Source organism: Rosa chinensis, chromosome 6, assembly GCF_002994745.2.
Source record: "Rosa chinensis cultivar Old Blush chromosome 6, RchiOBHm-V2, whole genome shotgun sequence".
In the NCBI taxonomy this organism is placed as follows: Eukaryota; Viridiplantae; Streptophyta; class Magnoliopsida; order Rosales; family Rosaceae; genus Rosa; species Rosa chinensis.
In genome coordinates, this window is record NC_037093.1 from 15350005 (window position 1) to 15421497 (window position 71493).

General features: G+C 37.5%; 3 protein-coding genes, 3 long non-coding RNA genes, 1 other non-coding gene and 4 pseudogenes across 14 annotated transcripts; 5 read left to right on the top strand and 6 right to left on the bottom strand.

Annotated features, from left to right (window-relative positions):
- The first annotated feature begins 395 nt into the window (after positions 1-395).
- Positions 396-6927, top strand: LOC112169290 (disease resistance protein RPV1). The gene is made up of 4 exons (XM_040508362.1): positions 396-1228; positions 1495-2623; positions 2772-3053; positions 3142-6927. The coding sequence occupies exons 1-4, from the start codon at positions 486-488 to the stop codon at positions 4411-4413; spliced, it is 3426 nt and encodes a 1141-aa protein (XP_040364296.1). The 5' UTR covers positions 396-485; the 3' UTR covers positions 4414-6927.
- Positions 6928-13006: 6079 nt separating this feature from the next.
- LOC112169307 lies at positions 13007-14399 on the bottom strand. Its single transcript, XM_040508363.1, has 6 exons — positions 14246-14399; positions 14075-14125; positions 13649-13799; positions 13514-13570; positions 13151-13217; positions 13007-13051 (listed from the first exon to the last, which is right to left on the bottom strand). Exons 2-6 carry the CDS (start codon positions 14116-14118, stop codon positions 13044-13046), a joined length of 327 nt encoding a protein of 108 aa, XP_040364297.1. The 5' UTR covers positions 14119-14125; positions 14246-14399; the 3' UTR covers positions 13007-13043.
- A 3562-nt stretch (positions 14400-17961) lies between these two features.
- LOC112170895 lies at positions 17962-19854 on the bottom strand (annotated as a pseudogene).
- Positions 19855-20499: 645 nt separating this feature from the next.
- Positions 20500-24481, top strand: LOC112170896 (annotated as a pseudogene).
- Positions 24482-24485: 4 nt separating this feature from the next.
- Positions 24486-25125, top strand: LOC121049916. The gene is made up of 3 exons (XR_005801639.1): positions 24486-24561; positions 24676-24748; positions 24893-25125. It is a non-coding gene; the product is annotated as an uncharacterized LOC121049916 (long non-coding RNA).
- A 682-nt stretch (positions 25126-25807) lies between these two features.
- LOC112169302 lies at positions 25808-27057 on the top strand. Of its 2 annotated transcripts, none has more exons than XR_005801637.1 (4): positions 25808-26251; positions 26339-26513; positions 26655-26713; positions 26796-27057. It is a non-coding gene; the product is annotated as an uncharacterized LOC112169302 (long non-coding RNA). The 2 variants fall into 2 exon arrangements; XR_005801638.1 differs by having other exon boundaries at positions 26359-26513.
- Positions 27058-27540: 483 nt separating this feature from the next.
- On the bottom strand, positions 27541-31785 carry LOC112169295 (annotated as a pseudogene).
- Positions 31786-32481: 696 nt separating this feature from the next.
- LOC112169294 lies at positions 32482-35754 on the bottom strand (annotated as a pseudogene).
- A 19021-nt stretch (positions 35755-54775) lies between these two features.
- Positions 54776-54849, bottom strand: TRNAW-CCA. The gene has a single exon. It is a non-coding gene; the product is annotated as a tRNA-Trp (tRNA).
- A 4469-nt stretch (positions 54850-59318) lies between these two features.
- Positions 59319-61133, top strand: LOC112169308. 2 transcript variants are annotated; one of them, XR_002924617.2, is made up of 5 exons: positions 59319-59656; positions 59729-59784; positions 60063-60147; positions 60231-60355; positions 60796-61133. It is a non-coding gene; the product is annotated as an uncharacterized LOC112169308 (long non-coding RNA). The 2 variants fall into 2 exon arrangements; XR_005802269.1 differs by having other exon boundaries at positions 60231-61133.
- Positions 61134-65005: 3872 nt separating this feature from the next.
- On the bottom strand, positions 65006-70794 carry LOC112169297. 6 transcript variants are annotated; one of them, XM_024306318.2, is made up of 8 exons: positions 70348-70794; positions 70180-70274; positions 69145-69262; positions 67284-67568; positions 66894-67183; positions 66685-66754; positions 66476-66574; positions 65006-66392 (listed from the first exon to the last, which is right to left on the bottom strand). In XM_024306318.2, the coding sequence occupies exons 4-8, from the start codon at positions 67332-67334 to the stop codon at positions 66351-66353; spliced, it is 552 nt and encodes a 183-aa protein (XP_024162086.1). In that variant the 5' UTR covers positions 67335-67568; positions 69145-69262; positions 70180-70274; positions 70348-70794; the 3' UTR covers positions 65006-66350. The 6 variants fall into 6 exon arrangements, with proteins under 6 accessions (XP_024162086.1, XP_040364598.1, XP_040364596.1 ...); XM_040508664.1 differs by having other exon boundaries at positions 69145-69278; XM_040508662.1 differs by having other exon boundaries at positions 67284-67562; positions 70180-70794.
- Positions 70795-71493: the final 699 nt, after the last annotated feature.

The window sequence follows — 71493 nt, forward strand, 5'->3', positions numbered from 1 at the left end:
GGGACCTAATAGTCCATGAGAAGGGGAAAAAAAGTTTGCAGCCATTATTGACTAACCAATGTGAACGCTCATATGTATTCACACACTCACACTATAGTGTGCCAAACCGACAGGCCTGATATATATATATATATATATATATATATATATATATATATAGTCCTCGACGCTTTCGCTGAAGGTGCCAGGAAACTGCTTTACACATTGCCAAACCGACAGGCCTGATATATATATATATATATATATATATATATATATATATAGTCCTTGACACTTTCGCTGAAGGTGCCAGGAAACTGCTTTGCACATTGCCAAAGCCAAACCGACACCCTAATATATATATATATATATATATATATATATATATATATATATATCCCTTGTTCATTGTTCTTATAAAGGTGCTGACTTCTTTCTTTTCTCTGCTGGGTCTTGCAGCTTTGAGGGTGTATATAAGAGATATAGTCCTTGACAGAACCAATACCATGATTACCATCCACCCATGTGGGTGTGGCCGAATGTTAGCAAGCTCCTCAGTGAGGTTCTGCGTTCGATGCTCCGCATGTGTAAAGAACCCCATGGGGAGAGCTTTAACCTTAACCCCTCCCCGGCTCGGAGAGGTGACACTCCCTGCCACCTTTTTTCTATCCAAAAAAAAGAACCAATACCATCCTAAATTCTTTCAATTCAGCCTCCTCACTCATCCTCAACCAAACACCATGGATCTGAGCAAACCTCAATTCGGAGCCTCTTCCTCTTCCTCTTCTTCTTCCACCCATTCGTTCACACACGATATCTTTCTGAGCTTCAGAGGTCCGGATACGCGCAACAATTTCACAGGCCATTTGCACAGCAATTTGGTTAACAAGGGATTTGAGACCTTCATAGATGATGGGCTTCCGAAAGGAAAAGATATATGGCAAGAGCTTCTCGAAGTAATTGAGAGATCAAAGATTTCCGTAGTTGTATTTTCTGCCAAATATGCATATTCTAAGTGGTGCTTGGATGAACTTGTCAAGATCATTCAATGTAAAGAATCCAAGCAGCAAATTGTTTACCCAATTTTCTACAAGGTAGATCCGGCGGATATACGATACCAGAAGGGCCAGATTGGTAAGGGAATTGCTCACCTTAGCAAACGCAAGAATAACTTAGAGAAGGTGGACAGTTGGAAGGCAGCTCTTACAGAAGCAGCAACTTTGTCTGGGTGGCACATCCCGAATAGAGGGTACGTATGTTCAACCTCAAGCATCTCAACTTTATAATGCGGATTTTAACATTCCACCATTAACAGATGGTTAACTTAGTTAACAGATTACATAATATTTAATCTTACCATGCATCAATACTTCAATAGTTTCACTAACTAATGAGCTAGAATTAGAGTATAATCTTGAATATGATTTAGTCCGTCATTGATTTGTCTCATAAAAAACTAGGCATGTAGGAAAGTTTTAAACTAATTATTTCATATCCATGGTTTTACATTTGTAGGCATGAAGCGAATATCATTGATGACATTGTTGAAAAGATATCAACCGAAATAATGAAATGCACCCCTTTAAATGTGGCAACATATCCTGTTGGAATTAAATCTCGTGTAGAAGACATACTTGAGTACTTAAATATAGGGCAAGACAATCCTCACATGGTAGGGATATGGGGAATTGGCGGAATAGGAAAGTCAACACTTGCAAAAGCTGTTTATAATTCAATTAGCCATGAGTTTGAACACAGCTGTTTCTTGAGTATTGTTAAAGAACCATCATTTTCAGATGGAGGTCTTGTCCAGCCACAAAACGATTTTCTTTCTAAAATAGAGAGGAATCCACTTAAGGTGACCAATGTTGATGAAGGAATCATTGTGCTGAAGCAAAAACTAAGCCAGAAAAGGGTTCTCTTAGTTCTTGATAATGTGAACCACTTGGATCAGTTAAGAGCACTTGCTGGAGGGTGTGATTGGTTTGGTCCAAGTAGTAGAATTATCATAACAACAAGAGATACAAATTTGCTAAATGCTCATGGAGTCGATTTCGATTCAATATATGAGGTCAAGGAATTAAATCATCAAGATGCTTTAAAGCTCTTCAATTTAAATGCCTTCAAAAGTGATATATGTCCGAATGACTTTTTTGCACTTGCAATTGAGGTAATACATTATGCTAAAGGGATTCCATTAGTTTTAGAAGTTTTGGGGTCAAATCTATGTGGTAAAGATAAGGATGAGTGGGAAGCTGCAGTAGCGTATTACAAGAGATATCCTAACCGAGATATTCAAAGAACTCTCCAAAGAAGTTACGATGGATTGGAGGATCGGATAAAAGAAGTTTTTCTTCATATTGCATGTTTCTTTAAAGGTGATGAAGAAAGCTATGTGATTGATGTACTGCAAAGCTGTGACATGAATCCCAAACATGCTCTCGGAGTCCTCGTAGAAAAGGCCTTAATAAAAATTGAGAAAAATAATAGCATTTGGAGGCATAAAGAAAATAGCATTGGGATGCATGACCTTTTAGAAGACATGGGAAAAGAAATTGTTCGACAAGAGTCTCCTAATGAGAAAGGACAACGCAGTAGACTATGGCTATATGATGATGTTCGCTATGTCCTTGAGCAAAATACCGTAAGTGATATTTAAATTATTAATACATAATCCCTTATGAAATCTTTTTTTTTTTTTTTTTTTGAAAATCTCTTATAAAATCTTGAATAATTTATGAAAATATTTATTATGAGAAGAAGTTGCTTAATTTAACACAATTGTTTATTAGGGAACGGAGAAAATCAAAGGCATCATGGTAAGACGTGGCTATTCACACCCGATAACGTTGAACGCCGGAAGCTTCACAAACTTGAAAAATCTTCAAATTTTTAAAGTCGTTGATCTGACATTTCGTGGAGATGGCGTGGATTATCTCCCCGACAAGTTGAGGGTGCTTCACTTGATGACGTGTTCATTACGATCATTGCCAACGAATTTTAATCTGAGGGAACTCAGTATGCCGAGCATGGGTGGGCCCTGCACGACTCCACTAGTGAACGAGGGATTGAAGGTATTTGAAAGAATTCGCTCACTTTTTTAACTTATCGATGATCATTTCAACTTTTTTTTTTTAATTTTATTTTTGGGTTCCCAAACAGAATCTGCGATATTTGAAATCTCTCAAATTGTCGGGCTGTGATGGTCTAACCAGAATTCCCGACTTGTCTGGATTAACAAGCTTACAGTATTTGGAGCTGTCTTGGTGTAGAGATTTAGTTGAAGTTCATCCTTCGGTTGGCCGTCTCGATAAGCTCGTCTATTTGGAACTCACCCATTGTGAAAAGCTCCAGATGTTTCAAGAGAGGATCAACTTGAAATCTTTGGAAACTCTGGTTCTCTCTGATTGCCCTAATCTTAAGTTCTTCCCTGAAATTGCGGGAGACATGAAGTCTTTGAATCGCCTGGATCTAACAGACATTGCCATCAAGGAGTTACCTTGCTCAGTTGGAAATCTCACTGGCCTTAAATCCTTGTCTCTATATATGTGTCCTAATCTTACGGATATACCATCGAGCATTTTCTATGGATTGCAACGTCTGGAGGTTCTTGATCTGTGGTACTGCGATAACCTTGTTACATTTCCAACAAAGTCAGAATCACTTCCTCCTCCACCGGTCTTTTCAACTAACCTCCCGAGATTACAAGTTCATCTGAGCGGTTGCTTCCGGCTTGAAGAAATTTCAGAATTTCCGCGAGAAATAGATTCCTTGATTGTGCGTTGGTGTGGGTCATTGGAAAGAATTTCAAAGTTGTCAAAAATTTTGGAGGGTAAAGATTCAAAAATGTTCGGTCGGTTGGCCTTGACTGACTGCCGGACGCTCTGTGACAATCTGGCTCGCGGAGTGGTGCCAGAGGTTGAAGTTGACAAAGAACTGATAGCAGATGAAGACAAATTGACGGCTCTGTTGACTCTTTTTTTCTCTTGTCCGAAATCTGAAGAATTCCAAGTAGAATTTTCCCCAAGTGCTCTGATTCCGATTCCGATTCCAAACTGGTTCACCTGCGGTCAGGATGTGAGATGGGATGTGAATAGTGAAGTGATAAATGAAGAGCATGAGTTTTGCATTGAAATTCCTCAAAACTCCAATTGGGACAACAAAGGGTTGGCTCTCTATATTCTATCATGTTCTTTTGTGACCGCTCATCATTTTGTTTACATCAATGGAATAAAGTTTGATGAGAAAAGAACGTTTGGGTATGATGAAGTCTGGGTGCATTATATTCCATTCGTTACGGTAATAAGGAGGTTGAGTGAGTGTGGGATGCCGCCACCTGATATGCTTCGAGTTATGTTTCGTCTTAAAGAAAATTATCATAAAAGAGGAGTGCATATGGGGGGAAGCTGGGGAGTCCACCTGATAGAAGGCTGATGATAGTCCAGCTGATTTCCAGTAGGTTCATTATCTTTCTCCTACTATATATCATTCTCAAAATCAAAATCATATTTGAATCAGAAACGCATTCTGTTGTCCAGGTACAAAGCACGCACTTACCTCGGAAGAACTACTCCTTTGAAAAGTGTTAAAACAACTAATGCACATTGGAGTTCTCTAAATCTTTCTCTAACTATCTAGATTAGTCTAGAACTTGTTCAAGTACTGGGTCTAGATTAATCCATAATGATCATGTAATCAAATGTCTAGAGAGTTCTAGTGTTGCTCACTAATGTGTGGTTATTAATTAACCACATGAGGAAAGTCGGTGAACCAAGTCGGTTGACTTGGCCTATATATATGTACTAAGCTTTGTGCAATTAAGAATGAATCATCAATTATCACAACTCCTCTGTTTTACAACCATCTCCTCTGTTTCTAACTTTAGCACCTCCTCTACTTCTAGTCCTAGCTCACCTAGCTCCTAAACATCTTTTCCTAAACACATTGTCCTAGCCCACTACTACTAAAGCTTCCGCACCAAATTCCAACAGTGGTATCAAAACCACAAATTCTAACAGTGGTATCAGAGCTTGCTTCGATCAAATTTGGGGCGTTGATTTGTGTCTTCCACCATGTCTACCTCCACTTCTAACCAAACATCAATCCCTCTTCCCATTTTCAAGGGAGAAAACTATGATTTTTGGAGTATCAAGATGAGAACCTTCTTTATGTCTCAAGATCTATGGGACATAGTAGAGAAAGGATTCTCGACTCCAGAAAATCCAACGGTGGAGCAATTACGGCAAGAAAAGAAAGAAAAATTAAGAGATGCTAGTGCTCTCTTCGCCATTCAACAAGCAGTGGACGATACAAATTTTTCAAGAATCATGGGAGCTACCACATCAAAAGAAGCTTGGGATCTACTAAAGGAGGAGTTTCAAGGGACGGCAAAGGTACGTTCCGTTAAACTACAAACAATGAGGAGAGAGTTAGAAAATTTGAAAATGAAAGATTCTGAGATCGTAAAAGATTACTATTCCCGGTTAAAGGAAATAGTAAATCAATTAAGAGCCTATGGTGAAAATATTAGTGAGACTAGAGTAGTTGAAAAAATACTCATTAGCCTCACTGAAAAATATGACCCAATAGTTACTGCCATCGAAAATTCTAAAGACATGACAACTCTTTCGGTGACAGAACTAATAGGCTCTTTAGAAGCTTATGAGAAAAGATTGAGTAGTCGGAATGAAAGTCTTATAGAAACTGCATTCCGATCTAAACTCAATATTCGATCTCAGAAAAATGAAAAAGAAAAGAAGTTTGAAGAATTTTCTAGAGGAGGAGATAGACCCAAATATTGGGCAAATAAAAAAGATATAAAGGAGAAAAGAAATTATTCTCCATGTGGAATCTGCCACAAAAATAATCATCAAGAAAAAGATTGTTGGTTTCGGGAAAAACCAAAATGTCGAAACTGCAACAAATTTGGTCATATTGAGGAAAATTGTTTCCTCAAGAAAAATCACCGAGCAGATTTTTCAGAAGAAAATGAGCAAGATGAGCAGCTCTTCTATGCATGTCACTCGGCGATTGAAGAGAGAAATAAGAAGTGGTACGTGGATAGCGGCTGCAGCAATCATATGTCTGGAGATAAAACCATTTTCTCCAAACTTGATACTTCACAAAAGTCTCAAGTGAAACTAGGAAATGGAGAAATGGTGAAAACTAAAGGCAAAGGTACGATTTCCATCCCGACTAATTTAGGAACTAAAAAGATTAATGATGTTCTATTAGTTCCTAGCCTGGAGCATAATCTCCTAAGTGTCGGACAAATGCTGGAAAATGGTTATGCTATATTATTTCATGGAGACTTCTGCAAAATATTTGACAAGAAAAGAAGGTTGATATTCAAAATAAGGATGAAAAATAGAAATTTCCCCATCCAATGGCAACAAATGGCCATGAAAGCAGAAGTCAAGAAGAAAAATATTTGCCTAGTGAAAAAGCAGCCGAGGACTCTACCACGTCAAGCAAATAAAGAAAGGAGTTCAAATCCTCCACAACCAAAAAGTTGTGAAGTTGCGATGAAGAAGAAAGCCAGAGAAAGGCTATGGAAGAAGAAAGCTGAAGGAAGGCCATGGAAAAAGAAAACAAGAGTGAGAACACCTTCGCCAAGGCACTTCCAAGATCAAGACTTGAATTACTACGAGATTGCTCGGAATATCATCAATGTGCATTAAGGAGGAGTGTTAAAACAACTAATGCACATTGGAGTTCTCTAAATCTTTCTCTAACTATCTAGATTAGTCTAGAACTTGTTCAAGTACTGGGTCTAGATTAATCCATAATGATCATGTAATCAAATGTCTAGAGAGTTCTAGTGTTGCTCACTAATGTGTGGTTATTAATTAACCACATGAGGAAAGTCGGTGAACCAAGTCGGTTGACTTGGCCTATATATATGTACTAAGCTTTGTGCAATTAAGAATGAATCATCAATTATCACAACTCCTCTGTTTTACAACCATCTCCTCTGTTTCTAACTTTAGCACCTCCTCTACTTCTAGTCCTAGCTCACCTAGCTCCTAAACATCTTTTCCTAAACACATTGTCCTAGCCCACTACTACTAAAGCTTCCGCACCAAATTCCAACAGTGGTATCAAAACCACAAATTCTAACAGTGGTATCAGAGCTTGCTTCGATCAAATTTGGGGCGTTGATTTGTGTCTTCCACCATGTCTACCTCCACTTCTAACCAAACATCAATCCCTCTTCCCATTTTCAAGGGAGAAAACTATGATTTTTGGAGTATCAAGATGAGAACCTTCTTTATGTCTCAAGATCTATGGGACATAGTAGAGAAAGGATTCTCGACTCCAGAAAATCCAACGGTGGAGCAATTACGGCAAGAAAAGAAAGAAAAATTAAGAGATGCTAGTGCTCTCTTCGCCATTCAACAAGCAGTGGACGATACAAATTTTTCAAGAATCATGGGAGCTACCACATCAAAAGAAGCTTGGGATCTACTAAAGGAGGAGTTTCAAGGGACGGCAAAGGTACGTTCCGTTAAACTACAAACAATGAGGAGAGAGTTAGAAAATTTGAAAATGAAAGATTCTGAGATCGTAAAAGATTACTATTCCCGGTTAAAGGAAATAGTAAATCAATTAAGAGCCTATGGTGAAAATATTAGTGAGACTAGAGTAGTTGAAAAAATACTCATTAGCCTCACTGAAAAATATGACCCAATAGTTACTGCCATCGAAAATTCTAAAGACATGACAACTCTTTCGGTGACAGAACTAATAGGCTCTTTAGAAGCTTATGAGAAAAGATTGAGTAGTCGGAATGAAAGTCTTATAGAAACTGCATTCCGATCTAAACTCAATATTCGATCTCAGAAAAATGAAAAAGAAAAGAAGTTTGAAGAATTTTCTAGAGGAGGAGATAGACCCAAATATTGGGCAAATAAAAAAGATATAAAGGAGAAAAGAAATTATTCTCCATGTGGAATCTGCCACAAAAATAATCATCAAGAAAAAGATTGTTGGTTTCGGGAAAAACCAAAATGTCGAAACTGCAACAAATTTGGTCATATTGAGGAAAATTGTTTCCTCAAGAAAAATCACCGAGCAGATTTTTCAGAAGAAAATGAGCAAGATGAGCAGCTCTTCTATGCATGTCACTCGGCGATTGAAGAGAGAAATAAGAAGTGGTACGTGGATAGCGGCTGCAGCAATCATATGTCTGGAGATAAAACCATTTTCTCCAAACTTGATACTTCACAAAAGTCTCAAGGGAAACTAGGAAATGGAGAAATGGTGAAAACTAAAGGCAAAGGTACGATTTCCATCCCGACTAATTTAGGAACTAAAAAGATTAATGATGTTCTATTAGTTCCTAGCCTGGAGCATAATCTCCTAAGTGTCGGACAAATGCTGGAAAATGGTTATGCTATATTATTTCATGGAGACTTCTGCAAAATATTTGACAAGAAAAGAAGGTTGATATTCAAAATAAGGATGAAAAATAGAAATTTCCCCATCCAATGGCAACAAATGGCCATGAAAGCAGAAGTCAAGAAGAAAAATATTTGCCTAGTGAAAAAGCAGCCGAGGACTCTACCACGTCAAGCAAATAAAGAAAGGAGTTCAAATCCTCCACAACCAAAAAGTTGTGAAGTTGCGATGAAGAAGAAAGCCAGAGAAAGGCTATGGAAGAAGAAAGCTGAAGGAAGGCCATGGAAAAAGAAAACAAGAGTGAGAACACCTTCGCCAAGGCACTTCCAAGATCAAGACTTGAATTACTACGAGATTGCTCGGAATATCATCAATGTGCATTAAGGAGGAGTGTTAAAACAACTAATGCACATTGGAGTTCTCTAAATCTTTCTCTAACTATCTAGATTAGTCTAGAACTTGTTCAAGTACTGGGTCTAGATTAATCCATAATGATCATGTAATCAAATGTCTAGAGAGTTCTAGTGTTGCTCACTAATGTGTGGTTATTAATTAACCACATGAGGAAAGTCGGTGAACCAAGTCGGTTGACTTGGCCTATATATATGTACTAAGCTTTGTGCAATTAAGAATGAATCATCAATTATCACAACTCCTCTGTTTTACAACCATCTCCTCTGTTTCTAACTTTAGCACCTCCTCTACTTCTAGTCCTAGCTCACCTAGCTCCTAAACATCTTTTCCTAAACACATTGTCCTAGCCCACTACTACTAAAGCTTCCGCACCAAATTCCAACAGTGGTATCAAAACCACAAATTCTAACAAAAAGATAATGCTCGATCATCATCATACAATGTTAAGGTACTTATTCCTTGTCTCAATGATAATGGCACGTACATATGGTGTATATATATCATATATTGTTTCTAGTTCTGAACATGCCATGTGTAGCAGAACTAGTCTAGGTTGAACACTAAAACTTTTCTGAATTTCCTCGTCTTACTTCGTTCAGGAGTGTTCAATCTGGAGAAAATGATTGAGTGAGTCTTTGGAATCAAACTGCAATGGAGTTGATAAGACCTACACTGAGGGTCTCTATGTCTGAATTCTTTGTCTGTTCCAGAGCAGTAAAGACGCACACATTGATCAATATTTCAGAAATAAAAGGAGAGGTACGCAAAAAGCCTTACACTTGAACTGATCTTTTGGTTGAAATCACGTTTTAGCTTGGCTTAATTTAGATCTGCTAGTAACATCCAATAAGTGGGCTGCTTATAAATTGCTTGAGATTGTATTTGGTAATTGGACCTACTCTGCACTCATGTTTGTAGCCTTTGATTTTTTATTGTTTCTTTTTTTGTAGGTAAAACTCCATATACAATGTCTGTATTAAGTTGAGCTGCGACGGAACTAGATGCTCCAGATATAGCTGACACAATAGGTAATTGCTGTTTTTTCTTGAATTAACTTAGCTAGTTGCTAATAATGGATTTTATTAACAATGAAACTTTATGTGTATCCAGAGCAAGTGGATCATGTACTTCATTAGCAAGGAAGGTTGGACCTACCTTGGATTTCATTCATTTTACCATGGCTAGTCAAACACACCTCAAGAGGGTTTTGGTCTCTTTGCAGCTTTGGTAGCAAGTGAATTCCGGCGGCCCTCTTCACCAGTCAATTGTCACTATCCCATTCGCGAGTGTAAAGGATTCTGTTTCACAAGTTTACCTCCAATGTGAGTGCATAGTTGGTCTTTGTTCTGTTTATCTTTAAAAAGAATACTGGGAAAGAAAAATTTGCCAACTAAAGGCAGCCTTTTTTCAACCAGGTTTTCCAGACCTTCTGGGTTCTGGTGTCTACCTGAAATTAGTTCAGCACACTTTTCGCTTGTTTTCATTTTCTTTTAGTATAGGAAATAATGTTTGTGTGTTAATTAACCTTTGTTACTGTGAAGTTCTTTAAGATGAGAGGAAAACAGCGTTCGGGCCTCCTAAGAAGAAGGCAATACATGCCTGTTGCAAGTTTGAGTCATCCTTGATAAAAAGGTTCAAAGGTGTAGAAGAGTTGACGAAAGCAGCATTTGGGACTCTTAAAAATGTCTGCCCAGATTGAGGAGGATATTGATGCAGAAGAGTTGCAGGCGGGTGGAAGCATTTCACCAAGAGCTTATATTGGAACAACATGGTGATTGATCAACCTATATAAGATGCTGAGGTGAACTATATATTCCCTTTGATTAACAATTGAAGATGGTTTATAAATTGCTATCATCTGAATAATTATGACTAAATTCTTATCTTTATCTAAGCTGGTACAGATTTTTAAGGGGCCTGCAAGTATGGGATGATATGCTCAACGTGAGGAAGGAATTTTTCTGTTCAACTGTGGTACAGATTTCTGCTTCCATTGGAGCTTTTAGTGGAGACAATCTCGTTTGACTACTTTTAAAATTCTTTCTTTGTTTATTTTGTAGAGAAACTGATCTAATCAGTGGGATGCCAAACTGATCGAGATTTAATTAGTTTAGTACTGGGTTCTACTCTACACTCATCTTTGCAACTCTTGATATTTGACAAGGTGAAAATCAGCAATGTTGTCCTCTTAATGCACGCTAAGATTAATCTAGAGATCTAGTCGAGACAATAATGAATCACTGAGTTTAGGTAACTTCTTTTTCTATAAGCGACTATTGCAGACAATCTTTGCAATATGTATTAAAGGTTGGTCTTATGGGATTTGAACTTTTTTAAGGTCTGTCTCCTACTTACATGCACACAATGATCTATGTAGAATGCATTGTAAAGTGCTTTCAAGAAGATTTTGGATTTTTGGTAGCAGCCTTGCATGGTGTATTACATCCCCCGGCTTTTCCGGTCAATTCTCAGCATTACCAGAAGCAGTCTGGAAGTGCCAGCATGGATTCTGCATTGTACATCTGCATACCAATGTGAGTAAACTGTTTTTCTTTGTTCTGTTGCAGTTTGTCATTGCAATTCTTTCTTCCACAATTACTGTAGGTCTTTGATAGTAATATATGTTCAGCAAAGTTGTCCTGTCCTTTTGGCAATCGTTGATTTTAACTTTCTACCTCATTGTGTAGGCAATCAGTTTGATTTTGCACAGCTCGTGTCTTAGAGAGACCAAGATCCTACCTCTGCAGTAGGATTACGAAACCTACACGACTATTTTAAATACTCAATACAGCCAAAACCTCCAACACAAATTGTCCCAACTGGTGCAAGGTTAACAATTGACAGTGTATTGCCTATCTCTGGAAGGATTGGTGCAGGAGAATATTATGATGGAGTTTAGCAACTGGATCAAAGGTTTTTCTATAAGCCTTGCTTTTGGTACAATCATGAATGCTGAAGTCTGGGGTTTATTCAATGGACTTTTACTCCAGCTTAGTCAATCTGCAAAGAGCCTATTCTGTGACACTAGCTGGAACATCTCATGTCTAGCTACAAGGAAGTTAATGAAACAGCAGATAACTTGCCAAGCTCGATCATCCTTAGCCATTTGGAACTTTTAGCTAAAGAAGTCTTATGGATTTGCAAAGAGTGGGGTTGTGCAAAATTGCAAATGCAGTGCTAGTTTCTTTCGCGCTTAGGTGCTAGACTTCAAAAAGAAAGAAAAAAGAGGGAATTGCACCCTATGTTGTTGAATTTCAGATACTTAACGCTTTGTGTGCCCCATGAACCTTTTTTGATATATGGGAAACTGATTTCTTTCTCTTCCTTCAAATTTTTTAGTTGTAGCTATTTTTGTTGTACATTCTTGTTGATCACGGTTGGGAGCTCTCTTTCCTTTATTGCAAGTTTGCGCTCAGTTATTCCATCTTCTTGGGCTTGCTCTTTGTCAAGTCCGGTATCCGGAAGGAAAAAAATAAAAAAATAAAAAAATTAGCACCACCTCACTGAACCTCGGAAGTTGGAACTAAAACAGTCGGCTGAAAGAATTACCCCAAACCGTATCAGATGCATATATTTGTAATACCATTTGCTTCCTGCTGTTTTAGAAGTTTCTTGTGGTTACGGCGAGAGAAAAAAGAATGTTCACTCTCAAAAACTGACCATTGTGGCTCTGCTTTTTTGTATCAAAAGCTCACAAAGATGTACGTATCAAGTATTATACTATTATTATAGTCACACCCTACCGAAGTTCCCATCTTTCAATATATCCCACCTCCAGGACTTCTAAATATCCTACATCGAAAGACAAAAGAATCCCTTCAAATATCCCCGTCTAATTTCAGAAGCACTAGCAAGTCAGCCTGATGCTGCGGGTTTGTTATTTTCCGCAATTTTATACATAATAGAGTAACAATCATAATCCAAGTAGGGTTAAGTGGTTAACTGAAGGGTTTAAAACATCTTCTGGAGCAAAAAATCAACTAATAGCTCAAGCATACATGGCTGAATCTATTTAGGATTGCCAGCCAAGAGGCCAACAAGAAGCAGATTCTGATTTTTACAGTCCAATGTCTCAAAAGGAAACCAAAATCAGCGAACTGGACATATATGCTACTACCAATGCTATTTGACAACGTTCATAACACTACATTTAAACATTACTTGACCATTTATACGCATAATAACATAAATCCACTCCATTCTTCAGCATTTAGTGGTCTTCAGTCCTAGCAACTCTCATAATATGTTACTCAATCTCCTGGATTCAACAAAAGCAAAGCATCAAGGACTGAGGAAATCATGGATTTTATAATTGATTCAACCAAATGGAAGCTATAACGGATGATGGAAAACAAACCTCTTCCTCTTCCTCTTCTTCTAACTTCTCTCTCCATCTTCTTTAGAAACATGTCAGGCTTCAAAATCTGAAAGAACACAGCTTTAAAAGGTATCAGCCAATCATGCAGCTAGTAGTAATTATTTGATGTACTGGGGCAATTATCATACGTTCATGAAGTTTAATAGATGTCCCTTTTAAGATAGTTCAGAAATCATAAGATTAATTATTCAGTTTGATAGCCACATTCTTTCTAGTCTACAAACATCAAAACATAAGCATAAGAGTAAAAAGCCACATTTTTTCTGGTAAGATTCAGCCCCGATTATTCAGTTTCAGTTATTCAATAAAATATGAAAGAAAGAAATACACTATTATTATTACCTCCATTGCAATAATCCATTGGGAGCAATTTGATCCATATATACCACAACGATCTCCCTGCAAGCATTGAAACATATAAAAATCCAATATTTTTCCCTTTGTTTACAAATGTGAGTAACTGGGGACTTGACTTACAGGACACAGAGCACATATATGTTCTTCTGAGGTTTGAGGATCAACTGGTTCATACATAGGCAACACGGCTATGTGGGTCTTTCCACAACCAGTTTCCAGATACACAATTATGTTCTCCTCCAAAGCTTTCTTACACAGTTCCAATTGATACCTTCAAAACCAACACATAAAAATCAATAAACAAAACAAAATGACTCCACCTTTACTTCCATTTTCAGCAATCAAATTCCAAATGAACCCAACCCAATATCCAATTAATTGAGCCACACTTTCAATATCTAGTACCAGCTGTCCAGTGTGTGAATATAAAGTTCCAAATGATACCAAATCCTATCAGCATGCAATGTATATTCATTCTCTTTGAACCATTTTGGCCCTTGAAATCAGGCACGACCGGGTTTTGCAACTAAAAGCAACTAAAATTACCTCCTCCTCATTGCCATAGAGTGGAGCCCAATCAATATGCCCATATCCTGCCTGCAATTAGAAGAATCACAAAAAGACTGAAATTTGATCTCAATTGGGTACAAAATTCAACAATCCTTAGGTTATTTTCTTCAATCTTTGAGAAGATTGAGTAAAAGGGGAAAGGAAAACCTTGATGGCGGCAGCGGCAGCGGCAGCGTCACTGACCAAGCCAGGGCTGGACTGCGAGGTTCCTAAGCCCAAAGAAGGCATCTTAGCTCCGCTTTTCAGAGCAAGAGAGAATTATGTAACTCTGGTAGAGCTGAGGGGAGGAGAGCGAAAGGGAAGAAAAAAATGGGTCGCAGACTGAGGATCGCCTCTAATACCTAGGGGAATGGCATGGGGACTCTACTACAGGCCTTTCAACTGCATTGGACAATCATTCCAATCTGAAGCCAGTGGTGCACTCTTGTCAACTGAATGCTGAGGAGCTGCAGATAATGCAGGTTGTCCTTTAGCAACGCATAACTTTGAAAAAGAATCAAACAGGAAAATTGGGTCAAATTGAGAGACATAATGTTGGGGAACAGGTTCAGTACATACTATAGAAGCATAGGTCTGCTTCTGGGGCTCTTAAATATGTTCCTCAACAGATGAAGGCATGTGATCTTGTACAACATTCATTGCACTTTCAAATGAACCAGTTCTGCATAAGGATCCTCCATGATATACTTAGATTCGACAACCTATGGCAATCTTTGCTCTGCATAGCTATAGTTGTCAACTGGACCATATCCATTAGCATCAGGCAATCCTCCATGATATACTTAGATTCGACAACCTATGGCAATCTTTGCTCTGCATAGCTATAGTTGTCAACTGGACCATATCCATTAGCATCAGGCACCACAGTCTCTAGTATGAGTTTCTCTACTCATCGTAGAATTAGCCACTGCAAAAGCATGAGCATCATAAAATGATCAGTAAATGGAAAACACTAAATTTTATGTTGTTGAAATGAAAGCTCGTCTACTCATCACAAATCAAGTTGCTAAGAACTTGGGAGAAAAAAAAAAAATCCCATTTTAACCAAAAATAGCTCAAAAGAGACCAAAAGAAAAAGGCATTGAGGGCTTTTTCTTATGAGACCATAAGCAAGTATGAACATAACAAAACCATAACAGTAAGTACTGAAGCAACTGAATGTTGTGCATTATGAACCCAACCACTAGCAGTAACATCGAGGACTAAAGCAACTGAATGTTGTGCATTATGATCCCCACCAACAGTAACATCAAAACCCTCTATATCCCTTCGTATAAAAAAATATATAAATAAATAAAAAACCTTTATTTTCCAATCTATCTAGAGAACAATATCAGAGTTCACCGAAACAATATCAGAGTTCACCGAAACAAATACATATAACAAATTCCAAGTATCAACAGCCATTTACAGAACTCACATCTTGAGACATTTGAGTAACACTATCTGCCAAGTTTGAAGCCAGCTCATGTCGGAGAACTCCACTTAATCGAAAGAGGCTCTACACTTCGGAAGCGGCAATTCTCCACGAACCTAAAGCAACCAGACGCACAATTCAAATATTCAACCCAAAAACTCCTCCATACATGTAAACACAATCACAATCATATTGATAAAGAAAAAACCAAAGGCTTTGTGAGCTTCTCTGCAACCACATTATACAACAAACACAGTAAATTATGAGCAAATTGAACAAAACACATCAAAACTATCAAGCCTAATCATGCTTCAAAGTTGTTAACATCTATATAATTGTTTTCAATCATAGACCCATATCAATTTTCATACTAAATTAAAAGTCGGAAGTTAATTGATACCATAGAAAAAATCAAAATTTCTTACCCAAGGTGGTGTTCTTTGTCAAGCCTCCAATGAATATATTTCTGCACAAAAAGAATGATGGAGCAAATTGGATCATTCGCAAAGCAAATGGTAAAGCACCAACCTTGCCACAAAGCAAACACTATGAGCTGCAATAACCAATGGTAATGCTCTTCAAGACCAACATGGTCAGTGGAGTGGGAATGGAGAAGGAAAAGCTCTAGGCAGAAAACAGAGGCCATAAGCAATCCAACGACCATATGATTTGAAACAAATTAATAAACTGAGCTGAAAGTGTAAACCCTGCAAATATGGCAAGGTGGAGGAACATGGTTGCATGCTCCAAATTATGGAGCTTGAAGGAGAAGTTAAGAAACGGGAAGTCTAGAACTTGCATAATAATTGCAAATAAAGAGAAAGATAAGATGAAAATGAGTTCCAGTGTTTAATTTTGGAAAAAGGGCAGTTCAATGGGTACCAAAACCTTACTCCAAAGTTACTAGGGCCTTTGAGAAAATAAGATCCGATAGTGTTGACAGTGTGCCATAAACCAAGAAGGGTGAGGGCAAAGCCAGGTACTATGTGCCCAATGAACGTGCCCATTGCAAGCTTTTCTCCACAGGTCAGGGTTACTGGTACATGATCTGTAGATGCTTAATTCACAATCTCCGAATAAAGCTTAAATACATGAAGCCATTGCAGTGGCACTGAATACTAAAAGCAGAAAACGTACATTCTTGTAATTTTTCAAAGCATTCGGTGCCTGATGCATGTATTTACACACATAATTGCACAAGATGACACTCAGCTATGACTCCAAGCAATGGATATCCTAAATGGAAGTGTCCCCTGATGAAGAAGATTAATGGTGTTACTGTTACTTTCTACAGTCAAGGCCATTGAATGGAGTTGTTTGGATTCCAGGCTGATCAATTTAATTTGTTTCTTATTATAACTTGGTTTTCTTTTGAAGCATGTAGACTATCCTTGGTATTTAGGAATTAAAGGTCCTGAATCTTTAACAGTGTAAGGACTATAGAAGTGCAAGTAGTGGAGAGTGAAGTGGTTTCAATATATGAGTGTGGCAAGTAAGATGTTCCCACTTGTTCAAGATATTTCAATATCTCGTGGACTTATTCAACAAAACAATAGTATAATGATAGTAAAAGTTGTAAGATTCCTGGTATATTACCTTGCCACAAAATGAGTGTACCAAAGATGATTGATTTCTGAGTCCAAATAACACAGTTAAAGCTAAACTTCTTAGCACCTGAAAAAAAAAAAAAAAAAGTTTAAAGCTTGGGAGCATTATTGATGAAAAAGTCGGGACAATTAAGAAAGCTGAACTAAAATCATATTATTGAGCTCATTTTTATTATGTTAATGCTTGCATACACCCTCTATCCTAGTTCCTTTTTGTTGGAAATGTTAGGAACTCTTAGGATTCCCCTGTTTTTACCAGGTAACCATCTGGAGGCAATTAGAAATCATGATTATCATTGAAATAGGTTAATTTGTTTCGAGTTTAAACTTGATTAAGTCACATGCTTATCGCAAATATCCAGTTTATATTCTTTTTGAAGTAGTTATGTGTTATTAGAGTTAGAACTGAAAGGAAACAAGTGACTGGATATGCCTCCTCTAAAGCATGTATCATGATTTATAGAAGTTATCAAGCTACAATTAAAAGCAAAAGCACATTTAGTGCACAAAATGGCAGATTCTCCAGCAGCAATTAACTTGGCAATATTACTGCCTTTATGAAGATTGCATTATTTTCATCAATTCCAGACATATTAAAACTCAAGTATACTGTGTGTACATGGTGTAGCTCAGTCCTGATAAAGAGATAAAGAACTAAACAGAAGAGGTTACATAATATTACAGGAAGATGTTCTTCATAAACCCAATCAGTTCATTCTGAATAAAGTTCAACAATACTATTGAATGCGATAGGTACCTGAGCTGAGCTTGTCAGGTCATCTTCAAAGAAGTAACCAAAAAGAATCTTCCAGAACCATAATTTGGGCTCAAGAACACCACTATAATTGGAAGTACAATACACAGCGAGAGAGACTTAATGAATCGCCCTTTCTGAGAAATTCCTCAACATTCTCAATTCCCTCAATCAGAGAGTAATATGTGCTGTCATCGGGAGTAATCCCTCTGCTCACCATGTCTTTAAGGAGCCCTTGAGCAAGATCACCTTCTTGGTTTTTGCATAGACCCTTTATAAGAGCATTGTATGTCAGAAGTGTAGGATTGAAACCTATACTCAACATTTCGCCTCGAACTTTGAAGGCATCATTCATATCACCTCGTTTACTATGTCCACTAATGAGGGCGTTGTAACTAATGTAATCAGGCTTAATTCCCCTTCTCTTCATCTCATCCAGGAGTTTTCGAGCTTCCTCAACTTTCCTTGCCCTGCAGCGCCCTTGCATTAGGGTATTGTAAGTCACTTCATCTGGATGAACGTTCATTTTATCCATCTCCCTCAAAAGCGAAAATGCACGCTCCATACTCCCATTAGCACAATGACCATCAATCAAGGCATTGAACATCACAAGATCCGGCAGAACACCCTGACGCAGAATCTTCTCAAACAAGTCATCTGCCTCTTTCATTCTCTTCCTTTTACTCAAAACATAAATAAGCGATGTATAAGTTTCCTTAGTGGGTTCTATCCCTTTACTCAACATTTCATCGCGAAGGATAGACGCTTTCTTTGCATTCCCAGACCTGCAATAGCCATTAATTAGGATATTATACGTAATGGCATCAGGAACCATTCCCTTCTCTTCCATTTCTTGAACCATACAATCAGCTTCGCTCACCCTACCTTCCATAAACAATTCATGAATCAACAAATTGTAAGTTGACACCGTCGGCATTATACCCTTCTTCACCATCTCATCTCTATAACCGAAAGCCCTGTTTAGATCACCGTTATTGCAATAATGGTCAATCAATGTGTTATAAGTAACAGCACTCGGAAGTAGCCAAATTTCCAGCATTTTATCAAAAAGACCAGACGCTTCATCAAGTCTTCTCTCCTTACACATCCCATTAATAAGCAATCCATACGTGTAAGAATCCGGCTGAACTCCTCTCCCTTTCATAGCACTAAAGATCATCTGAGCCCCTCCAACTCTACCTCTCAAACAAAACCCATGAATGATAGTATTGTAAGTAACAACAGTAGGCTTAATCCCCAAAATCTCCATAAACCCAAGAAACTCATTTGCCTTGTTTGCACAACACATTAATCATGATGTAAAAAAAGTACAAACACTGGACTTGATCTTCAACCTAAACATCTCAGCATACAAAACCCAAGTTCGATTCAATTTCGAAAACAAACTCAACAATTCATTACAAGTCTTAGTCCTAGGCATAACGACACCGCTTTGGGCAGTCAAGCGCACTCGGGCACGAGCCAGCGCGTCGAAAATGTCCCAAACCGGAGCAATGCCGCTGCCGAGGAGTTGCTTCAAGAGCTCCAGGGAGGGTTTTGGGGAAGGGAGGGCGGCGAGGCATTGGGTTTCGATTTCGAGGCGGGGAAAGTTGATGAGGGATACGAATTGATGGACAAGGTGAGGGCTTTGGTGGAGATGGAAGAGGGTTTGGGAGAATAGAGAAGAGGGGAGGTTGGGCGGAAGGTGTTGGATGAAATGCCACTGACAAGTTTGGATGGAATTGAGGAGAGAGTGGTGGGTGATGGGTTGGGTGAGGCACAAATGTCTAGCTTTACATTTTTGATGGTATCACAAAAATAATTCAAACCCGACAATAATGATTCAATTTTACATAATTTTACTTTAGCATATTAATAGATGAATTGGAAGTCAGCCACCTACATACAATGTTCAACATTTAGTTTAGCCCTTCTTACACTTTAGGGTCACCACTACTCTTTCCACCAGTGTTCTCATTCAGGATTTCTATTGGGGAGTTGACTGCATATCCAATGGTGAAATGGTGAAAAGGTTCACGAAAGATAACAAGTTCGTTGCAATTATACAACTTCACTTGTCAGAAAACTGAAAACAAAAGTGCTAAGAATCTTAGCCTAAGATAAATCAACACAATCCAGTACTATAAGGAAAGTAAGGTAGAGGTGGCCTCTGGTAGACACTTCTGTTTACGATAGGGACCTAAAAGTCCATGAGAAGGGGAAAAAAGTTTGCAGACATTCTTTTAGCCGTTCTTTACAAAAAGTCGCATTCTTTACAAAAACGTTTGCAGCCATTCCAACACCGAGAGGCATGATACACACACACTCTTCTCTTGTCCACATCTGACCAACTAATGTGAACGCTCATATGTATTCACACTGAAGTTTCCACAGGTGCCAGGAGACCGCTTTGCACATTGCCAAACCGAGAGGCATGATACACACACACTCTTCTCTTGCCACGTGGCAAGTAGTCTCTCGAGCCTTTCTTAAAGAATAAGTACCCGGAGGTTCTGCTATATATATATATATATATATATATATATATATATATATATATAACAAGAGATAAAGTCCACTATTCTTTCAATTCAGCCTTCTCACTCTTTCTCAATCAGACACCATGGATCTGAGCAAACCTCAATTCGGAGCCTCTTCCTCTTCCTATTCTTCTTCCACCCATTCGTTCACACACGATGTCTTTCTGAGCTTCAGAGGTGAGGATACGCGCAACAATTTCACTGGCCATTTGTACAACAATTTGGTTAACAAGGGAATTAAGACCTTCATAGATAATGATCTTGCAAGAGGAGAAGATATAACAAAGGAGCTCCTGGAAGTAATTGAAGGATCAAGGATTTCCATTGTTGTATTTTCTGCCAACTATGCATCTTCAAAGTGGTGCTTGGATGAACTTGTCAAGATCTTTCAATGTAAAGAAACCAAGCAGCATATTATTTACCCAATTTTCTACAAGGTAGCTCCATCGCAGATACGATACCATAAGGGCCAGGTTGGTGATGCAATTGCTCACCTTAGCAAATACTAGGATAACTTAAAGAAGGTGGGGAGTTGGAAGGTAGCTCTTACACAAGCAGCAACTTTGTCTGGGTGGCACATCTCAGATGGAGGGTACGTATGTTCAATCTCAAGCATCTCAACTTTATAATGCAGATTTTAATATTCCACCATTAACAGATAGTTAACTTAGTTAACAGATTACATAATGTTTAATCTTGCCCATGCCTTGAATATGATTTAGTCCATCATTGATCCGTCTCATAAAAAACTAGACATGTAGGAAAGTTTAAACTAAATGTTTCATATGCTTTTACATTTGCAGGCATGAAGCGAATGTCATTGATGAAATTATTAAAGAGATATCAACTAAAATAATGAAATGCACCCCTTTAGATGTGGCAACATATCCTGTTGGAATAGAATCTCGTGTGGAAGACATACTTAGTCTCTTAGATGTTGTGGAAGACGATCCTCACATGATAGGGATATGGGGAATTGGTGGAATGGGAAAGACCACACTTGCAAAAGCTGTTTACAATTCAATTAGCCCCAAGTTTGAACATAGCTGTTTCCTGGCAAATGTTAGAGAAGAATCTTTTTCACATGGAGGTCTTGTCAAGCTACAAAATAATTTTCTTTCTAAGATTATAGAGAGGAATCCACCTAATGTGACCAATGTTGATGAGGGAATCACTATGCTGAAGCAAAAACTAAGCCAGAAAAGTGTTCTATTAGTTCTTGATGATGTGGATAAGTTGGAACAGTTAAGAAAACTTGCTGGAGAGTGTGATTGGTTTGGTCCAAGAAGTAAAATTATCATAACAACAAGAGATGTGAATTGCCTAAGGGCTCATAACGTCAAACTAATATATGGGGCCAAGGAATTAAATGATCAAGAAGCTTTAGAGCTCTTCAATGTCAATGCATTCAAAGGAAATAAACGTATGGATGATTTCTCTGAACTTGCAACTGAGGTAATCCGTTATGCTAAAGGGATTCCGTTAGCTTTGGAAGTTTTGGGATCAGATCTATGTAGTAAAAATAAGGATGAGTGGAAAGATGCATTAGAGTATTACAACAAATATCCTAAACCAAGAGATTCAACAAGCTCTCAAAATAAGTTACGAGGCATTGGAGGATCGGATGAAAGAAGTTTTTCTTCATATTGCATGTTTCTTTAAAGGTTACGAGCAAAGCTATGTGATAAATGTCCTACAAAGCTGTGACCTCAATCCTATGTATGGTCTCAAAGTCCTTGTAGAAAAGGCCTTAATAAAAATTGAAAAAGACAATAAGATTTGGATGCATGACCTCTTAGAAGACATGGGAAAAGAAATTGTTCGGCAAGAGTCCCCTGATGAGGCAGGAAAGCGCAGTAGACTGTGGCTTTATGAGGATATTCGCGAGGTTCTTGAGGAAAACACAGTAAGTGATATTTAAATTATTTAGCTTTATGATATTTAATGTAGCCTTGTTATAAAATCTTGAAGAATTTAATGCAAATCTATACTATTATTAAGAGAAGAGGTTTTGTTAGTTAAAACTGAAATTTTTGACAGATTTAACCCTGAAAGATTAAAAAAATTTGAGAATAAAAAATCACAAAGATAAATATGACAATTTTAAATAGATTTTTATTAAGAAATTATCCCACAATCCCACTATTTTCTTTCTGTAATAACTTTTTTTTTTCTTAAATAAAAAATTATTACACATGAAGAATGCTAATCTATACTAATATTAATAGAACAGGCTTTGTTAGCCAAAACTAAAAAAATGTACTAAAATACCCTTAAAATATTAAAAAACAAAGCACAATTTTCATTCTACAGGACATAATCGTCAAAACACTAAAACAATAAAAATATATATTAACTACCCATTTTTAAACTGATAACCACCCACTTTTCCACACCCAGAGAGTGTGAGCAGTTTCTAGTATTCATAAAAGAGGTTGCATAATTTGACCCAATTATTATTTCATATTAGGAAACGGATAGAATTAAAGGCATCGCGATAAGAGGTAATTCACAAAACATAAGGTTAAATGGCGGAAGCTTCACAAATTTGAAAAATCTTCAAATTTTTAAAGTCAATCCTTTTTTTATGCTTCGTGGAAAGGGCTTGGATTATCTCCCCAACCAATTGAGGGTCCTTGACTGGATGCGTTGTTCATTACAATCGTTGCCAGCGAATTTTAATCCGAGGAAACTTGGTATACTGCACATGCGTGGGCCCTGCACGATTCCACTAGTGAACGAGGGATTGAAGGTATTTGAAAGAATTCGATCACATATTTTAACTTATTGATCATTTCAACCTTTTTTTAATTTGATTTTTGGGTTCTCTTTCTCCCAAACAGAATCTGCGATATTTGAAATCTATCAAATTGTACGAATGTGATGGTCTAACAAGAATTCCCGACTTGTCTGGATTAACAAGCTTAGAGTATTTGGAGCTGTCTTATTGTAATGACCTAGTTGAAGTTCATCCTTCGGTTGGCCGGCTCGTCACTTTGAAAATCAACGGTTGTTCTATGCTGCAGATGTTTCAAGAGAGGATCAACTTGAAATCTTTGGAAACTCTGAATCTCTCTGATTGCCGTCAACTTAAGTTCTTCCCTGAAATGGAGGGAGACATGAAGTCTTTGAATCGCCTGGATCTAAATTTGACTCGCATCAAAGAGTTACCTTGCTCAGTTGGAAATCTCACTGGCCTTAAATCCTTGTCTCTAGGGGGCTGTCATCTTACAAATGTACCATCGAGCATTTTCTATGGATTGCAACGTCTGGAGGTTCTTGATCTACAGTGCTGCTATAAGCTTGTTACATTTCCAACAAAGTCAGAATCACTTCCTCCACCGGTCTTTTCAACTAACCACACTTCCAGATTACAAGTTCGTCTGGGCCATTGCCGGCGGCTTGAACAAATTTCAGAATTTCCACGAGAAATAGATGGCTTAGTTGTGAGGGGTTGTTACTCATTGGAAAGAATTTCAAAGATGTCAAAAATTTTGGAGGGTAAAGATTCAAAAATGTTCGGTGAGTTGGACTTGATTGGCTGCCGGAGACTCTGCGACAATCTGGCTCGCGGAGTAGTATCAGACAAGCGACTATTGCATGTGCCCAAAAAGAGAAAGAAGATGACACCATCACCTGAAGAAGAGGCAGAGAAATTGACAGCTCTGTTGTCTCTTTTTTTCTCTTGTGCGAAATCTGGAGAATTCCAAGTACAATTTCCGGCAAATGCTCCGCTTCCAAACTGGTTCACCTGCCGTCAGGATGTGAATGTGAATAGTGGAGTGATACATAAAGAGCATGAGTTTTGCATTGAAATTCCTCAGAACTCCAATTGGGACAACAAAGGGTTGGCTCTCTGTATTCAATCGTCTTCTATTGACGACGCGCATTTTGTTTACATCAATGGAATAAAGTTTGATGAGAAACGCGTGTTTGATGATGAAGTGTGGGTGCACTATATTCCATTGGTTACAGTAATAAGGAGGTTGAGTGAGTGTGGGATGCCGCCACCTGATATGTTTCGAGTTATGTTCCGTTTTGAAGATGACACAAGTTTTGGCATAATGACTTTTGGGGGAAGCTGGGGAGTCCACCTGATCGAAGATTTGGAAGGAGAAGGCCGATGATAGTCCAGCTCACTTCCAGTAGGTTCATTATCTTTCTCTTTTTGTGTGTTTTGAGGCTTCTTTTATAGCCTTCTATATATCATTCTCAAAATCAAAATCATATTTGAATCAGAAACGCATTCTGTTGTCCAGGTACAAAACACTTACCTCGGAAGAACTACTCCTTGGAAAACATGATGCTCGATCATCATCATACAATGTTGAGGTACTTATTCCCTGTCTCTGAGATAATGGCACGTACATAAGGTGTATATATTCCCTGTCTAGTTCTGAACATGCCATGTGTAGCAGACCAAGTCTAGGTTGAACACTAAAACTTTTCTGAATTTCCTCGGCTTACTTCGTTCAGGAGTGTTCAATCTAGAGGAAATGATTGAGTCTTTGGAATCAAACCTCTAGAGCACGATCAATGGAGTTGATAAGACCTACCCCAAGGGTCTCTATGTCTGAATTCCTTGTCTGTTCCAGTTCCAGAGCAGTAAAGACGCACACATTGATCAATATTTCAGAAATAAAAGGAGAGGTACGCAAAAAGCCTTACACTTGAACTGATCTTTTGGTTGAAATCAGGTTTTAGCTTGGCTTAATTTAGTCAACACAGCTTGGATTTCATTCAGTTTTTCCATGCTTAGTCAGACACAGCTCAAGAGGGTTTGGTCTCTTTGCAACTTTGGTAGCACAGTGAATTCAGGTCCTCTTCTCCGGTCAATTGTCACCATCACATTCACGAGTGTAATGTGAATGTGAGTGCACAGCTGGTCTTTGTTCTGTTTATCTTTAAAAATAATACTGGGAAAGAAAAATTTGCCAACTAAAGGCAGCCTTTTTTCAACCAGGTTTTCCAGACCTTCTGGGTTCTAATGTCTACCTGAAATTAGTTCAGCATGCTTTTCGCTTGTTTTCATTTTCTTTTAGTATAGGAAATAATGTTTGTGAGTTAATTTACCTTTGTTACTGTGAAGTTCTTGATGAATAATCTGATTAAGATGAGAGGAAAACAGCATTTGGGCCTCCTAAGAAGAAGGCAATACATGCCTGTTACAAGTTTGAGTCATCCTTGATAAAGAGGTTCAAAGGGGTAGAAGAGTTGAGGAAAACAGCATTTGGGCCTCTTAAAAAATGTCTGCCAGGAGGACATTGATGCATCCTTGATGGAGGAGGACATTGATGCAAAAGAGATGCAGGCAGGTGGAAGCATTTCAGCAAGAGCTTATATTGGAACAACATGGTGATCGATCAACATATATTAAATGCTGAGGTGAACTATATATTCCCTTTGAATTTACAATTAGAGATGGTTTATGAGTTGCTATCATCTGATTAATTATGACTAAATTCTTATCTTTATCTAAGCTGGTACAGATTTTTAAGGGCCCAGCAAGTGTGGGATGATATGCTCAACTTGAGGAAGGAATTTTTCTGTTCAACTGTGGTACAGATTTCTGCTTCCATTGGAGCTTTTAGTGGAGACAGTCTCGTTTGACTACTTTTAAACTTCTTTCTTTGTTTATTTTGTAGAGAGACTGATCTAATCAGTGGGATGCCAAACTGATCGAGATTTAATTAGTTTAGGACTGGGTTCTACTCTACACTCATCTTTGCAACTCTTGATATTTGACAAGGTGAAAATCAGCAATGTTGTTCTCTGAATGCAAGCTAAGATGAATCTAGAGATCTGGTAGAGACAATAATGAATCACTGAGTTTAGGTAACTTCTTTTTCTATAAGCGACTACTGCAGACAATCTTTGCAATATGTATTTAAGGTTGGTCTTATGGGATTTGAACTTTTGAAGGCGCACAATGATCTATGTAGAATGCATTGTAAAGTGCTTTCAAGAAGATTTTGGATTTTTGGTAGCAGCCTTGCATGGTGTATTACATCCCGACTTTTCCGGTCAATTCTCAGCATTACCAGAAGCAGTCTGGAAGTGCCAACATGGATTCTGCATCGTACATCTGCATACCGAAGTGAGTAAACTGTTTCTCTTTGTTCTGTTGCAGTTTGTCATTGCAATTCTTTCTTCCACAATTACTGTAGGTCTTTGATAGTAATATATGTTCAGCAAAGTTGTCCGGTCGTTGATTTTAGCTGTCTACCTCATTGTGTAGGCAATCAGTTTGATTTTGCACAGCTTGTGTCATAGAGAGGCCATGATCCTACCTCTGCAGTAAGAATACGAAACCTGCACGATTACTTTAAATACTCAATATAGCCAAAACCTCCAACACAAATTGTCCCAACTGGTGCAGGGTTAACAATTCAGTGTTGCAGCTCTATCTCTGGAAGAATTGGTGCAGGAGAATATTATGGAGTTTAGCAACTGGATCAAAGGTTTTTCTATAAGCCTTGCTGAAGTCGGGGGTTATTCAAGGGTCTTCTTATTCAAGCTTAGTTAATCCGCAAAGAGCCTATTCTGTGACACTAGCCGGGACATCTCAATGACTCATGTCTAGCTACAAGGAAGTTAATGAAACAGCAGATAACTTGCCAAGCTCGATCATCCTTAGCCATTGATTTATAACTTCTTCTTTTCTTTTTTTTTGGATATATGGGGGCCAAAAGGCCCAAAGAACAAAGACAAAGAAAACAATTAGGAAGTAACAACTACATTCCTAGTTCTAACAGTTTCACACAAGTCATCAAGAGCAGCATTCACAACTTGTGGAGGAGGTTGCTGAAAGTACTGCACTCCAAACTCAGACCCCAATCTGGACTTGGAGAGAATATCAGCCACCATATTTATAACTTTTGGCTAAAGAAGCCTTATGGATTTGTAAAGACTGGGGTTATGCAATATTGTAAATGCAATGAAAGTTTCTTTCGCGGTAAGGTGCCAGACTTCATGAAAGAAAAGAAAGGGAAATGCACCCTATGTAGTTGAATTTCAGATACTTGCAGCTTTCTGTGCCACATGAACTTTTTTTTTTATATGGGAACTGATACCTTTCCCTTTCTTCCAAATTTTTGTTGTATATCTGGGGAAAATGTTGAGACTTGAGAATTTTAGAGATAGATTAAATAAACAAGGTACAGTCGTATACTCGTATAGATAGTATACTCTTACAGTCCAATGTTTCAAAAGGAAACTAAATCTGTGAACTTGATATATATACTACTACCAGTGCTATTTGACAACGTTCACAACACTACATTTAAACTTTACTTGACCATATATATATGCATGATAACTCCATTCTTCAGCATTTAGTGGTCTTCAGTCCTAGCAACTCTCATAATATGGTACTCAATCTCCTGGATTCAACAAAGCAAAGTGCATTTTATAATTGATTCAACCAAACTGAAGCTATGACAGATGATGAAAAACAAACCTCTTCCACTTCATGTTCTTCTAACCTCTCTCTCCATCTTCTTTAAAAACATGTCTGGCTTCAAAATCTGAAAGAACACAGCTTTAGAAGGTCTCAGCCAATCATGCAGCTAGTAATAACTATTTGATGCACTGGGGCATTTATCATACTTCCATGAAGTTTATTAGAGGTCCCTTTTATGATAGTTCAGAAATCATAAGCATAATTATTCAGTTTGATAGCCATATTCTTTCTAGTACTGCAAACAACAAAACATAAGCATAAAGTAAAAAGCCACATTTTTTCTGGTAAGATTCATCCCCAATTATTCAGTTTCAGTTATTCAATAATATGGTCAAATATGAAAGAAAGAAATATAGTATTATTATTACCTCCATTGCAATAATCCATTGGGAGCAATTTGATCCATATATACCACAACAATCTCCCTGCAAGCGTTGAAACATATAAAAATCCAATATTTTTCCTTTTGTTTACAAATGTAAGTAACTGGGGACTTGCAAACAAAACAAAAGGACTCCCACCTTTACTTCCATTTTCAGTAATCAAATTCCAAATGAACCCAAGCCAATATCCAATTAATTGAGCCAAACTTTTTGTCAATATCGAGTACCGGCTATCCAATGTGTGAATATATAGTTCCAAATGATACCAAATCCTATCAACATGCAATGTATATTCGTTCTGTATGAACCATTTTGGCCCTTGAAATCAGGCATGATCGGGTTTTGCAACTGAAAGCGACTAAAATCACCTCCTTCTCATTGCCATAGAGTGGAGCACAATCAATATGCCGATATCCTGCCTGCAATTAGATTTATCACAAAAAGACTGAAATTTGATGTCAATCTCTGAGAAGAGAGAAGACTGAGTAAAAGAGGAAGAGGAATACCTTGATGGCGGCGGCAGCGGCACCGACCAAGCTAGCCAGGGCTGGACTGCCAGGTCCCTAAGTCCAAAGAAGCATCTTAGCTCTGATTTTCAGAGCAAGACAGAATTATGAAACTCTGGTAGAGCTGAGGGGAGGAGAGCGAAAGGAAGAAAAAAATGGGCGCATACTAAGGATCGCCTCTTATACCTAGGGTATGGCATTGGGTAATTTAAAAAACAAAAAAAAACAAAAAATAGGAGGCAAAATCGCCTAAACAGATGAAGGCAGGTGTTCTTGTAAAACATTCATTGCACTTTCAAATGAACAGGTTCTGCAGAAGGATCCTTCATGATATACTTAGGTTCGATGACCTGCTGCAATCGTTGCTCTGCATAGCTATGGTTATCAACTGGGCCATTTCCATTAGCATCAGGCACCGCAGTCTCTAGTATGAATTACTCTACTCACCATAGAATTAACCACTGCAAAACCATGAGTATCATAAAATGATCAGTAAATGGAAAAATACTAAATTTTACATTGTTAAAAAGAAAGCTCATCTACTCATCACAAATCAAGTTGCTATGAACTTGTGGTATTTTTTTTTGGGGTGGTGGGGGGGCGGGGGGTTGGTTTGGAATGCCATTTTAACCAAAAATAGGTCAAAAGAGGGCTTTTTCTTATGAGACCATAATCAAGTACGAACATAATTTTAAGTCAAAGATGCTAAGTACTCAATTACTAAACACAAAGTAGAAACCAATAAGCAAAACACTTTCCATTACTAAAACACAACATCAGACTCATCAGCCTGCAAAAATATAGCTGTCTATCATCAATCTTGTGCATATCCATATATTTATCCGTATGTAATAGCAACAATCAATTTGATAAAGCAACTGAATGTTATGCATTATGATCCCCACCACTAACAGTAACATCAAAAACCCTTTATGGATTCGTATCAACAAAAAAAAAAAAAAAAAAAAACACTCTATTTCCCAATGTATCTAGAGACAGCAATATCAGAGTTCACTGAAAAATATAGCTGTCTATCATCAATCTTGTGCATTTCCATATATTTCTCCGTATGTAATAGCAACAATCAATTTGACTAGAGCAACTGAATGTTGTGCATTATGATCCCCACCACTAACACTAACATCAAAACCCTTTATATCCCTTCGTATCAAAAAAAAAAAAAAAAAAAAACCTCTATTTCCCAATCTTTCTAGAGACAGCAATATCAGAGTTCACCGAAACAAATGCATATAACAAATTCCAAGCATCAACAGCCATTTACAGAACTCACATCTTGAGACATTTGAGTAACACTATCTGCCAAGCTTGGAGCCAGCTCTTGTTGGAGAACTCCACTGAATCCAAAGAGGCTCTACACTTCTGAAGCAGCTATTCTCCATGGACCTAAAGCAACCAGATGCACAATTCAAATATTCAATAAAAAAACACTCCTCCATACATGTAAACACAATCACAATCTTATTGAAAAAGGAAAAACCAAAGGCTTTCTGAGCTTCTCTGCAACCAGATTATACAACAAAAGCGGTGGACAATTATGAGCAAATTGAAGAAAACCCCTCAAAATTATCAACCGTAATCAAACTTCAAAGCTGTTAACATCTATATAATTGTTTTCAATAATAGACCCATATCAATTTCTGTACTATATTCAAAGTCGGAAGTTGATCGATACCATAGAAAAAATCAACAAATCCTACCCAAGGTGGTGATTCTTTGTCAAGCCTCCGATGAATATCTTTCTGCACAAAAAGAATGATGGAGCAAATTGGATCATTCGCAAAGCAAATGGTGAAGCACCACCCTTGTCGCAAAGCAAACACTATGAGCTGCAATAACCAATGGTAATGCCCTTAGGAACAAACTTAGGAACCCAGAGCATGAATCCCATGTTCATAAAACAGCAACCTTGGAATACAACTGAATTAGACAGAACAAGTGCTGCAGGAAGACTGGTTTGGCAACAAGTTGCCGCTAAAGCTGCCATGACAGAAGCAAACACTATGAGCTGCAATAACCAATGGTAATGCCCTTCAAGACCAACATGGTCAGTGGAGTGGAAATGGAGAAGGAAAAGCTCTTGGCAGAAAACAGAGGCCATAAGCAATCCAACGACCACAGATAGGATTTGAAACGAATTAATAAACTCGGCTGAAAGCGTAAACCCTGCAAATATGGCAAGGTGGAGGAACATGGTTGCATGCTCCAAATTATGGAGCTTGAAGGAGAAGTTAAGAAAAGGAAAGTCTTAATAATTGCAATACAGAGAAAGATAAGATGAAAATGAGTTCCAAGTGTTTAATTTTGGAAAAAGGGCAGTTCAATGGGTACCAAAACCTTGCTCCAAAGTTACTAGGGCCTTTGAGAAAATAAGATCGGATAGTGTTGACAGTGTGCCATAAACCAAGAAGTGTGAGGGCAAAGCCAGGTACTATCTGCCCAATGAACGTGCCCATTGCAAGCTTTTCTCCACAGGTCAGGGTTACTGGTACATGATCTGGAGATGCTTAATTCACAATCTCCAAATAAAGCTTAAATACATGAAGCCATTGCAGTGTCACTGAATACTAAAAGCAGAAAACATACATTCTCGTAATTTTTCAAAGCATTTGGTGCCTGATGCATGTATTTACACACACATAATTGCACAAGACGACACTCAGCTATGACTCCAAGCAATGGATATCCTAAATGGAAGTGTCCCCTGATGAAGAAGATTGATGGTGTTACTGTTACTTTCAACAGTCAAGGCCATTGAATGGAGTTGTTTGGATTCCAGGCTGATTAATTTAATTTGTTTCTTATTATAACTTGGTTTTCTTTTGAAGCATGTAGACTATCCTTGGTATTTAGGAATTAAAGGTCCTGAATCTTCAACAGTGTAAGGACTATAGGAGTGCAAGTAGTGGAGAGTGAAGTGGTTTCAACATATGAGTGTGGCAAACAAGATGTTCCCACTTGTTCAAGATATTTCATTATCTCGTGGACTTATTCAACAAAACAATAGTATAATGATAGTAAAAGTTGTAAGATTCCTGGTATATTACCTTGCCACAAAATAAGTGTACCAAAGATGATTGATTTTTGAGTCCAAATAGCACATAGTAAAAGCTAAACTTCTTAGCACCTGAAAAAAAAAAAAAGTTAGCTTGGGAGCATTATCGATGAAAAAGTAGGGACAATTAAGAAAGCTGAACTAAAATCATATTATTGAGTTCATTTTTATTATGTTAATGCTTGCATACACCCTCTATCCTAGTTCCTTTTTGTTGGAAATGTCAGGAACTCTTAGGATTCCCCTGTTTTTACCAGGTAACCATCTGGAGGCAATTAGAAATCATGATTATCATTGAAATAGTTTAATTTGTTTCGAGTTATAACTTGATTAAGTCATTTTAAACTAGTCTGTCTAGACTGACATATTTATCGCAATTATCCAGTTTATATTCTTTTTGAAGTAGTTATGTGTTATTAGAGTTAGAACTGAAAGGAAACAAGTGACTGGATATGCCTGCTCTAAAGCATGTATCATGATTTATAGAAGTTATCAAGCTACAATTAAAAGCAAAAGCACATTTAGTGCACAAAATGGCAGATTCTCCAACTGTAATTAACTTGGCAACATTACTGCCTTCATTATTTTCATCAATTCCAGTCATATTAAAACTCAGGTATACTGTGTGTACATGGTGTAGCTCAGTCCTGATAAAGAGATAAAGAACTAAACAGAAGAGGTCACATAATCTTACAGGAAGACGTTCTTCATAAACCCAATCAGTTCATTCTGAATAAAGTTCAACAATACTATTGTACCTGAGCTGAGCTTGTCAGATCATCTTCAAAGAAGTAACCAAAAAGAATCTTCCAGAACCATAATTTGGGCTCAAGAACACCACTATCATTAGAAGTAAAATACATGGAGAGAGAGAGAGAGTTGCCCTTTCTGAGAAATTCCTCAACATTCTCAATTCCCTAAATCAGAGAGTAATATGTGCTGTCATCGGTAGTGATCCCTCTGCTCACCATGTATTTAAGGAGCTCTTGAGCAAGATCACCTTCTTGGTTTTTACATAGACCCTTTTTAAGAGCATTGTACATCAGAAGTGTAGGATTGAAACCTATACTCAACATCTCGTCTCAAACTTTGAAGGCATCATTCATATCACCTCGTTTATTATGTCCACTAATGAGGGTGTTGTAACTAATGTAATCTGGCTTAATTCCCCTTCTCTTCATCTCATCCAGGAGTTCTCGAGCTTCCTCAACTTTCCCTGCCCTGCAACGCCCTTGCATTAGGGTATTGTAAGTCACTTCATCTGGATGAACCTTCATTTTATCCATCTCCCTCAAAAGCGAAAATGCACGCTCCATATTCCCATTAGCACAATGACCATCAATCAAGGCATTGAGCATCACAAGATCTGCCAGAACACCCTTACGCAGTATCTTCTCAAGCAAGTCATCTGCCTCGTTCATTCCCTTCCTCTTACTCAAAACATAAATAAGTGATGTATAAGTTTCCTTAGTGGGCTCTATCCCTTTCCTCAGCACTTCATCGCAAAGGATAAAAGCTTTCTTTGCATTCCCAGACCTGCAATAGCCATTAATCAGGATATTATACGTAATGGCATCAGGAACCATTCCCTTCTCTTCCATTTCTCTAACCATACAATCAGCCTCACTCGCCCTAGCTTCCATAAACAATTCATGAATCAACAAATTGTAACTTGACACCGTCGGCATTATACCCTTCTTCACCATCTCATCACTATAACCAAAAGCCCTGTCCAGATCAATCACGGTATTATAAGTAACACCACTCGGAAGCAGCCCAATTTCCAGCATTTTATCAAAAAGACCAGACACATCTCACTAATAAGCAATCCATACGTGTAAGAATCGGGCTGAACTGCTCTACCTTTCATAGCACTAAAGATCATATGTGCCCCTCCAACTCGGCCTCTCAAACAAAACCCATGAATGATTGTACTATAAGTAACAACAGTAGGCTTAATCCCCAAAATCTCCATAAACCCAAGAAACTCCTTCACCTTGTTCAACTTTCATTCTTTGCACAACACATTAATCATTATGTTAAAAGTACAAACACTGGACTTGATCTTCAACCTAAACATGTCAGCATACAAAACCCAAGCCCTCTCGGTTCGATTCAATTTCGAAAACAAACTCAACAATTCATTACAAGTCTTAGTCTTAGGCATAACATTTCCACTCGTCATCAAGTTAAAGCACTCAAAAGCCTCATCGGCACTCTTCAATTCACAGCAAGCACTTACAAGCAAGTCCAAAACGACGCCGCTTTGCGCACTCAAGCACACTCGGGTAGGAGCCAGCGAGTCGAAAACGTGTCGGATCGAAGCAATGCCGCTGCTGAGGATTGGCGACGGTGAGGCATTGGGTTTGGATTTCGAGGCGGGCAAAGTCGATGTGGGATGTGAATTGATGGACAAGGTGAGGGCTTTGGTGGAGATGGAAGAGGGTTTGGGAGATTAGAGAGGAAGGGAGGTTGGACGGAACGTGTTGGAGAAGTTTAATTGGATGGAGTTGAGGAGAGTGGTGGGTGATGGTTGGAGAGTCTGGTTCGGTGAGTGAAGAAATAGATTGGGTTGTGAGGAAAATGGGTCTGAGATTCTGGGGTTTAAGGGTCTGAGGGTTTAGGAGTTTGTAAGGTCTCATTGTTGGCTAAAGAAGGCTAGGTAGTGATTTTGTGAACGGGAGAGTAGAGTAATGAGGTTTTGGGTTTATGGCTCCATAGGGGTGATTTTTTTTATTTTTTTATTTAGAATTACTTCATCGTTTAATTCTAGTTTATTATACGAATACTAACTGTGAAAGCATTGTCTATCAATCTTTCAAACATTTAGAACTAAAATTAAATTTGAGAAAGTTACAAGAGAAAATTGTGATCGCCGATCTTTCATATCATTCGTTGCCAAGTTTTTTTTTTGCATTACATTGGAAGAAACTCCTATTCTAGCTTAGTTCTAAGCTAATGAAGCACAAATATCCCAACCAGTTTCACCACCAACCAAAAATGTGAGTTAAGTTCAGACAATCATGGAACGGGTTAGCTTTACTTTATTGATGACAGTTTCAAGAGATGAATTATTCATATTCAAGAGATATGAATTGAAGTCAAATATCTATACACTGTTCACCCTGTTTGACGCGTAAATCCGGTAGGGGTGCAAATTGTCTCTTTTGAGCGAGTGATTGCGCAGGCGTGCCAACACCGTGGGGTGCAGTCGTCGGGGTAGTCCCTTGACCTGACTTAATCTTCAAGCGCTGTGGACGAGGAGAGCACCAACCTCGCCACAGGGTTCTTCTCTAGCCTTTCGGGAAAGGACTTTTGCCTTACAGATAAGGACTTTGGATGTGATCTCTTCGGTCACCAAATCGATACTCAACATTGTAGGTTGAGCAGAGCAATCACTGGGAAATCTTGAAAAAGCACGGGGTTTGATAAAGCGTATCTTTAGCTTCGCTGGGTTCCGAGGGCGTTACCCTTGCTTCGCTGGTAGTATCTGTGGCAATAGCACTGGCAGTCGGCTCGCGAGGAGACTAGGACTGGAAGCACGGTCGCTGGGTTTCAACGAGGTTGAAGGTTTGCTCCGAGGAGGCTTTGTAATCGCTGGGATTAGTTGATTTGAGAGAGGTCTTTGTTATGTCCTCGAATCCTAGTATTTATACCTAGGTCTTCGACTGTTCCTTGTTGTAGAAGGATTATTGATTGAAGTTCCCTATTTAATCTCTGCTACTTGACTCCAATAAGGTTTCGTTTTCCTTATGGATTACGGAATGGGTGAAGCTGTAACCCAAACCCAAGTAGGCTTATTTTTGGGCCGCAGGTATCGGCCCGCTATGCTAAATCCACTAAAGGATCTTGCCAAAATTACTTTTGGGCTCAAACACACCCATTAGCTTAGCCTTCCTATACTTCAGGGTCATCACTACTCTTTCCACCAGTGTTCTCATCCAGGATTTCTATTGACTGCTAATCCACAATGATGAAAAAGTTCAGCAATTTCATTATACATTGAGATCTAAAAACATTTGCACAAAGTGACTAAAGTGAGACCTTTTTTATATTTGCATCATTACATGTATTCAGTAAAAAATATGTCACACAATAAAGTTAAGCTCAATAATGATTATAAGATTGCCCTCAATGCATCTCAAATCAATTCATTTTCATGTTGAATACAAAATTTCTCACTCCCTACTTGCACGCCTAATTGAAATAAAATCTAACAAAACTTTGGACGAATCCTTCCAACACTTGGCCACCTCCATACAAGGCCATCTGCAATACACAAAAGCATTCACAGAATCAGTAGAGTGCTTGTAGGTATACCCAAATTTGAACTTGCAGGAAATCTAATGAGCAGTGCACCAATGACCTAATTTATAAGTTTCACCCGAGAAATAATGACTTCCAGTTTAGTCCCATTCTACATCAGCTTAAATTTTCCCATCAAACTCAATGCTGCAGCACAACTTAAAAGGGAAAAGAAGAAAGAAATGGCTACTTGCAGTGCTGAAAATGCTCACTCTTGCTTTGGTGCTGAAAATGCTTTAACAAATTATAATAAGGGTTAATTCCTGTTTACCCAAAATTCACAAAGTTCTTGCCCACTTGCACCAACAAGTTTGTATTGTACCCAATTACACAACTCTTTTGGGGAAAAGACCTATAAGGGTAATTTTTTCTAAACTAGTGCCTAATATGTCTTATTCTGACTTTTAGGTCCAACCCTTACCTGTTCTTAGGAAATCTTGTTCAGACTCTTAACAAAAACAAATCTAGCCTTCAACATGCCCAAGTTTTTCACTTAACGGCTCCCTGCCTAGCGGTTACTTTAACAGGAGGAATCACTGCTGCTTGTTTCTATCTTAAGCTGAGGCAATTTTTCTTTGGAAAAAGAAGATTTAGACCTTAAAAATAATATAGGAATCAAGGCAGAGACAGATATACTCATTTTAAACATCAAACATCAAAATATAATAGAAAGACAAGGTGGATTAGCAATCTGAAATTATTTATTTAAACATAATTACAGACTAAAAACGAAATCAGAGCCTCATTCTTAGGTAAACAGCAAAAGGTTGTTTAGCTATCCATAAGAATGAGAAATAGTTACTTACTTGTAATGAAAGCACACTACTTCACACTAGACATGAAGGGAAGCACACTGCTACTACTACTTGAGAGAAGACTCTTCTGCTCAATTTTCTAACATGGAAATTTTTGAATCTAAAGCTGATATGGCAAATTTCGAATATCGGACTGATCTCCTAATTTTTGAATGCCTTCTAAGGGAAGCTAAAGCTCCTTATACAGGGAGCGGACTCAAATTACAATAGAAAACAACAAAATGTACAGGACGACTCCGTGATTTCTTGCTTTCCTGAGTGCTCCTGCTGGTGGAGGTCGGACGGGGGAAAGCAGATTCTTTTAGGTGAAATGTTTTTCACCTGTCTTTTTGAAAAGCAAAAACATCTTTTGGAAAAAGTCCAAAAGTACTTTCGGTGCTTTCTACACCTGTTGCTTCACATGTTCTCGTCTATTCCTGAATTGTGACCAAGGACAAATGAGTCGTTATCTGCCTGGGCCATACGAGCAGTTGTTGCATTGTCTTCGACATCTGTATCAACATACATCTTGTAGTGGCTGTCTGTTTCAAGTCTTTCCACCCATTGTAAGCATGCCAGTGTCGAATCTATTTCCTTTCTGGTAAGAGATAGGAATAGATCACTGCTGACTACGTCAGGATGATCGTAAGCAGTGATAATAGTTTTTTTCTCCTGCTGCTAAGAAGGTATTGTTGATATCTTCAGAGATGATCTTTTTGATATATTCCAGAGCCATGGCTTTCATCCATGGGATGCTTGAGTTTGGCTGGCCATTATAGCCAACACAGGCTGGTTGAAGATATTTTCTTTGAATAATTCTCACATAATGATATGGAGAAATATACTCAACCTCACCATTTGCCTTCTGGATCCATTCTGGAGGAGTGAATCTGAACTTTAGAAGAAGCATACAGTCATTTTTTCTAATGTTCTTGACTGTGTTGACAATGATAGGTGGCAAACCTTTCAGATCATCATTTGTTTTAGTCCACAGATTATGGACAAAACCATTTTCAACAAGCCAAAGCTTGTGTTCTTGAGGATGTTCACTCTGAACATTGACTAAGTATCTCCCAACATAAGGTCCTGCAATGATAAAGAGAGTTGGAGGAACTCGGTCTTCAGAATTATGACTTCCTATCAAACTGTGGAATTCATGCCAGTCTGATTCATTGAGTGCCATGATCGGGATCCTAGCACTTTCTGGACTTTCAACGAAGTGAATTTTTTCTTTTCTTACAGCCCTCTGCTGTGTATGAATTTCTTCAAACTGTGGTCTAGCATTTTCATAAAGTTCTTCAGCTAGTGCAAAGAGAGCTGGGAACATCAGACCACTGCTTCTTTCTTGAAAGGCAAACAAAAGGTTATCCAAGATTGCCTGATGGTGATAAGCTAGTCTCCTGCCAGTTCTGAATATAGGAGCATCAAAGGTTCTTAATTCATAATTAAAGACATTTATAACTCCAGTTGGAGTTGGTCTGCTTTTTGGCAAAGCAGCAGCCGTCAACGGTTTTGATGAGCCTTTACCGTCTGCCGTTTGAGACGGGCTAGCCAATCCTTTACCCTGGGATTGATCAGTTGTGGCTACTCCTTTAGGACTTCGCAGAAACCTTTTGAGGATTTTTTCTTTGGTTTCTTTGGGATCCTCTTCAGGCTCATGTTCTTTCCCAGTTCTTCTGCTTCTGGGATTACGACCTTCGTCATCATCTCTTTGGCTAAACATTGCCATTGCTCTGGTCAATGCGTCTGGAAGATAATTCTTGTTTCCTGCAATTAATTCAACATTATAATCATATTGGTTAAGAAATAATTTCCAGTTTGCTAATCTTCCACTATCAGCAGCTTTGTCGAGTTTAAAATTTTTGAAATTCTTTACTCTAGCACAATCAGTGCGAACAGTAAAGGGTTTTCCAAGAAAAGTTGGTGAATTTAAAATTGTTTTCTTGACAGCCAAAGTTTCCTTTTTCCCTGTGAGATAATTTAGTTCTGCAGGGTTGAACTTGCCACTACAAAATTTACAGATCTTTTCAATGTTGGTTTCAGGCGTTTTTGCCAAAACAACACCGGACCAGTAATTATCACTCGCATCTGTCTGGAGGATAATTTCATCATTTTCCTCTGGTTGTTGTAGAGGAGGGAGGTTTTTGCAGAGATTTTTTATCTGCATCACAATTTTTTCATCATCTTCTGTGAAGTTCCATTTTCTCTTGGAACTTGTCTTAGGAGATAACATTGCTGTTAACCCTGAGATTTTGGGAATGAAATCTCTCCCATAATTTATGACACCAAGGAATCTCTCTAGACTCTTAGCATCAGGAATTCTATCTGGGAATTTCCAGATCTTCTCAAGGATGTGAGGTTGGAGTTTTATCACTCCATTCTTGATGTTTATTCCTAGGAAATCGACTTCATCGAGGATAAAGAAGATCTTCTTTTCACCTAGGATAATTCCATGCTGAACTATCAGCTTTACAACCTCATGGAGGTGTTTCATGTGTTCTTCTCTGTTTTTGGAGAAGACAAGAATGTCATCTATATAGACGACGCAGAACTCCGCAACATGTTTGAAGATGTTGTCCATCTTTCTCTGGAAGATTGAGGGAGCTTGCTTTAGACCAAAAGGCATTACTAACCATTCATAATGGCCTTGTGGTGTTCCAAATGCAGTGAGAGGTATACTCTCAGGATGCATCTTGACTTGCCAAAATCCCGACTTTGCATCGAATTTTGAAAAGACTTTAGCTCCTCTGAGCTGGTTGATCAGTACTCTTACTTGAGCAATTTGATAACCGTTTTTGACAGTCTTCTTGTTGACATCTCTATAGTCAATCACCATTCTAACTTTTCCTCTTAGAGTTTCTGCATGATTTCTTACGTAGAATGCTGGAGCATGATGAGGGTTAGTGGAAGGTTGGATTAATCTCTTGTTCAGGAGATCTTAATATCTTTTCGGAATTCTTTCTGATCTTCCTCTTTGTACTGAGGAATGGCTTTAACATGACAGATGGCATTCATGTCATGTAATCTCAATTCACAGACCACTGGGGTCTTTTTCCCAAAACTTCTGAGGATCTACATCGATATTCTGTCGAGTAGTTTCTTGATTTTTTCAAGAGTGGGAACTTTCTGAGACTCAAGCTTATTCTGGAAGTGCTTGAGGTTATGCTCATGGATGAAACTAGTTTCTTCATCTTCACTAGTTTCTTCTTCTCCTTCTTCTTCTTCAGAAGATTCTTCAACAAGTAATTCTTCTTGTTGCTTGATTTGGAGTATAGGTTCAAATTTGGGTTTGTAGGGGGTAAGATCACTACTATTCTGTTGCGATCTCTGATATTGAGTAGTAAAACCAGGACCTACGACACTTTTGGCTTGTGTAAGTCGGTCTGCCCAGAACACCCGTTCTCCTTTTCTGAAGCCTATCGCTTCTATATCCTGAATGAATCTCTGTTGGAGAATAAAATCATTTCCCAACAGGAAATCTGATCCTTGGCCTTCAGATTGCCAAACATTCTGGATGATAAATGTTCCTCCACCTATGGTGATATGAACATCTTTTGCTACCTTGTTCATGGTAAGGTGACTTCCATCAAATGTAACACCAGTAGCAATTCTTTTCTTTTCTTCTTTCCAGAGTTCTTCTGGAATTGCAAATCTCTTTGCAACAGTAAATCCTGATCCATTGTCTACAAAGGCATGTAGATGATATTTTTTATGATCAGGGAATTTTAGTCCAATCTCTATGTAGTTGCTGTATCTACTAGTAGAGATGACTTTCGATTGTTGAAGCTCATTTTCTTGAGCTTGTTCCTTTGGAATGAACTGTTTACATTCTTCTGAAACAATTTCTGGTGGTTCAACCAGTTCAAACTTTTTATTTTCATTGATTTTTTCTTCATCGATGATTTCTTCCTTTATTTTTGAGGAAGATGGTTCCATAATTTCTTGGAATAAGGCTTCTACTTTTTTCTCTTTTTGTTCAGAGAAATATTCTGCATATTCTTGTTCTACCAATTGGCTGACAAGGCCATTCTTGGTTTTCCTTCTTGCTTCAGCTATGAAGCATTCTTTGTGATAAGTCTTTTTTGACTTTTCACAGAACATAGGAAGTCCATTCTTTTTGTGACATAGGCAGTAGTCACAAACGAATGTACCAGAGTTCACTTGATAAGAAGAGGTTATTGCTTCCGTCTTACTTTCTTCCCAGTTTTTGACATGTAGAACATTCATCTGTCTAGATTCCAAGTACTCTACTTCAAAATTTGACGTTTCTGAATCAGATGATTCTTCTTCTTCAGACCAGGCAGAATAAACTGTCTTGTCATCATCTTCATCATCAGAATAGGCTATTTCGTAGCCTTTCATATTTGCTGATTCTACTATAAGCTCGTATTCTTCAAAGAGAGCCTTAGTAGATCTTTTACCCTTTTCCGGGCATTCATTGGCATAGTGCCCTTCAGCTTTACATAACCAACACCTGCAAGCTTTCTTGCTTGGTTGTTTATGTTGATGAGTATTCTTCTTTTTCTTGAAGAATTTCTTTTTAGGATCTTCATCTGATGTTTCTTGTAATTGGAACTTTTCTTGAATTTCCAATCTTTTTTCTGATTACTCCTTTTGAATTTTTTAGAGTAATATTTTTCTTTCTTCTTTCTGTGGAATTTGGATTCATGACATCCCCAATTTGTGGGCATATCCAGTATTCCATAACAGAAATTTTCAACTCCTTTGAGTTGTTTCTTGGCCATCTTAGCTCTAAGATTGGCTTTGCATTGCTCTTTTAATAATTGCCTGATTCCGTCGGCAATTCCTCCAACTGAAAATCTTTCAATTGGTTTTTCCGCTATGCTTTCTCGCACAGCTGTTCTCCATGGTTCAGGGAGTTTCCTGTGCAACAGGTTAACTAGATCAATATTTTCTAGTTCACCAATTGTACAATAATATTCTTGAAATTCATTCAAGTATTCTTCAAATTATCTCATGTCACAGATTTTGAGAGCATAGATATTTGATTTTGCCGTTTCTTTGGCTTTCTCACTCAAATTTGAGAGATCTCCACAGAACTGATCGTACATGGGTACTGCAAAATCATAAGGAGATTTTGAATTTTTGATTTCTTCAAGCCAGTCTTTCCCTCTGGCAGTCTCTTTGAAAGAGAAATAATACTTTTTTGCTACTCCAGTGAGAGTAGTTTCATAGTACACCTGAAGATCTTGTGCTTCAAATTTTCCAAGGGTTAGAGCAGAAGCCATCATCAGGCTATCAACCCATTGGTCAAGAGTTTTTCTCTTGTCTAGAGCTTTGTCTAGATTCAACCAGATACCATGAGTGGAAATTGGTACTCTGGGTATATTGTCCTTTGGGACAAATCTTTGAGAATTTCTTTCTCCATTTTTGCCGGTAGGGGCTTTCTGAAAAGGAAGCTTTACTTTTCCCTTTTCTCTGGTGATGGAAGTTTTAGAGCTTTCTCCTTCTTCCATTTCAATATCTTGGTAAGGAAAGACTTTTCTCGTCTTTCTGATTTTGAATTTCTTCATTTTTTCGATTAGTTTTTCTAATCGTTCAGGATTTTCGCAAGATTCTGCTTCTTGATAGAATTCATAGAGATTTTCTACTCTATACATATTAACTGGTCTGTTTAGATCAGCTTCTAATTCTTCTTCAGATATTGGTTCTTCAATAGTGGGTTTTGTACCACTAACACTAGTTTCTCTAGTGCTGTAGCTTCTTCTGAGAAGATTGTTGTTTATCCTGATATTTTTAGGACAGACATCACTTTTTCTGTGATTGTCAAAATTGAGACTGATTTCTTCAGTCTTTCTACTTTCATAGATTTTTGCTTTCGCTCTTTCCGGTGGCTTTTTTGGACCGGATAATTTCCATTCAAGAGGAAAAGTCACTTCATTCCAAGTAACTTTATGAATCTGTTGTGAATGGTTCTTCTGATTGGTGAGGAAACCAGTAGTGAGACCTGGAATATTTGTTATTCTTGTCTTAGGGGCTATGGTAGTGCTCATCAATTTATAGTATATTCTATATATTATTGCGAGTTCTTGCATATCTTCTTTCATTGATATGTCATCTGTCTTGACTCTCAGTCGGAGACAGTGAGCTGCATCTTTCAAGCTGGTTGTGAAGTTTGGGAAGCAGTTGAAATATGCTACTTGATCACACAGAGATGCTTCAAGCGTTCCCAACAGACTAGCTCGGAAGTCTGTTAATCTATTATCTTGTAGAACACATAGAACCGAACAGTCTATGCCTTCACGAGCAAGCAGATTTATGCCTACTTAGACTGCTCCAATATGCATAAATTGATATTTTTTTGCTTGAGCTCTGGCAACTTCTGAAGGAGTGATCATTAACAGATCAGTCTCTCCTCCTGCTGTAGCGTGGGTTGTAATTTCCAGTAGTTTAAAATAATGGCTATCCATTAGATCAAACGCTCCCCTTTTGTAGATTTGTTTAAAATCTAATTTTGGAATTGAGGAGTTTTTTACCTCCTGTTCGATTTCGTTGAATTCGAATTCTTCAGCATTTAGGAGTTGTACTCCTTTCTTTTTTTCGAAGATACTTAACATCTTGATATCTCTTTTTTCCGTGGATACTAGTCTGACTAGTAGATGGTGCCAGAAAGATCATGTTTGGAACAAGATTCTTGTCTGGTTTTTCTAATGGTTTGAATCCATTAGCTTTCTTTGTCTTTACTGTAGGCACTTTCTTGTCCTTCAGTATAGTTTTCATAGAATCCAGCGTTTTTTGTTGTTCATTGATTTTTCTACTAACACTTGTTAGCTTTTCTTCTTCCGTTTTTGGAAGTTCCTTGATATAATCCAGTTTGTTTTCCAATTTTTCTAATTAGTGGATTATAGCAGGTAATTTTTCTAGATGAGTTTGACATCTAGATAATTCTAGTAACAGTCTCTGTTATTTCTCATCAGAGGAATTTAATAGATAATTTATTTTCTCTAATAGCAATTCTGACATTGTCCCCATTTAGGAGGGGTTCTCCTTTTGAGCTATTTTACAAGCTCTGATACTAGTGATTTGCGGATCTAACCAATGCTCAAATAATCAAGAGGTTTTTGTTCCTCTTCCAGAACATATAAGAGATTATCAATATCTTGTTCTATTCTATAAATTCTGGTTTGAAGTCTATAGATGATATCCCAATAGTTGGGAGTTTCTCTGTTAAGATTTTCTCTATATTCCTTCAACTTCCTCAATTTTTCTCTCTCCTTTTGTAATTCTTTGCTAGTATTTTTATAGATAGCAACTAATTCAAGTCTATCAACTATCGAAATTATGAATAGTAAAGTTTACTGTTTACCGTCGAATAGAGGATGCAATTTAGCTGCAATTATATCTAGACAAATAAATTCAAGATGGACCCACCACGCTTTGTCAAAAAAAAATAAAAGAAAGGGGTAAAAGTGGGATGAATAGGAAGTGATATTTTGGACAGTAGTGGAAAAAGTGAAAAGATTTGTGTGAGTGGGAAGAAAAATAAGTTGGTGGGGTGTATGGGAAGTATAATGGTGGATTTGGGGTTTATGAGAATTTTCCCTTATAATAGTTTTTACCCAAACATTCTAAATCATTTTAGTTTTGATGAAGGACTTGGGGAAATGAAATACTGTTATAAAATAATTCCCTTCCCAGATTGCAAATCAACTATACTATCTAGCAAACCATCACATACGGTTAGAATTTAGGACAAAATACTGTTTACTCCCTATACTTATAGGGTCTCGACGTTTCAGTCCCTGACGTTTCAATTTCACCTAAAAAGTCCCTGAACTTTCCAATTTCACCAAAAAAGTCTCTGCCATCAATTTTCCGTTAAAAAGTCTGTTATCTTGCTGACGTGTCACTATTTCAACAGTAAAATGACTATTTTACCTTTACTGACCCAAAAAAAAAAAAATTACTGTCTTTTCTCTTTTTTTCTTTTTTAACTCTTTTTTCTCTATTTTTTTAATTTGTTCTTTTTTATTCCTACTTTTTTTTAACTCTTTTTTCTCTATTTTTTAATTTATTCTCTGTTTTTTTTCCTACTCTATTTTTTTTACTCTTTTTTCTCTCTTTTTTTATCTCTCTTTTCTCCTTTTTTTTTTAAAAAAACTCTCTTTTCTCTTTTTTATTTTATTTGTTCTCTCTTTTTTTAACCCTTTTTTCTCTCTTTTTTTTTTTTTTAATTTGTTTTCTTTTTTTCCCTACTCTTTCTTCTTTAACTCTTTTTTTTTTTAAACTTTTTTCCTCTTTTTTAATTTGTTCTCTCTTTTGTTTTTTTTTTTTTTAATTTCTTTCTCTTTTCTGTTTACCTCTTCTTCCTCTTCCTCCTCTCTACTCTTTGGCCTTCTTTGTTAGTGTGAGTCATCGTTCCCTATTAGGAATAGACTGTAAGGGAATATATTGTTGTAATTACTTACCTTGTATAGGTTGTGTAGTACAGTAGTACACAATAGTTGTAGTACGATTGTAATATGTTTATATACACCACAGAATAGGTGTAATCATCTATCAGAAATTTATTCTCTCTACCTTGTTATATTTGACTTGGTATCAGAGCAAAGATCCGAGAGGACTTTGTCTCTTTATCTTAAATTTCAGACTATCATCATCGTTTGTCTGCACCCTAGGCGTCCGTCAAAGAACGACCGGTGTCTTCTTCTTTCACTTCGGCGACACCCTCTCATCTCCAGTTGGGTCCCATCGTCTGCACCAGGAGAAGAGCCGCTGGTTTCCAGATCGTGTTCAAACCAGACCTGTCGATTTTTCCAGATCCGGCGTCGCTGCATCACATCTCTCCGGCGTCGCTGCATCACATCTCTCCGGCGTCGTTGCATCACTTCCAGGTCGATCGATTCCGGCGTCGCTGCCCAGTTCACGGCAGCACTCAGACCGATCCAGCCGGTTCGGCCCTCCTCGATTCAGACGTCTCCGATCCTCTTCGGTTCGTTCTCCGGCACTTCCAGGTCGATCGATTCCAGCCCAATCTGTGGATCGATCCTCACCTCTAGATCGATTCCTCACCTTCAGATCAATCGCTCTCGATCTCTCCCCGCATCTATCTCGACCTTCAGTGAGTCAACCCACCTACATCAGTGAGTCCGCTCGTCCCAACTCGGTCAACCGACTCGGTCCACACATCCAGCTCGGTCAACCAGGTTTCAAAAAAAAAAAAAAAAAAAAAAATTGTTACTATTGTTATTCTTATTTCCGCTGCGCACTTTGGGAGTGTATTTTTCTATTTTATTACTGCAATGGGTGGTGATGACAGTGAAGGTCAGGGTTCTAAGGCTAATGAGGTTCAGAAAGTTGAGGTATCTGTTAAGAGCTCAGAAGGTGGTTCTTTTGGAGGTACTAAACTCACTGGTACCAATTTCTGAACATGGAAGTAGATTATGTCTGTTTATCTTCGTGGGATACACAAGATGGGACATGTGACAGGAACAATCAAGGTTCCTCGTGAAGATGACATAGAAGCCTATGCTAAGTGGGAAGATGATGATGGGCTTGTAATGTCTATTTTATTTAGAGCCATGACTGATGATGTGCTACAGATGGTAGAGGAATGTGAAACTGCTGAGGCAATATGGAAGACGTTGGGAGATCTCTATACAAATGAGTCTGATTTTATACAGGTTCATGAACTGATGTGCAAAGCTGCATGAATGCAACAGAATGGGCAACCAGTGTCAGTATTTTTCACCAAGCTGAAGAATGTATGGGCTGAAATTGATCAGAAGCGTCCTTGCAAAATCAAGAATCAGGAAGATCTTGTGTGGTACCAGAAGGAGAAGGAGCTATAAAGGGTTCATGTCTTCCTGAGAGGGCTTGATGAGAAGCATAGCAGTGCCAAGGGAGAATTGCTCAGAATGACAGATCCTCCTAGTTTGAATGCAGCTTTTACATACATCCGCAAGGATGAGTCTCAGCAGGAAAGTGTCAAACATGCACAGGTTGAAGTCTCTAGCCTAGCCATTCAAGCCAAGGCACCTGCACCTTTCCTTCAGCAACAGAGTTCAGCCCCACTGCATCAGCAAGGTTTCCCACAAGGCTTCACCAACCGTCCTCGTCCTCAATGCTCCTATTGCAACGATCTTGGGCATGTTCGGGAGACTTGTTGGAAGTTGAACCCACACCTTAAACCTAAAAAGCAAGGTTATCGCCTTAAGGGCAAAGCAGCTGCGGTTCACTTGGTCCAAGAACCGGATTTCTATGGAGTGGCTAGCCAAGATCATCATACAGCAGGTGGAGCTACCCCTACAGCCTCTATAGCTGGTCGAGGTAAAATTGGTATGGCTTTACAGATTTCTAACTTTGTTGGTTCTGATACATGGATTATTGATTCTGGTGCCTCCGACCATATGACTTATGACAAATCATATTTTACTGAATTGTCTTCCCCATCAGTGTCCTATGTAACCAATGCCAATGGTGAGGCTTTTCCTGTGTTAGGGTCAGGGTCGGTGCGTCTTACTCCTACTTTAGAACTTCACAATGTGTTATATGTGCCTGACTTATCTCATCACTTGATATCTGTCCCACAATTGAACACTGAGTCTAAATGCTCTGTAACCTTTTATCCTATGTATGTGATTTTTCAGGATCTTCTCACCAGGGAGATAGTCGGTCGGGGGTATCTGAGGGGTAGGTTGTTCCATCTGGATCAGACATACGCAGGAGAGAAACCATGAGCACAGTCCCGAGTCGCTTTGACTTCGACTTCTGATAAGCTAAGTGAGATTTGGTTGTGGCATCGCCGTTTAGGGCATCCATCTTTTAGTCTTATGAAGAAAACCATGCCTACTCTGTTTATTGGTGTGGATGAGTCAGTTTTACATTGTGAAACATGTGTTTTGGCCAAGAGTCATCATGCTACTTATTCTTCTAGTATTTCTAATAAAAGTGTCATTCCTTTTGAGTTGATTCATTCTGATGTTTAGGGACCTTCTAGGGAGCCTACTGTATCGGGTATGCGATATTTTGTGTTGTTTGTTGATGATTGTACAAGATTGTCATGGGTTGCTCTTCTTAAAACAAAAGATGAAGTCTTCCCCGCTTTTCAAACCTTTCGTAATCTTGTTCAAACACAATATCATAGCACCATTAAAGTCCTTCGTTCTGACAATGGGGGGGAGTATGTTAATCATGTGTTCCAAGAGTTTTTTAACATTCATGGGATTGTTCACCAAACCATGTGTCCACAAACACCAGAACAGAATGGAGTGTCCGAACGGAAAAACCGTCATTTACTTGATATGGCTCGTGCCCTTCTTTTTAGTGCTCATATGCCTAAGTATCTATGGGGCGATGCTATACATGCTTCCTCTCATCTTATCAATCGTCTTCCATCTAGTGTCCTTCAGGGCAAAATTCCATTTGAGGTTCTCGCCTCTCATGTCTCCTTACCATCCTTTCATAATCTTCCAGCTCGTGTTTTTGGTTGTGTTGCCTTTGTCCATGTACCAAAAAATCAGCGGTCTAAGTTGGATGCCCGGGCCCTTAAGTGTGTGTTTGTTGGCTACGGCGGTCATCAGAAGGGGTACAAGTGCTATCATCCACCCACCAGAAAGTATTATGTCACTATGGATGTTACTTTCTTTGAAGACATGAGTTATTTCTCCTCTTCAGATACAGCTCTTCAGGGGGAGAATTCATATTTTGAAGAGCTATATCATGGAGAGGGGGAGGAATCAGAGGGAGAAGGAGAAGTCACACAGCCAGGAGGTACTTTGACGGATACGGTTGAAACTATTAGCTCGCCTCCTCCAGCACCTCCTCCAGCAGCAGAAGCGCCAGTTCCCATCACTCAGAATGAGGTTGAAGACACAACTGCCCCTCCTACCATCGCTTCTACCCTGACCCACAGCTTCCTGGTACTGAAGATCACCCATTTGAGGTATGTCCATCCACTGATACTAGTAGTAGTGAGTTTAATGTTGAGCCATATGTGTTACCACATAGGACCACTCGAGGTCAATCAACCAAAAGATATGAACCTACTCTTACTGCCAAATCAACCTATCCTATAGCCAACTATATGTCCACTAGGAGGTTGTCTAAGTCATATGAATCATTTGTGAATCAAATATCTGCTGTATCAGTACCTAACAAAGTGCAGGATGCGTTGGGGGATCCAAAGTGGAGGAAGGCTATGGATGAAGAGATGGAGGCGTTGCAGAAGAACAGTACTTGGCAACTTATGCATCCACCACAAGGCAAGAAGGCTGTAGGCTGTCGTTGGGTGTTTACCGTGAAGCATAATGCAGATGGATCAGTGAATCGATACAAAGCACGTCTTGTAGCAAAGGGATTTACTCAGACGTATGGTATAGACTATGATGAAACTTTTGCTCCTGTTGCCAAGATGAATACTATTCGGGTTTTGCTCTCATTCGCTGCTAGTTTAAACTGGCCACTCCGACAGTTTGATGTCAAGAATGCATTCCTTCATGGAGAGTTAGCCGAGGAAGTATACATGAGTCTCCCACCAGGGTATGTAGTTGCTTCTCCTGGTGAGTTTGTATGCAAATTGAGAAAGTCTCTGTATGGTCTCAAACAGTCACCTCGTGCTTGGTTTGGAAGATTTTCACAGTTCATGCGAAAGGTTGGTTACAGGCAGAGCAACTCAGACCATACCTTGTTTCTCAAGCATCAACAGGGGAAGGTAACAGCTCTAATTATCTATGTGGATGATATGGTAATCACTGGTAATGACACTGTTGAGATGGATAGACTGCAGAGACAGCTAGCCTCTGAGTTTGAAATGAAAGACTTGGGTGAGCTTAAGTACTTCTTAGGAATTGAGGTAGCCAGGGGGAGAGAAGGAATCTATATGTGCCAGAGGAAGTATGTCCTTGACTTGCTTACAAAAACAGGTTTGTTGGATTGCAGACCTATTGACACTCCTATTGAGCAGAACCATGGTTTAGCTGAGTATCCAGATCAGGTACCTACTGATCGAGCTCGCTATCAGAGGTTAGTTGGGCGCTTGATTTATTTGGCTCATACCAGACTAGACGTTGCGTATGCAGTGAGCGTGGTGAGTCAGTTCATGCATAATCCGAGTGAGAGTCACATGGATGCTGTTATGCGAATTCTGAAGTACTTGAAGTCAGCTCCAGGTAGGGGAGTACTATTTTCTAAACACAACAACATCCTCGAGGTTTGTGGCTTCACAGATGCAGATTGGGCTGGAAATATCACAGACAGGAGGTCGACATCAGGTTACTTTACCTTTGTGGGAGGTAATCTGGTTACATGGAAGAGTAAGAAACAGAAAGTTGTGGCACGTTCTAGTGCTGAGGCCGAGTATAGAGGTATGGCTCACGGAGTGTGTGAATTGTTGTGGCTGAGAAATCTGTTACGTGATCTGGGTTTCACACTCAAAAATTCCATGCAACTGTATTGTGACAACAAGGCAGCTATTGACATATCGCAGAATCCAGTACAGCATGATCGTACTAAGCATGTGGAGGTTGATTGTCACTTTATAAAGGAGAAGCTAGATGCCAAAATCATTAGCTTTCCTTTTGTTCCAACTGAAGAGCAACTTGCAGATGTACTTACCAAAGGAGTTTGTAGGAAGGCGTTTTATGACTCACTAAGCAAGTTGGGCATGGTTGATGTATATGCGCCAACTTGAGGGGGAGTGTTAGTGTGAGTCATCATTCCCTATTAGGAATAGACTACAAGGGAATATATTGTTGTAATTATTTACCTTGTATAGGTTGTGTAGTACAGTAGTACACAATAGTTGTAGTACGATTGTAATCTGTTTATATACACCACAGAATAGGTGTAATCATCTATCAGAAATTTATTCTCTCTACCTTGTTATATTTGACTTTCTTTTCCTCCTCCCTGATCGCAACTCTAGTTTTCGGCGAGCATCACCACCTCTCCTAATCACCGTTGGCGTGCCCGCCGCTCCAAGCAAGTGCTGGCCATTCCACCATCCATCCATCATCCCCGTCATGCCAGCAAGCATCACCACCTCTCCTAATCACCCCTCTCCATACAGCGGTTCCAAACCAAATCGAAGCACACCCAAATCAAATCAATTCACCTTCCACCTCCCTTTCTTCGGTGCCAAAACTGTTCAAACATTTCTCTCTAAAGGAAAACTCAAATATCTTATCCTCTTCGAATCTCTATTGGCTCATCATCTCAGCAAACCGACACCAAAGAAACGTTACTGACGTCGAGAGTTTTTTTTTTTTGGGTCAGTAAGGGTAAAATAGTTATTTTACTGTTGAAATAGTGCCACGTCAACAACATAACCGACTTTTTAACGGAAAATTGACGGCAGAGACTTTTTTGGTGAAATTGGAAAGTTCAGGGACTTTTTAGGTGAAATTGAAATGTCAGGACTGAAACGTCGAGACCCTATAAATATAGAGAGTAAACAGTATTTTGTCCTAGAATTTATATCAAGTCGTACCGGCATCTCTAAATTATACCTACTAAAGCAATGCTAGAAGAAAGACTGCACAAAAGCATTACTCAAGTGTGTAATAATCAAGGCAAAACACTGATAGTACGACAGAGGTTAGACACATACAATGACAGAAAACAAATTTCCAGACACAGGATCAAAGCACAGCTCGGAGGAATCAGAGCTCATTATCTGCTGTTTCAACAACTCGTCTTAGTGATGGGGAAGTTGCCATTCAAATATCCACAATTAATTCCACCCAGAATTTCATATCTCGGATTTTGCAAAGTCTGGAGGAGGATGGGCTTGAAATACTGAATGCTTCTTCCTTTGAGTCCTCTGGCGGGAGGGTCTTCTATCATTTACATCTCCAGGTACTCTAGTTTTTGTTTTTCTACTCTCATTTATTTGCTTATACAAACTAATAAGTAATCCAGTGTGTACGTTTTTCATATTTACATTGTCTTCAGTTAGATATGTTCTATAGGTTGGAATGTGAGAATTTAAGTGAGAAGCACATGTCCTTCTATGCATCAGAGAAAGTAATTCCCGAGGACTTTCTGATGACTTGATGTGCTATCACATACCACATTGGTGCTTCGTCTATCCACGTTGAAGTGAAACAACCACTTATGCAGAGAAGTTCATCCTCTACATGATGCATCATATCGAAAGGAACAATGTGATCTACATGACACAAAAATTGATCAACTACGGTGCACATAACCAAGTTTTTAGGGTCATTATCGTCAAGCATATCCTATTTGTTGTCTTCAAGCAGTACCAATTTCCATGCATGATGCATTCTGTTAACAATGCTGACACTTAATCTAGGATCTTGACATGAGCCTTGGCTAATCTAGAAGTCTTTTGATAGCATTGTAAAGCTTCGCCAGTTTTTCTCACAAGTCCAATCCTGAGTTCTATTGATTGCTGGTAAAAGTAGCAGCAAATCAAGTACACATTTGATTTATGCCAACAGTTAATAGAATTACAAGCCAATACCTATATAGTAACACCCATTTGAACTTACATATTCATATGAGTTACTTGATTCTCTATTTGGAATGATATGGGGTCATTGTTTTCTTCTTTGTTCCAGTTCTGTTGCTGAATTCGATGATTTATCAGGGTAGCATGGTAAGGTTTATGGGCTAACTGGAAGACAATTGCAATGCCTGCATATAGACATACACGTTATAAGGACTACTTTACTTCCCAAAAGTTCCAATCACACATTCCATAGAAGAACAAACAAAAAAGGAGCTTCTTAGGTGTAATCGTATAGCTTATTGGTCCACGTAAACAGAAACTAAAACTCATCAAAACAATAGTAAATCATCATATTCTGTCCATTCATCCCAGCAAATACGAATTAAGCCATAAACTATAATCACCAAATTCATTCTTTACTTCCTAAACAAAAAGCAAACCCATTTAAGCTCGAAGACAGCTGTGATGTGAAACTATAACGCAAATTGAGTCAACAGAGTTAACAACAGTAATTTGCAATATAGCACTAGTAAAACTGACTGTGCTATAAAATCTTTTATACTAGGGAATCTAGTATCCTTATGCATGAAGATAATCAATTCGGTGGTTGTGGTCGGACTCTATTATGAATTTCTGACCACATTCTCCATAGGACCCTCTTATCTCTTCCTTCTCCGAGCTCGGGTTATGGAGATAACAAGCCCAAGGGTTTTCTTGTTGATGATAGTGACGATATCGGCCGTGACCTTGATACGGAGCTGGAGCTTCTAACTCTGACGAATGCGCTAACTATGGATATGATGCCGGAAATAGACTGATTTTTTATCACCCTTCAATTCGAATTAGCAAAAGCAATGTCAGTTGTAAGATTAGTCTATGACATGACCTTTCAAAAAAAACGATTATGGTTCGTTCCGCCATCCTACCCACTAAATCATTTGGATTCATTTCAACACAATCTTATGCATTCACAGGTTCTGTCGTTCCCACCACCTCTCGAGTAATGATTAGGTCTGAATTCTACAATGGAGCCCCTAATGAAATTTGTTTTTGAGTCAACCCTCTCAGTCTTTATTGGCTCGGGGCTCTTGATTTGTGGTTCTATCCACGTATTTGTCTAATGTCTAATTAGGGATCAATCAGTATTGATGCTTTATTACATTCCTTTTTATGAGATGACTCATAGACCGTACATATTGGAATCATATATTGTTGATATTCTTGTTTTATCTTTCTCTCACCTTTCCATTTATCTGTATACTTTTCTTGCTTTACAACTCATAATCAGATTGGCTTTTCTTTTTTGTTTATGCAAAAAAGATTTCAGTTGCTACAAAGATATGACTTATATATCATATTTTGACTGGCTCTTTCTTTATATCCAGATAATGCGAAGCGATGAGTTGGTTATTAGTTCTATAGTTATTAGTTCGTACTACGGGTTTTTCCATTTCCAAAAGAAAGTTTCATTTTTGAATGAAGTTATGAAAAAAGTTCGTAATTATTACTTTATTTAGATTTAGAATTTTGAATATTCTATATATACATATATTAGTTATATACGTATATTAGTTTATTCAACTCAAGAGTTGACCAACGAATCTGTTGATTCGAAATTGCGGGATGCGTAAATGTCCCAGATGATGAATTGATTTCCTACTTCTGTTACTTTGTTTATTTTGTTAATATCATCTATAATGTTTTTGTTAATATCATCTATAATACTTGATGAATCAAAAACTTTCAATTGAACTTATCCTTTCAATTGGAACTTATCCTTTCAATTGGTTGGTATTTTTGCCTATCCTCGTATCTTTCAAAAATTGAAACTTAGGGAATTACTTTCTAAACATATGTAGAAAAAGAACATATTTCATTTAGCCCTTTCATGCCTACTATAACTAGTTATTTCGGTTTTCTACTAGCAGCTTTGACTATAACCTTAGCTCTATTTATCGGCTTGATCGAGCAAGATACGACTTATTTGAAATTAATTAAATGAACAATTCATACAAAAATCTTTCTATGATAGTTCATATATTCTATAGTTCCTTACCGTATCAATTTCCAATTTTTGGTCATTGAGATTTAGAGTCACTACGGATTACTATTTATATTTAAGCATAGATATTACCTCCCCTTCCCCTCTCAAACAAATTGAAATTATTGAAGTTTTTCTATTTGGAATCGTCTTGGGTCTAATTCCTATTACTTTGGCTGGATTATTTGTAACTGCATATTTACAATACAAACGTGGTGATCAGTTGGAACTTTGATTAATTAACATCCCTTTTTGGATTGACTTCCTACTTCCTTTAATTCGCGGGAGGTCGAAATTAGATTGGTTTCATTTTTTCGGTTGTAATTTTCGACCTAGCGCGACTAACAAGAACACAGAATCACGCTCTGTAGGATTTGAACCTATGACATCAGGTTTTGGAGACCCACGTTCTACCGAACTGAACTAAGAGCGCTTTATTATCACAATGAATATTTTGTGACCCCAATACGTCTTGCACATATACTATCATAAAATTAAAGATTTTTTATGTATATCCAATTTTCTTTTAATCGATCTCAATTGATCCCCCGTTACTGTTCAGAAGGTAATTAAGTAATAGGTATGGATGACAGGATTCGAACCCGTGACATTTTGTACCCAAAACAAACGCGCTACCAAGCTGCGCTACATCCCTTTCAATTGGTCTACAGTGTCATTGTTGAGAATTCCTGTTTTGTTTTCCATATCTTTATTTCTTCCATTGATATACACAAATATCTTGTCATTTCTTCTTTTTGGTCTCATATAACATATAATTATATTAAAAATAGTAAAAGACTTCTATTATATTATTATATTTCTATTATATTAAAGTATGAAATAAATATGAGACCCTGTAAAAAATGACTATTTTTCGAGAATTTCTGGCCTAAAGGGGCATATTTGTTTATTTTAAGATTCAGAAAAGTACGATCTATTTTGTGCATTTCAACTTGAATTCGGAATTCCGCGTACAAATACAAGCGGTCAGTCATTAAGTACATATACACATCTGGTTATATATGTATTAGCATTATGTACATATATCTGTAACTAATAAATATCTGTAACTAATCCCTTCCCCTTTTTTTTTTTTTTTTTTTTTTTGTGAATATACGTTAGAAAAACAAAAAGGGGATTAGAGATAGAATCAAATATCTGTAACTAATCCCTTTCCCTTTTTTTTTTTTTTTTTAATATACGTTAGAAAAACAAAAAGGGGATTCCCCCTCGGTGAAACTAGTAATTCGGGCCAGGCTCAAATTTAAATAAAATTAATAAAAAATATAGTAAAATTTGATGGTTGGGGCAACAATATCATACAAGATACTTAAATAAAAATTAAATGCTATACGGCAATTTAAAATTCTAAATCGAGTAATATAGTTAGAAATCATTATATTACTTACTTATTAATATATTGTTATTATTACTATATTGATTTATTGCAACGAAACCTTTCTTTCATAATTCGATTTCGAGTTACCTATTTTTTTTTGTTCCTTTCTTCTTCCTCGTTTCGGATCGGAAAATCAAAGAGTTGAATGAATCAAAAACCAAAGGAGGTTCATGGCCAAGGGTAAAGATGTCCGAGTAACGGTGATTTTGGAATGTACCAGTTGTGTTCGAAATCGTGTTAATAAGGAATCTGGTATATTACTCAAAAGAATCGACATAATACGCCTAGTCGATTGGAATTGAGAAAATTTTGTCCCTGTTGTTACAAACATACGATTCACGGGGAGATAAAGAAATATATCGAACCGGTCACTCGTGTGTCAATCTTCCGTTCCAAGGAAGATCCAAAATGACATATTAGATATATCTAATATATAACAATATATAATATATATTAATTTTAATATAAACAAACCAAATCCTATTTCGATCAGATCAACCATGATGGAGAATTAAGAAATAGGATTAGGATCTTTTCTTTAGGATAAGGAATAAACAAACCATGGATAAATCCAAGCGAATCTTTCTTAAATCCAAGCGATCTTTTCGTAGGCGTTTGCCTCCGATCCAATCGGGGGATCGAATTGATTATAGAAACATGAGTTTAATTAGTCGATTTATTAGCGAACAAGGAAAAATATTATCTAGACGGGTGAATCGATTGACCTTAAAACAACAACGATTAATTACTATTGCTATAAAACAAGCTCGTATTTTATCTCCGTTACCTTTTCTTAATAATGAGAAACAATTTGAAAGAAGCGAGTCAACCGCTAGAACTACTGGTCTTATAACCAGAAAAAAATAGGATGACTCTTGAATTGAATATAAAAAAAATCCCAATCACTACTAGCAAAATAACAATACACACGGATTTACTGTAGTTAAAAGCCACAGATATCCGTGTGAAATAGAAATACTAACAGAAATCCGTGTGAAATGAGCATAATCGGGCCCACAATAATTTATACAATAACAATATCAACGGAAATCCGTGTGCATAAACAATAGTCACAGATATCTGTGTAAACACTAAAACATTTTCACACGGATATCTGTGTGAAAAACAATTCACACGGATTTCTATACGTATTATAAATTAGTTTATTTCGAAATCATTAATTTTTTATGTTATGTGAATTATGGAGGGACAGATTTCCGTTACAATAAGTATTTGATACAGATTTCTGTGTGAAATGAGTAATACACACGGATTTCCGTGTGAAAATGTTGACACAGTAATCCGTGTGAAGAAGGAGACTACACACAGAAATCCGTGTGAATAAACAAGAGTAACTGATGTCTGTGTAAAAACTAAAACTTTTTCACACGGATATCTGTGTGCAAATAACAATTAGCTACAAAATTCAGTGTGAAAATTTATTTGATATCGAAATAACGGCGGATTGAGTTAATTTTTTTTTACACAATACCTATTAATACACTATAAATAGATGGGTAATGTCAAATTTATTGATTTTCAATTTTTATTTTTTGGTTCGCACAAAATTCTTATATGTCTACTAATGTGGTATAACTAGTTTATTAGTTGTAAATAAAAGTATACCTTCCATGAGCAACAATGTGGAGCAAATAGACTTTATCAAAATCGACCGTTGGATGTTGTCATGATTAGAATAAATAGTTATGGTCAAAATTTCAGCTATTTTTGTTATCGTTTAGGTCTTGATCTACTATATCAACCCTGAACCCTAAATACTTGGTTAAAACTAATATGCTCATAACCGCTCATTCGCAACTTATTTTTTCGATCTGTCAGCTCTCATACTCATGAATATGAGGTATGCCAAATAATGTAAAAATTTTGATAAGTTTATCTCCTCATGGTTTTACTCCCCTTAGGGAAGTATATGTGTATATAAGGTTAACAACTTTAACCTTATTGAAAGAACGGTGGATTGAGTTAATTTTTTTACACCATACCTATTAATACGCTATAAATAGATGGGTAATGCCAAATTTATTGAGAAATCGTTAATTTTTTATGTTATGTGAATTATGGAGGGACGGATGTCCGTTACAATAAGTTTAAAAAAAAAAAAAAAAAAATTTTGTACAGATTTCTGTGTGAAATAAGTAACACAGGAATATCAGGGTGTAATGTTAACACGGATATCCGTGTGAAAAGAACAATTAGCTACAGAATTCCGTGTGAAAAAGTCTATTAGAGACAGAATTCCGTGTAAACAATCGAATGACAATTGATCATGGCAAAATAACAACACACACGAATTTACTGTACTTAAAAGCCACAGAAATCCGTGTGAAATAGATATACTAACAGAAATCTGTGTGAAATGAGCATAATTGGGCCAACAATAATTTATACAATAACAATATCAACGGAAATCCGTGTGAATAAATAATAGTAACAGTTGTCTGTGTAAAAACTAAAACTTTTTCACACAGATATCCGTGTGAAAAGAACAATTAGCTACAAAATTCCGTGTGAAAAAGTATAGGTATATATAAGGTTGACCACTTATTTGATATCGAAATAACGGCGGATTGAGTTAATTTTTTTACACAATACCTATTAATACACTATAAATAGATGGGTAATGTCAAATTTATTGATTTTCAATTTTTATTTTTTGGTTCGCACAAAATTCTTATATGTCTACTAATGTGGTATAACTAGTTTATTAGTTGTAAATAAAAGTATACCTTCCATGAGTAACAATACGTAGGAAATAGACTTTATCAAAATCGACCGTAGGATGTTATCATGATAAGAATAAATGGTTGTGTTCAAAATTTCAGCTATTTTCGTCGTCGTTTAGGTTTCGATCTAGTAGGTCAACCCTAAACTTTAAATACTACATAAAACTAATATGTTCATAACCGCTCACTCGTAACTTATTTTTTTGATGTGTAAACTCTCATGCTCTCATGGGTAGAAGTTATATCAACTAATGTAAAAATTTCTGAAATTTTATCTCCTCAAGGGTCGGCTCCCCTTAGGGAAGTAGAAGCGTTTAAAGGGTTGACCGGTTTTTGGTACAGATATCTGTGTGAAATGAGTAACACACACGGATATCTGTGTGAAATGTTAACACGGAAATCCGTGTGAAAAGAACCATTAGCTATAGAATTCCGTGTGAAAAACTATATTAGCTACAGATTTCCGTGTGAAAAACTCTATTAGCTACAGAATTCCGTTACAATAAGTTTTTAGTAAAGAAAAGTATATCTTCCATGACAGTTATATATTATCGAGATAAATACACACGGATATCAGTGGTAAATATATATGTATCTCACACGGATTTTCGTGGTAAATTTTTTCCCGCTCACTCTTTTGGAACAAATTCAATTTCCCTCCCCTAGTAGTACTACACACGGATTTCCGTGGATTACTGAGGTACATACACACAGATATCAGTAACAAAGGTAAATGTATTTCACACGGATTCCGTGGAAATTCCGCTTATAACCAGCAAATTGATCCAAATCTGAAGCATATCGATCGATGTCCTTCTCCCCCACCCCTAAAGCGTATCGATGTCCTTCTCCCCCAAATCGATTCAGCCTTATCAGAGGTCTGGAAGCGGTCGTAGGCAACAACAATTTGATATCTCCCCCAATTTCGAAGCGGTGACTCCGCCCATTACTGCCTATCTCTATCATTCAATTCATATTCATTGTTCTTGATCCTCTTATTTTATCTCTGTACTGACATCCATTTGGCACGCTGGTTTGGGTTGAATCAGTCAAAATATCTGTGGGCATTTGATGATTATTATGAAAGCAAGGGATCGGTAAGCCGTTAATTGCTTCAGTTCCTTGTAGTTACTTTCTTTTCAAGCTTATATATTTCCATCTATATATAGCAGGGCATCGGTCGGAAATTGGATTGCATCGTGGAGGCCAACAGTTAATTGTTCCTGTAAGCATTATCTCATTTTCCTGAACTGTAGATGTTAGTGTGCTAGTTGGACTTGTAGTAATAAAAGGCTATTCAGATGTGCCATCGAGCAGCTAACAGGTTGTTTACCTTCATGAATATCTGTCTCTCTCTGTTTGGTATTTAAGATCAATATTTTAGTTCAAACTGAACCTGGATATACATAGGCATAATTGGAGGGCATATCGTTTGGAATTCATAGCAAGTACCAAATCCTAGTCTTGTGGCGCGTGTTTGACCAGTATCTGATTGATATGCAGTCTGCAAATTAAGGAGAAGATCAGTAACTTGGCCAGTGCTGCCAAGGAGAAAGTAGAGACTCACAAAGCCAAAACGGAAGAGAAGGTTGCTGCTTTAATTTATTCAATTACATATCCAATAAGAGAAGATGAATTCAGTACATTAATAGTTGTTTATATTGATTGTAGGTTGAGAAGATGACAGCGAGGACAGAGGAAGAGAATTCAGATGTGCCGGAGGCTTTTCTCCCTTCAAATTATAGACCATCGAGCAGCGAGCTTTCCAGATGCGCCAACAGGTGAAGGACACATGAGTAAGAATCCAATTTAATTGAGATTTTGAAAAGCTTTTGCTGTAAAATAAAGTGAGCCACTTATCAATTGTTGTGAAGCTTTGTTTCTCTGGTCTGTAGCTTATTGGACTTGCAAACCAAATTTTTTCTGTCCAACTAAAAGTTGCTATATTAGTTTGGTTACTGTATGTCTGTATCTGTTTTGACTTTTGATTCGAAACAATGAAATTTGGCAGTTTTGGATATTGAATAGCATCTGTTTTGGACCTTTGGTAATTTGGAACTGAGTATGAATCAATTGATAATTTGTTTTGGACTTTGGTTACTGTCTCTAGTTTGAATAATAAAATTTGGCAGTTTTGGATGGGAATTGAATAGCATCTGTTTTGGTAATTTGGATGGGAGTTGAATCAATTGATAATAATTGATAAGCATCTGTTTTGGTAACATGTTTTTGCTAGGTCCTTTGGCAGCTACACCAAAGACTGGAAACTCAAGTTACAAGTAATTTTATCTTATTTTGGACACTTCAATCTTGTTCTTTTCTTTTGTTGTTGTGTATGGAGAAGTTTAGGCCATATGTCCCCTTCTCTCTACTCTTCGTACTTGTTTTATCAAAAATAGTTTGATGGTTATGTTTTTGTCTACTTTGAGTTAGTCCTCAAAGCATTTTGATGTATGCTCATTCTTGGACAAGGATTATGTTGTTAAAGGGGAAAATCTTAGTGATATTCCACCTTCAACAACAATGTATACTAGGAATGTAAGAACATCTTACTATGAATGTAAAGTTTATTCATGTTCGATTGAGTTGTGGATTTGTTCACTTGATTGTAAATATTTGAAGCATTGCAAATTAATTAGCAGAAATATTTTTTTTTTTTAAATGCTGTCACTATTACACACTGAAATCAGTGTGAGTTAAGAGTATAGGGGTTTCACACGGAAATCCGTGTCAATAAGGTTGTAGGTTTTGATACAGAAATCAGTGTGAATTTCACTTTGCTACAGAAATCCGTGTGAAATACAGTTTACACATTTGACACAGAAATCCGTGTGAAATAGAGTTGTTCACACGGATTGCAGCTAATTCCGGTAATTTATATTTATGGAATTATAGTGGGGCCCACGTTAGTATTTCACACGGACAACATAATCCGTGTGAGATGAGCATTACCCCCCCCTCCAAACCGCACGGTAACACCAATCTGTGCGTGCACTGTGTGTAAAAGCTATCACACACTGAAATCAGTGTGAGATAGTCTTATTACCCACAGATTAAAATCCGTGGGTAATTGTTGTTTTGCTAGTAGTGAATCCAAACTCAAATGCGGATTGACGCTTTTTTTTCCTTCTAAAAATAGGAAATCCAGATTTGATTGTCGTGTCGTTTAAAAAAAAAAAAAAAAAAATTGGGGAAGAATAGAAGAATAAGAAATATTTTTTATTCAACATGTTTCTTCATTTTCATTTTGACGACTTTTTCATATTTTATCATACTAATTTCTACTCTACCTTGCCAGAGTTCATTCTCCAGCGAACTCCATTTAAACCATTCCAACGGATTCCCTTCACTCTCTTTATTTTATGATCTCATTGGAAATCATATAAAGACAACTCTTATTTAATATAGCTATTTGTGCAAGTATTTTACGATTAAGAAGCAATTGTTTCTTGTACAGATTGTGTATTAATTTAGTATAACTAAAGTATACTTTATTGTCTTGAATTACTGCATTTATAAGAGTAATCCACAAATGACGAAAATCTCTCTTTTGTCTACCCTTATAGCCGAACCAAAGCTCTTATTTTCTGTTGAGTAATAGTCCGAGTAAGTCTTGAATGAGCCCCTCGAAAAGTTGATGCAAATAAACGGATTTTTGTTCTACGTCTTCGAGCTATATACCCTTGTTTAATTCTGGTCATTGAATAAATGAAACTTTGATGAATAACTAATTGATTTCCTTTCTTTCAGTTATTCCCTTCCAATGTCCTAGTCTATTGATAACAAAACGGATTCTTCCAATGTATAAAATAAAAATTCCAATGGCTTTTGCTACTCTAACCTTCCCAACCACGATTTTTTTCTAGGCATTTCGCCTAGAAATCAAAATTGTATTGATACTAGGTATCAAAAACACATAGTAAATAAAAAAGTAATAAATAAAAATGGATTATAGTGGGTTCCATCTTTTCTATGGTTAATTCTTAAACGGCGAGGTTGTAACACCCCGACCCGGTTTAATCAATCTAATACCTGACCGGAGATGGAGGCGAGTCGACCGGTATGAACAGGGGCGACGCCGGAAACTGGCAGCGATGCCGGGAACCGAGCAGTAGAGAGTGACCGGTCTGAAGAGCCGATCTGAAGCCTTGGACCAGTCACGACCGTAGTCGAATCCATCGTCAAACCTGACGATGTCATGTGCCAACTCACTCCGGAGTTATCCAGAGTTCCTCCCCCCCCCCCCCCAGGGCCGGCCTTGCCCATGGGCAGTGTTGGCGACAGCCCAGGGCCCAAGATTGATAGGGGCACCGGATTTCTCTCCCATGCCATTTCTCTATACTATAGTTTTCTCTAATAAATTTTTTATTATAAAATACAAAACGGTCAAAACCCTACCCTATGCCCTATGGACTCCCTCACTCCCATTTCTCTATGTCTCTCTGCCACCACCGCACTACCCCATCTTTTTCTCTTTCTTTGTTCTCTTTTTCTTTTTAATTATACTTTATACTATATAAAATCTTTTTCTCTAATAAAATACAAAACCTACCCTATACACTCCTATAATATCTTTTTAATCCCTTTCTCTTTCTTTGTTCTTTTTTTCTTTTTAATAATTTAAGTGTACTTTATATACTCCCATCTCTTTCCACTTAGCCGCAAGCCCGCAACCATTCTTTTTCATCTCTCCAGATTCTCCTCTTCCTCCTCTTTCTTCTTCACTTCATCGTAGTAGCTAGTGAAAAGAATAGTTTCGGCAAAAGTCTCTCTCTCTCAAGTCCCAAATCTTGAAACCCAACAAATTTTTTCTTTAAATTGGTTGCAACGTTTACTCAATTTCAGATTTTCAAGTATTATTCTATGCTCCAGTGTTTATCAATTATTATTCAAAGTGATTTCTAACAACTTGCTCATTCATCGGTTTTAAATTTTCAATATTAGGTGAAGTTAGATTTGCAAGTCTGTCTCGATCATAATTGAAAAGCTGTTGTTTGAATCTTGAAACTGCTTTGAGAAGTGGTGAGGGTTTTGCAGGAGATGTTGCCGAATGAGGCATATGAAACAGATAGGCCTTGGACATCCATTTAAATTATGGAGTTTGCATAGAAAATGGATATGTTTCCAAGTGTTATGGTTGCCTACAGGATTTTATTGACTATACCGGTGACGGTAGCATCAGCTGAAAGAAGTTTTTTGAAATTAAAATTATTAAAATCTTATCTGCGAACTACATGACTCAAGATAGGCTAAATGGTTAACTATTTTAACCATTGAAAGAAATATGTTGGCAAATGTTGACTATGAAAAGATAATTGATGATTTTGCTTTAAGAAATGCAAGAAGACATCATTTTTTAGATGATTTTGCTTTAAGAAATGCAAGAAGACATCATTTTTATACGGGATTTTGGTTTTATCACTTTATGTTCCCGTTGTATAATGTTTCTCTATGTAACACCCCCCCCCCCCCCCCCCCCCCCCGGGTTTGAGAGAGATCCCCTCTCCTCCCCCATCCTCCTCCTCTTCTTTTTCTTTTTCTCCCCGAAGCCTCTGGGTCTCTCCCCATTTGCTATGTGTCAACACAAAACTAATAGCCCCTCAAATTTCTCCATCCTTCTTGATCCTTCTAATTCCATTCTATTTGTTTATGTGGTTTTCTAATGTCGGCAAAAATATCAAGGGCTCCTCATTTGCCACATGTAGTTGGCATTAGCAATTTACAAGCAATTTAATAAATAATTTACTTTTAAAATGTCACGGGTATTACAGAGGTCCTCTCTACACACCGGAGCCCTTCCTTCATTTAATCAATGTTATTGTTAACTTGTACAGTACTTTCACACCCTTTGGCTCTACCCATAATTATCTAGTACTAGGTCTTTCACAACGAGATCTATTTATACAATAACGGTATTTAATTATGAAGATTTGCTGAGTAGCTGACCTTGTTAGTCCGTTCTTGCAAGAATAAGGCCTAAAATTTTGACTTTTTAAAATAAGATTTCCCCTGCTTAATGAATACCATTTGCTATCAATGGGGAATAAAATTGAGGTGATTGGATTTGCACCAATGGGAACCATACATTTGATACCCCAATCAAAGGATAGATATTTTTTTAAGATATTGAATATTCAATGGAGTTCGTCCATTCTATTCTATCCTACTCACTGGTACGGATCGGTGATACAGGATCAATTGTTTTCTTTTTTTTGTCCTAGTCCATGGTCTGAACGAGTCACACATACACCCTAGTACATGTTCCTCGTCGCTGAGGACATCCTCCAGGAGCGGGGGATTTCGTGACATTTCTGATTGGCTGTCTTGTGTTTCTAATAAGTTGTTTAATAGTTGGCATGTTGAATCATATATATAATGGGCTGGTTTAGATCGATCTTAACCGGATGCTAAAGAATTAATTCTTTTTTTTTTTTCTATATTTTCAATTTCTATATTAAGAAATTAATAAATAGAGTATTAAATCCGGTAAGAAGATAAAATACCAAATCACGAATTCATGTGAAATCCTTGTTCTTTTTCTTTTTTATTCAGTCGCTACAAGATCAACAATTCCATGAGCTTGGGCTTCTATTGCTGACATAAAAACATCTCTTTCCATGTCTTCAGATACAACCCATAGGGGTTTGCCTGTCCTTTGTGCATAAACCCTTGTGATGGTTTCGCGCAGCTTCAACAGCTCTTCCGCTTCCAGGACAAATTCTCCCGTCTGTGCCTCATAAAAAGAACTAGCAGGTTGATGGATCGTTACCTAATAATATATGATATAACATAAAAAAAATGTTTCTTCTATCTCGCATGATGAAAGTAGTGAGGAGATAAAGAATAATAAAAAAGATATAATTGAACAACCGTACAGGCATCTTTTGCGCATTGCATACGGCTCTATAATGGAATTCACTTTTTTTACCTTACCTTACTTACATCGAAGAAATATAAAATAAATGATAGGGTCTGATAGACTCGGGTTGGTAAATGATCCAATAACCATCCTTCCTTTTGTAGAAGTTCAAAAATACTATAAAAATACTATGATGGTTCCGTTGCTTTATATATTTATTTCGTCTGTTATTTAGCAATCCCAAAGTTTCTTCTTCTTTTTTTCAAATAAAAAAACAAGATTTATTTTCATATTCTTTCATAACCTAAAAATTGTTAAGATTAAGAGTCCCTGCTGTAAAAACAAAAAAGTTTGTGACGCTGAAATAGGCCTCCTAATAGATTGGCTAAAATCGAAAATGTCTTTTTATCTCATACTACTCTTTCGATACGTAATCTAAGGGTTTAAAAAAAAAATTCTCATATCGAATTCGAAGTGCCATGCTATTATTACTTAATATTCATATAGTGCGAAGGCATAGTTTTCTTTTTTTCTCACAAATTAAATAAAAAAACTCATTGGCGCCGAGCGTGAGGGAAAGCTAGACGTTTGGTAATTTCCCCTCCAACAAGAATAGAAGATCCCGTCGAACTGGATCATTAGGTAATCTGGAAATCCAGAAAATGCCATTTCATCAAACTGGCAAATCATTCAGTATATTACACAACCTGCTATGCATCAGTTCAATACAACCCCATCCATGAAACAAAAGACATGATCGATAAAGGCAACGCAACAAACATCACAGTATCGAGCATGTAAAGCAAAAAACTAATACCTATAGCTTCCTAATCTGGGTTATATAGGTGATGCATGTCCAAAAAAGAGTTAGGCACTAGCTTTCTTGAAATTGGGCAACATATTGTGCCCACTCGGCCCGAACCTTATCAATATCATTTTGTGTGTACATGTTGCTTCCCTTTCTGTCCCATGTACTGCAACAATAGAAAATATGAAAGTTAATATTAGTTGGAATGTAAGCCATTTTGAAGAACTGAAATACATTAACATATATTACCTTAGCACTCCACTCTTGGTTCTTGTCCTCCACTATGTACTTCATGTAATGCATAATCCAAAACCCACAGGTTTTATCACCTTGCTGCTCCGGAATGCCCTGCAACATATAAAAATGTCAAGTACCAGCCAAAAAGTTGTGGGATGACCATTAAGCAGTTTCTAAGTTAAATGAAATTGCACATCCAGTTAGCCAAATTCAGAACATACCGCACAATTTTTCCATGTAACTATTTTTCTGCCTTTCTTAGTTTTTTGCGCATTGTATATTTTGATTGAGCTGCAAATTCATGATGACGACAATAAAGTTTCAGAAAATAGAACTTAAAAAATATCAAAGCACTTGACATTTCCAATAAAAATGTTAGTAAAACAACGATTTTAGAACTGTTACGAAACTGAAGGTTAATATTACTTACTTATCCACAATAGTTTTCCATTCACCGGTGATAAGTCGTCTCTTAAATGGATCCATGAAATGCACAACTTCTTCAGCGGGGTTCACAATATATTGGCCCAATGGCCCAACGGGGTTCACAATATAAATGGTGTGGATGGTGACCCTATTCTTCGAGAATATATTGGCCCAGTGGCACAGCTCCTTTAGTGGTAATGGCAGTTGGGGGGGCAGGTTGTCAAGGTCATCATGATCAAAATCTTCATACATTTCCGTCCTTTTCTTTTTCACAATTTTACGGTTTTCTTGCTCCTAGTTTTGTAAACAATAACATGGCATGTTGTGAAGGTCATCATGATCAACTTTAAAACAAAGAGTCTAAATTATGGTAAATAGAAGCAAAAGATATTACCTTGTCAACAACTTCAGGGGGTATAACCAAGCTTCTAGGCAAGCAACACATGTGCCAATCGCATCGGCAACTCTCACAATCTCATCTTTGATAGGAAATGGTAGCAAAGCATTAGCAACAACCGCTTCAGTGACTGAGGCGTACATTTTTTTCTCCCAATGGTACACCATGGATAGTCTGTTGTGTGGCCTCGACATCAACTTCAACAACGGTTCCAAAAGCAACTATGTTGTCCACAGAACCTATTGCGAGTTTAAACTCTGACTTGACATTTCTTGACTGTAACTAATTCACCAAAAACCGGTTTTAATCAATCACATTTCAGGTTGAGACTTCTTTACTGTGTATGAATGACTCAAATCTAAGTGTAACGACATCATCAAGTAAAGTAGGGTATAGTAAGCTGTTTGTTTTTCATAATTCTAGTTATATTTCTGTAATTTCTAAATGATCAGAATGTTGCAAATTGATTCAGCAGTACAGCTATGTAGCAAATATGCACAATAAAGCAATTAAAGTGGAAACCAGCTTCTCACTTCATTTCTGTCAAATTTTCACAAAACTCACAGATCAAGTTTACTGGGGGTGCACACTCCAAGCAAGAAAGTGACACACTACAATTTTCTGTCCAATACGCTAAAGAGCCAACAGATTTCAAACAAAAATAATTATAGCTAGAATCTCCTCGAGACCAAAGATAGGAACATGAACAACACAATTCATGCAAATCCAAGATTATTAGTTTGCTATACAACATATAGCAGAGCCTGATCATAATGGGGCCAGCAAAAGGATTTATACCTAGATTCTAGCTATAATGGCTACAGATAATTGGGGCCAGCAGAAATGTTTATACCTAGATTCTAGCTCACAATAAACACAAACAGGCATACATTAAAATGTTGTTACACAGCAAATTCTATAAACATTTTACAATAGGGAAGAATTTTTTCAGTGGCATGGTCATTCGACTCAAATGGTGATTACAGAACCTGAGGTGTGTAAGAAATACTAAATATAAAAAGATAGAGCTTTTCTGAAAAATAATGCCAAGTAGTTGTGAAAAAGGAATATATTAGGAGACGGACATGAACTACTGAAGGTAAAACTGGGAGAAGATTGTGAAAACTATCCGACTCTGCCTTCCATAGAAACAGCTTAAAGTTCCAGCTGTTAATTGGTAATTCTTGCAGACAGTACTTTAGTATTGATAACTGAGTCAATTATTTATAAAGGGGAACAAGTCAAGAACGAAAAAAATTTCAAGTCAACTTGCTTACTAGATGATGATAACTAGAATTATGATTTTAAGCTTTCTGTGTGTATTGCTTCTCTTAGCTTTGATCAAGGCCTTACACAAACTATGGTGGACTCCATTTGCAACGAAAATGAGACCATTCCATTAAGCATGAAACTAAATGCAGCTAAACAAATCATAATGCCACATTGAAGGAGATATTGATCACTAAGACAAATAACAAAGTCCCAGCCACGCCAAAATTCTTGCATGAATTCAAAGCTTTTGATAATTATTTCAAAGCTTTTGGTATTACTGCACTCCACCTTGCCATTTTGTCTAATACCCTTAATTTTTTTTTTTTTTTTTTTTTTTTTGAGAATAAGCCATAGCAATTTAGGGTGTTCTTCAAGTAGCTCAATGAACTGTTGATACACAAGTTCAATTAAACAAGGATTAGACAAGCAAACACTTCAATTGATCTTAGGAACACTACAACACGGACTCTAGCATGATTTATAGAAGACTTTATCTATACCAGTAAGTAATCTTAATCAAGAACTTTCTTCACTTACTATTCATGATTCACAGAAATCCAATAAAACCATAGGAAATTGAAAATACCTTTTGCAAAGTAACTGAGGTGTCCAGCTCAATAAGCACACCTGGGCCACATATAACACATTCTTTGTCCCTGACAAACTCGGTCACTTTCGTGTGGAGGCCTTCTGCACCATTATACCTACAAAAGATTCGATCTGATCACTTAAGTGCCTTTGTTTGATTAGATTAAAACTACAAAGACAATGCAATTGTTCACTTTATTCTTCACATTGATATTTAACAGTGAGCTGCCAGAGTTGCTACTTTGAACATGCAAGAAAACATTGGTAGTTACACGACCTTAGTATTTGATCATGAAAAAATATGGGGAATATTGAAACCTAGTAACAATGACAAGATGCCTATGAGTCCCATATACTTACCACAGTAGGAGAATAAAAGAATGGGTCTTGATGCCTACAACTATGCAGAAAGTTGGCTTCTACAAATCGTCCATAGAGGTGGCATAAAAGAGGTTGGAATGCAATGGTGAATCAAACATTTTCTCATTAGAATGGAATAACTAACTGCCTATATATGACACATACAGATTACGAAAACTTAGTGGGAATTGATTCCTTAGGGAGCATATCATCACCAAGCTTTCAAACTTGATTAGAAAACCACCGCCAAGCTTTTTTTTTTTTTTTTTTCTTTTCTATGTCGGCACCTCATAAAGCTTCTTTTCTTGTCGGCTACTGTGAATGTTTACAAAGGTGTTGATTTATCTAGATCATGATCAGCCCACCTCTTGGAATTAATATTCAAATTCAAATATATGCAAGGTGAGAATCTATAGCTTCACAATCAATCTATATATTGCCGAACATCATAATACCATCACAGGGAAGATAATTGAAATTTGAAAACAATCATCAATCTGAAAAATAATACAAAGACGCAGCTACCATCAAAAACTCATCCAACCCAGTAAAACCCGAAATCCCGATTCCAAAAAGAAACAAACTTTCCGTGAAAATTTGGCAAACCAATTCAACCCAATAATCATAATCAAAGATGACTCAAAACCCAGAAGAAGTCTGAGCATAATCTTACCTTGAGCAGAAGAATCTGAGGCCGTAGTGAATGAAACAACTAGCAGACAGGGGTGCACGTCCACATTTCCCACCAAGGCACCAAACTTTGCAACCCTGCAAAAACCCCAAAAGGAAGGATGATGTTGATGTTTAAGGAAATACGGAGTGACGATGAAAGAGTACTTACGCGTTGATCAACTTCGATTTCAACTTCAAGCCTTCTGGAAAATCGGCCCCAATTTCTTCTTCTTCTTCAAATTAATCCCCCAAATTTTGGATCTAGTATCTGTCGGATCTTCCTCTAGATCAACTCGTCCTCTACTTCCTTCAATGGGTTCTTCTCAGACGATTGTTAGATGGGCTATCATGGTTTTCTTCAAGTGCACCGCCGCTACTGAAATTAGCGTTTTCTTCAAACGCACCTCGATCTGCTGCTGAATTTGAGATTAGGGTCCAATAATCGGTCGTGGATGCGCTGTGGTCGCTGGCCGCAGTTTCGATAGAGACTTGAGAGATGCCCAGTTTGAGATCAGTTGAGCTGAGAAACTTGAGAGAAAAAGGCAGACTTGAGAGACGTGAATGAGGTCGGGCTTACACAAATGAAAGGCAGAAGGCAATTTTGCCTTAGACAAAAATTAAAAAACAGAAGTTAAATGAGTTGACACCCACATGTAATCAGACAACACAATCACGTTGTCTTATGCTTACCACTCTTTGACTCAACTAGGGTTTTGACCAATTTTTAGAGGGAAATACCTTAATCAATTGGGAGGGAGATTTCTAAAATTTCGGTCCAACTCATTCAGACAACAGAATTTTCTTATCATTGTTGTTTGAATAAGTCATGTTTTTAGGCTTCAGAGGAATGAAATTCTCTACCTTCAGCCAACAACACAAAAATGTTGTTTCAATAAGAGCCTTTAGAGGAATGAAATTATAGGTACATCTCTATTTTCAAGTAACAACATTAAAGTGTTGTCTGAATGTCACCCATTTACTCAAATGAAAAAACTGTGTTTCGATGGGTATTCAAACAACAGAGTTAGGTTTGTCTGTTGTCTGAAAATTTGGGACAACAGAAAATTACCTTTCTGTCATTTGATGTCTGTTGTATGATTGAGTTATTGGCATAGTGCAAATTGCATAGTATCATAAATAGCTACTCCGGGTATTACCCATCCGCCAGGAGAGTTTATAAACAAATACAGATCTTTGGTATCATCCTCTATGCTGAGATATACCATAAGACCAATAAGTTGATTCGAGGTCTCGCTATCAACCCCTTGGCCTAAAAAAAGTAATCTTTCTCGATAAAGTCGGTTGATTGGGATAA

Coding starts and splice junctions, on each gene's coding strand:
- LOC112169290 (XM_040508362.1), top strand. CDS start 486: ATGATTACCATCCACCCATGTGGGTGTGGCCGAATGTTAGCAAGCTCC. Junction 1,229..1,494: donor TGGCACATCCCGAATAGAGG/GTACGTATGTTC, acceptor TTACATTTGTAG/GCATGAAGCGAATATCATTG. Junction 3,054..3,141: donor TAGTGAACGAGGGATTGAAG/GTATTTGAAAGA, acceptor GTTCCCAAACAG/AATCTGCGATATTTGAAATC.
- LOC112169307 (XM_040508363.1), bottom strand. CDS start 14,118: ATGGGCATATTGATTGGGCTCCACTCTATGGCAATGAGGAGGAG. Junction 13,800..14,074: donor TCTATGGCAATGAGGAGGAG/GTAATTTTAGTT, acceptor TTGGTTTTGAAG/GTATCAATTGGAACTGTGTA. Junction 13,571..13,648: donor ATATATGTGCTCTGTGTCCT/GTAAGTCAAGTC, acceptor CAATGCTTGCAG/GGAGATCGTTGTGGTATATA.
- LOC112169297 (XM_024306318.2), bottom strand. CDS start 67,334: ATGTGTTGCTTGCCTAGAAGCTTGGTTATACCCCCTGAAGTTGTTGAC. Junction 66,755..66,893: donor TGGAAAACTATTGTGGATAA/GTAAGTAATATT, acceptor ATGAATTTGCAG/CTCAATCAAAATATACAATG. Junction 66,575..66,684: donor TTACATGGAAAAATTGTGCG/GTATGTTCTGAA, acceptor TATATGTTGCAG/GGCATTCCGGAGCAGCAAGG.